At 46.5% G+C, this 72,089-nt stretch overlaps 1 long non-coding RNA gene across 2 annotated transcripts; it reads right to left on the reverse strand.

Moving 5' to 3' along the window:
- Window positions 1–33,580: 33,580 nt before the first annotated feature.
- LOC141103853 (uncharacterized) lies at window positions 33,581–44,648 on the reverse strand. Of its 2 annotated transcripts, XR_012235384.1 has the most exons (4): window positions 44,492–44,648; window positions 39,678–39,772; window positions 35,578–35,689; window positions 33,581–33,976 (listed from the first exon to the last, which is right to left on the reverse strand). It is a non-coding gene; the product is annotated as an uncharacterized lncRNA (long non-coding RNA). The 2 variants fall into 2 exon arrangements; XR_012235383.1 differs by lacking the exon at window positions 35,578–35,689 and having other exon boundaries at window positions 33,585–33,976; window positions 44,492–44,638.
- Window positions 44,649–72,089: the final 27,441 nt, after the last annotated feature.

A 72,089-nucleotide genomic window follows, 5' to 3' on the forward strand; every position in this document is an offset into this window, starting at 1 on the left:
CATCTCCTGTATTATGTCTGCAGTCTCTGACCATCTCCTGTACTATGTCTGCAGCCTCTAACCGTCTCCTGTATTATGTCTGCAGACTCTGATCATCTCTTGTATCATGTCTGCAGTCTCGGACCATCTCCTGTACTATGTCTGCAGTCTCGGACATTCTTCTTTACTATGTCTGCAGTCTCAGACCATCTCCTGTCTCATGTCTGCCGTCTCTGACCATCTCCTGTACTATGTGTGCAGTCTCTGACCATCTCCTGTACTATGTCTGCAGTCTCTAACCGTCTCCTGTATCATGTCTGCAGTCTCTGACCATCTCCTGTACTATGTCTGCAGTCTCTGACCATCTCCTGTACTATGTCTGCAGTCTCTAACCGTCTCCTGTATCATGTCTGCAGTCTCTGACCATCTCCTGTACTATGTCTGCAGTCTCTGACCATCTCCTGTACTATGTCTGCAGTCTCTGACCATCTCTTGTATCATGTCTGCAGTCTTGGACCATCTCCTGTACTATGTCTGTGGTCTCAGACCATCTTCTGTACTATGTCTGCGGTCTCTGACCATCTCCTGTACTATGTCTGCAGTCTCTGACCATCTCCTGTACTATGTCTGCAGTCTCAGGCCATCTTCTGTACTATGTCTGCAGTCTCGGACCATCTCTTGTATTATGTCTGCAGTCTCTGACCATCTCCTGTACTATGTCTGCAGTCTCTAACTGTCTCCTATATCATGTCTGCAGTCTCTGACCATCTCCTGTACTATGTCTGCAGCCTATAACCATCTCCTGTATTATGTCTGCAGTCTCTGATCATCTCTTGTATCATGTCTGCAGTCTCGGATCATCTCCTGTACTATGTCTGCAGTCTCGGACCATCTTCTGTACTATGTCTGCAGTCTCGGACCATCTCCTGTATCATGTCTGCAGTCTCTGACCATCTTCTGTACTATGTCTGCAGTCTCGGACCATCTCCTGTATCATGTCTGCAGTCTCTGACCATCTCCTGTACTATGTCTGCAGTCTCTGACAATCTCCTGTACTATGTCCGCAGTCTCTGACCATCTCCTGTACAATGTCTGCAGTCTCTGACCATCTTTTGTATCATGTCTGCAGTCTCGGACCATCTCCTGTACTATGTCTGTGGTCTCGGACCATCTTCTGTACTATGTCTGCAGTCTCGGACCATCTCCTGTATCATGTCTGCAGTCTCTGACCATCTCCTGTACTATGTCTGCAGTCTCTGACAATCTCCTGTACTATGTCTGCAGTCTCTGACCATCTCCTGTACTATGTCTGCAGTCTCTAACCGTCTCCTGTATCATGTCTGCAGTCTCTGACCATCTCCTGTACTATGTCTGTAATCTCTGACCAGCTCCTGTATTATATCTGCAGTCTCTGACCATCTCCTGTTCAATGTCTGCAGCCTCTAACCGTCTCCTGTATTATGTCTGCAGACTCGGACCATCTTCTGTACTATGTCTGCAGTCTCGGACCATCTCCTGTATCATGTCTGCAGTCTCTGACCTTCTTCTGTACTATATCTGCAGTCTCGAACCATCTCCTGTATCATGTCTGCAGTCTCTGACCATCTCCTGTACTATGTCTGCAGTCTCTGACAATCTCCTGTACTATGTCTGCAGTCTCTGACCATCTCCTGTACTATGTCTGCAGTCTCTAACCGTCTCCTGTATCATGTCTGCAGTCTCTGACCATCTCCTGTACTATGTCCGCAGTCTCTGACCATCTCCCGTACAATGTCTGCAGTCTCTGACCATCTCTTGTATCATGTCTGCAGTCTCGGACCATCTCCTGTACTATGTCTGTGGTCTCGGACCATCTTCTGTACTATGTCTGCAGTCTCGGACCATCTCCTGTATCATGTCTGCAGTCTCTGACCATCTCCTGTACTATGTCTGCAGTCTCTGACAATCTCCTGTACTATGTCTGCAGTCTCTGACCATCTCCTGTACAATGTCTGCAGTCTCTAACCGTCTCCTGTATCATGTCTGCAGTCTCTGACCATCTCCTGTACTATGTCTGTAATCTCTGACCAGCTCCTGTATTATGTCTGCAGTCTCTGACCATCTCCTGTTCAATGTCTGCAGCCTCTAACCGTCTTCTGTATTATGTCTGCAGACTCTGATCATCTCTTGTATCATGTCTGCAGTCTCGGACCATCTCCTGTACTATGTCTGCAGTCTCTGACCATCTTCTGTACTATGTCTGTAGTCTCTGACCATCTCCTGTACTATGTCTGTAGTCTTTGACCATCTCCTGTACTATGTCTGCAGTCTCTGACCATCTCTTGTATCATGTCTGCAGTCTCGGACCATCTCCTATACTATGTCTGCAGTCTCTGACCATCTCCTGTACTAAGTCTTCAGTCTCTAACCGTCTCCTATATCATGTCTGCAGTCTCTGACCATCTCCTGTACTATGTCTGTAGTCTCTGACCAGCTCCTGTATTATGTCTCCAGTCTCTGACCATCTCCTGTTCAATGTCTGCAGCCTCTAACCGTCTCCCGTATTATGTCTGCAGACTCTGATCATCTCTTGTATCATGTCTGCAGTCTCGGACCTTCTCCTGTACTATGTCTGCAGTCTCGGACCATCTTCTTTACTATGTCTGCAGTCTCAGACCATCTCCTGTATTATGTCTGCAGTCTCTGACCATCTCCTGTACTATGTCTGCAGCCTCTAACCGTCTCCTGTATTATGTCTGCAGACTCTGATCATCTCTTGTATCATGTCTGCAGTCTCGGACCATCTCCTGTACTATGTCTGCAGTCTCGGACCATCTTCTTTACTATGTCTGCAGTCTCAGACCATCTCCTGTATCATGTCTGCCGTCTCTGACCATCTCCTGTACTATGTGTGCAGTCTCTTACCATCTCTTGTATTATGTCTGCAGTCTCTGACCATCTCCTGTACTATGTCTGCAGTCTCTAACCGTCTCCTATATCATGTCTGCAGTCACTGACCAACTCCTGTACTATGTTTGCAGTCTCTGACCATCTCTTGTATTATGTCTGCAGTCTCTGACCATCTCCTGTACCATGTCTGCAGTCTCTAACCGTCTCCTTTATCATGTCTGCAGTCTCTGACCATCTCCTGTACTATGTCTGCAGCCTCTAACCGTCTCCTGTATTATATCTGCAGTCTCTGATCATCTCTTGTATCGTGTCTGCAGTCTCGGACCATCTTCTGTACTAACTCTGCAGTCTCGGACCATCTCCTGTATCATGTCTGCAGTCTCTGACCATCTTCTGTACTATGTCTGCAGTCTCGGACCATCTCCTGTATGATGTCTGCAGTCTCTGACCATCTCCTGTACTATGTCTGCAGTCCCTGACCATCTCCTGTACTATGTCTGCAGTCTCTGATCATCTCCTGTACTGTGTCTGCAGTCTCGGATCATCTCCTGTACTATGTCTGCAGTCTAGGACCATCTTCTGTACTATGTCTGCAGTCTCGGACCATCTCCTGTATCATGTCTGCAGTCTCTGACCATCTTTTGTACTATGTCTGCAGTCTCGAACCATCTTCTTTACTATGTCTGCAGTCTCAGACCATCTCCTGTATTATGTCTGCAGTCTCAGACCATCTCCTGTATTATGTCTGCAGTCTCTGACCATCTCCTGTACTATGTCTGCAGCCTCTAACCGTCTCCTGTATTATGTCTGCAGACTCTGATCATCTCTTGTATCATGTCTGCAGTCTCGGACCATCTCCTGTACTATGTCTGCAGTCTCGGACCATCTTCTTTACTATGTCTGCAGTCTCAGACCATCTCCTGTCTCATGTCTGCCGTCTCTGACCATCTCCTGTACTATGTGTGCAGTCTCTTACCATCTCTTGTATTATGTCTGCAGTCTCTGACCATCTCCTGTACTATGTCTGCAGTCTCTAACCGTCTCCTGTATCATGTCTGCAGTCTCTGACCATCTCCTGTACTATGTCTGCAGTCTCTGACCATCTCCTGTACTATGTCTGCAGTCTCTGACCATCTCTTGTATCATGTCTGCAGTCTTGGACCATCTCCTGTACTATGTCTGTGGTCTCAGACCATCTTCTGTACTATGTCTGCAGTCTCGGACCATCTCCTGCATCATGTCTGCAGTCTCTGACCATCTTCTGTACTATGTCTGCGGTCTCTGACCATCTCCTGTACTATGTCTGCAGTCTCTGACCATCTCCTGTACTATGTCTGCAGTCTCAGGCCATCTTCTGTACTATGTCTGCAGTCTCGGACCATCTCTTGTATTATGTCTGCAGTCTCTGACCATCTCCTGTACTATGTCTGCAGTCTCTAACTGTCTCCTATATCATGTCTGCAGTCTCTGACCATCTCCTGTACTATGTCTGCAGCCTATAACCATCTCCTGTATTATGTCTGCAGTCTCTGATCATCTCTTGTATCATGTCTGCAGTCTCGGACCTTCTCCTGTACTATGTCTGCAGTCTCGGACCATCTTCTGTACTATGTCTGCAGTCTCGGACCATCTCCTGTATCATGTCTGCAGTCTCTGACCATCTTCTGTACTATGTCTGCAGTCTCGGACCATCTCCTGTATCATGTCTGCAGTCTCTGACCATCTCCTGTACTATGTCTGCAGTCCCTGACCATCTCCTGTACTATGTCTGCAGTCTCTGACCATCTCCTGTACTATGTCTGCAGTCTCTGGCCATCTCTTGTATCATGTCTGCAGTCTCTGACCATCTTCTGTACTATGTCTGCAGTCTCGAACCATCTTCTTTACTATGTCTGCAGTCTCAGACCATCTCCTGTATTATGTCTGCAGTCTCAGACCATCTCCTGTATTATGTCTGCAGTCTCTGACCATCTCCTGTACTATGTCTGCAGCCTCTAACCGTCTCCTGTATTATGTCTGCAGACTCTGATCATCTCTTGTATCATGTCTGCAGTCTCGGACCATCTCCTGTACTATGTCTGCAGTCTCGGACCATCTTCTTTACTATGTCTGCAGTCTCAGACCATCTCCTGTCTCATGTCTGCCGTCTCTGACCATCTCCTGTACTATGTGTGCAGTCTCTGACCATCTCCTGTACTATGTCTGCAGTCTCTAACCGTCTACTGTATCATGTCTGCAGTCTCTGACCATCTCCTGTACTATGTCTGCAGTTTCTGACCATCTCCTGTACTATGTCTGCAGTCTCTAACCGTCTCCTGTATCATGTCTGCAGTCTCTGACCATCTCCTGTACTATGTCTGCAGTCTCTGACCATCTCCTGTACTATGTCTGCAGTCTCTGACCATCTCTTGTATCATGTCTGCAGTCTTGGACCATCTCCTGTACTATGTCTGTGGTCTCAGACCATCTTCTGTACTATGTCTGCAGTCTCGGACCATCTCCTGTATCATGTCTGCAGTCTCTGACCATCTTCTGTACTATGTCTGCGGTCTCTGACCATCTCCTGTACTATGTCTGCAGTCTCTGACCATCTCCTGTACTATGTCTGCAGTCTCAGGCCATCTTCTGTACTATGTCTGCAGTCTCGGACCATCTCTTGTATTATGTCTGCAGTCTCTGACCATCTCCTGTACTATGTCTGCAGTCTCTAACTGTCTCCTATATCATGTCTGCAGTCTCTGACCATCTCCTGTACTATGTCTGCAGCCTATAACCATCTCCTGTATTATGTCTGCAGTCTCTGATCATCTCTTGTATCATGTCTGCAGTCTCGGACCATCTCCTGTACTATGTCTGCAGTCTCGGACCATCTTCTGTACTATGTCTGCAGTCTCGGACCATCTCCTGTATCATGTCTGCAGTCTCTGACCATCTTCTGTACTATGTCTGCAGTCTCGGACCATCTCCTGTATCATGTCTGCAGTCTCTGACCATCTCCTGTACTATGTCTGCAGTCCCTGACCATCTCCTGTACTATGTCTGCAGTCTCTGACCATCTCCTGTACTATGTCTGCAGTCTCTGGCCATCTCTTGTATCATGTCTGCAGTCTCGGACCATCTCCTGTACTATGTCTGCAGTCTCGGACCATCTCCTGTACTATGTCTGCAGTCTCGGACCATCTTCTGTACTTTGTCTGCAGTCTCGAACCATCTCCTGTATCATGTCTGCAGTCGCTGACCATCTCCTGTACTATGTCTGCAGTCTCTGACAATCTCCTGTACTATGTCTGCAGTCTCTGACCATCTCCTGTACTGTTGTCTGCAGTCTCTAACCGTCTCCTGTATCATGTCTGCAGTCTCTGACCATCTCCTGTACTATGTCTGCAGTCTCTGACCATCTCTTGTACTATGTCTGCAGTCTCGGACCATCTCCTGTATCATGTCTGCAGTCTCTGACGATCTTCTGTACTATGTCTGCAGTCTCTGACCATCTCCTGTAGTATGTCTGTGGTCTCGGACCATCTTTTGTATCATGTCTGCAGTCTCGGACCATCTCCTGTACTATGTCTGTGGTCCTTGACCATCTTCTGTACTATGTCTGCGGTCTCGGACCATCTCCTGTATCATGTCTGCAGTCTCTGACCATCTTCTGTGCTATGTCTGCGGTCTCGGACTATCTCCTGTGTTATGTCTGCAGTCTCGGACTATCTTCTGTACTATGGCTGCAGTCTCGGACTATCTTCTGTACTATGGCTGCAGTCTCGGACCATCTTCTTTACTATGTCTGCAGTCTCAGACCATCTCCTGTATCATGTCTGCCGTCTCTGACCAACTCCTGTACTATGTTTGCAGTCTCTGACCATCTCTTGTATTATGTCTGCAGTCTCTGACCATCTCCTGTACCATGTCTGCAGTCTCTAACCGTCTCCTTTATCATGTCTGCAGTCTCTGACCATCTCCTGTACTATGTCTGCAGCCTCTAACCGTCTCCTGTATTATGTCTGCAGTCTCTGATCATCTCTTGTATCATGTCTGCAGTCTCGGACCATCTTCTGTACTAACTCTGCAGTCTCGGACCATCTCCTGTATCATGTCTGCAGTCTCTGACCATCTTCTGTACTATGTCTGCAGTCTCGGACCATCTCCTGTATGATGTCTGCAGTCTCTGACCATCTCCTGTACTATGTCTGCAGTCCCTGACCATCTCCTGTACTATGTCTGCAGTCTCTGATCATCTCCTGTACTGTGTCTGCAGTCTTGGATCATCTCCTGTACTATGTCTGCAGTCTAGGACCATCTTCTGTACTATGTCTGCAGTCTCGGACCATCTCCTGTATCATGTCTGCAGTCTCGGACCATCTTCTGTACTATGTCTGCAGTCTCGAACCATCTTCTTTACTATGTCTGCAGTCTCAGACCATCTCCTGTATTATGTCTGCAGTCTCTGACCATCTCCTGTACTATGTCTGCAGCCTCTAACCGTCTCCTGTATTATGTCTGCAGACTCTGATCATCTCTTGTATCATGTCTGCAGTCAATGACCATCTCCTGTACTATGTCTGCAGTCTCGGACCATCTTCTTTACTATGTCTGCAGTCTCAGACCATCTCCTGTATCATGTCTGCCGTCTCTGACCATCTCCTGTACTATGTGTGCAGTCTCTTACCATCTCTTGTATTATGTCTGCAGTCTCTGACCATCTCCTGTACTATGTCTGCAGTCTCTAACCGTCTCCTGTATCATGTCTGCAGTCTCTGACCATCTCCTGTACTATCTCTGCAGTCTCTGACCATCTCCTGTACTATGTCTGCAGTCTCTGACCATCTCTTGTATCATGTCTGCAGTCTTGGACCATCTCCTGTACTATGTCTGCAATCTCGGACCATCTCCTGTATCATGTCTGCAGTCTCTGACCATCTTCTGTACTATGTCTGCGGTCTCTGACCATCTCCTGTACTATGTCTGCAGTCTCTGACCATCTCCTGTACTATGTCTGCAGTCTCAGGCCATCTTCTGTACTATGTCTGCAGTCTCTGACCATCTCCTGTACTATGTCTGCAGTCTCTAACTGTCTCCTATATCATGTCTGCAGTCTCTGACCATCTCCTGTACTATGTCTGCAGCCTATAACCATCTCCTGTATTATGTCTGCAGTCTCTGATCATCTCTTGTATCATGTCTGCAGTCTCGGACCATCTCCTGTACTATGTCTGCAGTCTCGGACCATCTTCTGTACTATGTCTGCAGTCTCTGACCATCGCCTGTATCATGTCTGCAGTCTCTGACCATCTTCTGTACTATGTCTGCAGTCTCGGACCATCTCCTGTATCATGTCTGCAGTCTCTAAACATCTCCTGTACTATGTCTGCAGTCCCTGACCATCTCCTGTACTATGTCTGCAGTCTCTGACCATCTCCTGTACTATGTCTGCAGTCTCTGACCATCTCCTGTACTATGTCTGCAGTCTCTGGCCATCTCTTGTATCATGTCTGCAGTCTCGGACCATCTCCTGTACTATGTCTGCAGTCTCGGACCATCTTCTGTACTTTGTCTGCAGTCTCGGACCATCTCCTGTATCATGTCTGCAGTCTCTGACCATCTTCTGTATTATGTCTGCAGTCTCGAACCATCTCCTGTATCATGTCTGCAGTCTCTGACCATCTCCTGTACTATGTCTGCAGTCTCTGACAATCTCCTGTACTATGTCTGCAGTCTCTGACCATCTCCTGTACTGTTGTCTGCAGTCTCTAACCGTCTCCTGTATCATGTCTGCAGTCTCTGACCATCTCCTGTACTATATCTGCAGTCTCTGACCATCTCCTGTACTATGTCTGCAGTCTCGGACCATCTCCTGTATCATGTCTGCAGTCTCTGACCATCTTCTGTACTATGTCTGCAGTCTCTGACCATCTCCTGTACTATGTCTGTGGTCTCGGACCATCTCATGTATCATGTCTGCAGTCTCGGACCATCTCCTGTACTATGTCTGTGGTCCTTGACCATCTTCTGTACTATGTCTGCGGTCTCGGACCATCTCCTGTATCATGTCTGCAGTCTCTGACCATCTTCTGTGCTATGTCTGCGGTCTCGGACTATCTCCTGTGTTATGTCTGCAGTCTCGGACTATCTTCTGTACTATGGCTGCAGTCTCGGACTATCTTCTGTACTATGGCTGCAGTCTCGGACCATCTGCTGTATCATGTCTGCAGTCTCTGACCATCTTCTGTACTATGTCTGCGGTCTCTGACCATCTCCTGTACTATGTCTGCAGTCTCTGACCATCTCCTGTACTATGTCTGCAGTCTCGGACCATCTCCTGTATTATGTCTGCAGTCTCTGACCATCTTCTGTACTATGTCTGCGGTCTCTGACCATCTCCTGTACTATGTCTGCAGTCTCTGACCATCTCCTGTACCATGTCTGCAGTCTCTGACCATCTCCTCTACCATGTCTGCAGTCTGTAACCGTCTCCTATATCATGTGTGCAGTCTCTGACCATCTCCTGTACTATGTCTGCGGTCTCTGACCATCTCCTGTATTATGACTGCAATCTCTGACCATCTCCTGTACTATGTCTGCAGTCTCTGACCATCTCCTGTACTATGTCTGCAGTCTCGGACCATCTCCTGTACTATGTCTGCAGTCTCTGACCATCTCCTGTACTATGTCTGCAGTCTCTGACCAACTCCTGTACCATGTCTGCAGTCTCTGACCATCTCTTGTATTATGTCTGCAGTCTCTGACCATCTCCTGTACTATGTCTGCAGTCTCTAACCGTCTCCTATATCATGTCTGCAGTCCCTGACCATCTCTTGTATCATTTCTGCAGTCTCTGACCATCTCCTGTACTATGTCTGCAGTCCCTGACCATCACTTGTAACATGTCTGCAGTCTCGCACCATCTCCTGTACTATGTCTGCAGTCTCGGACTATCTTCTGTACTATGTCTGCAGTCTCGGACCATTTCCTGTATCATGTCTGCAGTCTCTGACTATCTTCTGTACTATGTCTGCAGTCTCGAACCATCTCCTGTATCATGTCTGCATTCTCTGACCATCTCCTGTATCATGTCTGCATTCTCTGACCATCTCCTGTACTATGTCTGCAGTCTCTGACCATCTCCTGTACTATGTCTGCAGTCTCTGACCATCTCCTGTACCATGTCTGCAGTCTCTATCCGTCTCCAATATCATGTCTGCAGTCTCTAACCATCTCCAATATCATGTCTGCAGTCTCTGACCATCTCCTGTACTATGTCTGCAGTCCCTGACCATCTCTTGTATTATGTCTGCAGTCTCTGACCATCTCCTGTACTATGTCCGCAGTCTCGGACCATCTTCTGTACTATGTCTGCAGTCTCTAACCGTCTCCTATATCATGTCTGCAGTCTCTGACCATCTCCTGTACTATGTCTGCAGTCTCTGACCATCTGCTGTACTATGTCTTCAGTCTCTGACCATCTCCTGTACTGTGTCTGCAGTCCCTGACCATCTCCTGTACTATGTCTGCAGTCTCTGACCATCTCCTCTATTATGTCTGCAGTCTCTGACCATCTCCTGTACTATGTCTGCAGTCTCTGACCATCTCCTGAACTATGTCTGCAGTCTCTGACAATCTCCTGTACTATGTCTGCAGTCTCTGACCATCTCCTGTACTATGTCTGCAGTCTCTGACAATCTCCTGTAACATGTCTGCAGTCTCTGACCATCTCCTGTACTATGTCTGCCGTCTCTGATCATCACCTGTACTATGTCTGTAATCTCTGACCCTCTCCTGTATTATGTCTGCAGCCTCTGACCATCTCCTATATCATGTTTGCAGTCTCTGACCATCTCATGTATCATGTCTGTAGTATTTCTGGGGGCTCTTTCTAACAGACTCTCTAACAGAAGCGCTCTCTGTCTCCATCAGAGAGGCTCCCCTCCAGGTCCCAATAAAGTACTCTAGCTTCTCTTCCTGTATTTTGTTTATTGTACCTGTAAGGATCTTAGGGTAATGAAGACTTCGTGGTGGAGCATCTCTGTGGTTGAGTCGTTGCCATAGAAATATTTGTAAAGGGGAGGAGTTACTAAAATGACCATGCCCATGTGGGGGTGCCAGAAATATTTCTGCACCCAGGCGCCTGTGACCCTAGGATTGGCCCTGATCCCTACTATAAAGCACGGAGGTGGAAGCATCATGCTTTGGGGATGTTTCTCTGCTAAAGGTACAGGCCGACTCTGCCGCATGGAGATGGTTCTTGGATGGGTCTTTCAGCATGACAATGACCCAAAACATACTTCCAAAGCAACACAGGAGTGGCTCAAGAAGAAGCACAGTAAGGTAAGGTCATAAAGTGGCCTAGCCAGTCTCCAGACCTTAATCCTATAGAAAATTTATGGAGGAAGCTGAAACCTTTATTTCTAGCGCTATTACTAGCGCTAAAATGCCTGAAAACTGTCTCAGTGTGAAAGGGGTCTTAGTCTTCCCACCTTTCACCATTGCTGTACGGGAGTTGGTACCTTAGGGATTCCATTCGGTGCCTCAAGTAGGAAGATTGTCTGATTGGACGCAGATCTCTCAGGAGACTTTTTGGTTGAGGGAACCTTTTATCTCTCAAGGTTTATTTATCCGTTTGTGAGGGACAGCATTTAACCATGAATCCCTCTTCATTCAATCGGAATTGCCTGGAGTCCTGTTTGCTATGTAAATTGTGGACCAGCTATAACAGATGCTAAGTGGCTTTTATGTATCCCTATTGCATAGAGACTAGTGCATTTGTTAAGAAAGAATAGGTAGTGTGTGTATGTATTTATGCATCTTTGTAGAACTCTCTGGGGTTGATTTAATAAAACTGGATAGTGCAAAATCTGGGGCAGCTCTGCATAGAAACCAGTCAGCTTCTATATTTTTTTTTAATATTAAAGCTTAATTGAACAAGCTGAAGTTAGAAGCTGATTTGATACTATGCACAGCTGCACCAGATTTTGCACTCTTCAGTTTTGGAAAATCAACAACTGTATGTCCTGTATTGTGTTCCTGTAAATGTAAATCGTTTGCATATGCAGCACATTGGTACACTGCTGTTTTTTTTCCTTGGCTTTACTACAAGAGTTGGAGAAAGGGCAAAAATTTGCAAAATGATTGGGGACCTCATCTGAGATTTGCACCAAAACAATTGGACTCTTGTCAGGGATTTGCTCCAAATCAGCCACAGAGGTGAATGCATAGTAAAGGTCGCTGGCAAGCCATTCCCTGATATGAAATGCTGTTCTAACTAAATTGCTGAGTGACTGAGGTACAAGAATGCTGAAACAATTCAGCTTTCTATAGAAAATAACTATGATTTCCTTTTCAAGAAAAAAAAAAAACACAGAGGCTCACTGCAAATAACCTGCCCATCTAACATGGCCCTAAGACTAGGAAAATATTAGTTGTTAGAGTGATGTCTATTTGACTGCATATCTATCTATCTATCTATCTATCTATCTATCTATCTATCTATCTATCTATCTATCTATCTATCTATCTATCTATCTATCTATCTATCTATCTATCCTTCTCTTTCTTTCTGTCTCTAATCTTACCTAAGCTGAAAACTAGACATAAAAAAAACAAAAAAAACGCAAATGAATGCAACCCTGTAATTATTAATGTAGCACCCTCCTAGGTAGATGCTAGAATTTGTTAGATTTAGTGCTGGCTCACTGTGTTCAGTGGTGCTGTATGCGTTTTGGTTAGGTAAATTTAGCTTGCCTCACTGTATCCAGTGTGGCTGCAATTGATTAGTTAGGTCTGTTTAGTGTTCTCAGTTGCTGCTATTCTGTTTACTCCCTCTGCTGACCAGAAAAGCTGTGAGGAATTTCTAGATCAAGTGGAGGTGGACTCATGCAGATGGCAGCATGAATATTTATACAGCCCTGGTCAATCCCAGAAAGAAGGGTCCTGAAGGCTGCTGGGAGACTGTATATATTCTCTGAACGTACTGAGTTTGGGGTCTTTTCCAGGAGAGGATAAGTCCAGCCTGGAGGGCTTGTTGCCCTCCAGAGCAACGCTGCCATGTCCTTGCCGTTCATGAGGCCTTAGGTGGTTGGCCTGAGGACCTGGATGCTGAAGCTGCTGAGAGCTGACTGAGGGGTTGACTCTTGAAGATATGGTCCAGTATCATTGGGTACAGATTGCTGTGAGAGATCTTAGAGACTTTCGGGCTGCTGCCACCGTTCTTGTGCTAGAAGGTCAGCTGTGTGTTTGCTAAAGGGGACATCAGCTGGAGTCCTGAAGAGCTTAGTTTTTTTAATTTCTTCTGAAGGGACTCTGCTCTTATTGCTCTACAGTAAGAAGCTTGTGTGCTCTTCTTGTTTCTATTACAATAGTCCACAGTTTGCTATATGCAAGGACTTCTGCTTCCGCTACAGAAAGGAGTTCACTGTCCTCAATCTGTACCTAGTTTCTGTTCTGTTTTTTGGAGTATCCCACTCAATTCCCTCAACCCTATCCAAGTTCTCCAAAAATAAAAACAAAAAAAAATCAACCCTAGACTGGTTTTTGAGGAAAAGTGTGGCTGAGATTGTGTGCCTGGCTATGGGGCGATCCACTGGGGAAGAACCTGGGTACATTTCCAACTGCTCTTACAGTAGTAAAATGCTACATTAATACATCATTAATTGTATCATTTAAATGCGAGCTGTGTAAGTACCTGAATTTGACCTGGTATCAGCTTTTTCAGCAAAGAAGAGGGAGAAGCAGCACACAAAACCAATCAGTTCGGGTGCTGACCAACCAACTAGAAAAACCTTGACCTGGATAAATGAGAGCCTTCACAGACAAAATGGCAAACATTTCGGGATATACATTTCGAAAAATGGTGCAGAAATGTTGCTAACACTCACTGGAATTGAAGTGGCTTGGAAAAGCTGTGAAACTTCTTCAACGTTACAGAACAAATCCAGTTGAATGTGACCAGCTACTACTAGATATACCATGGCCTGGATAAATGAGAGCTTTCACAAACATAATGGCAACCATTTTAGGGTATATAACATGAAACTGGTGCAAGAATGTTCTTGACTCACATTGGAACTGAAGTGGCTTGAAGATGCTTGGAGGAACACCTTAACATTACAACAATTTCACGTGACCCACTACAACGAGATATACCATGACTGTGGTAAATGAGAACCTTCACAGACAGATTGACAACCATTTTGGGGTGTATACTATGAAACTGGTATGGGAATTTTCCTGACATTCATTAGAACCTAAGAAGTAAAGCTGTGAAACTTCTTCAAGAACACCGAACACAGCTATTCTATGACCTGGATAAATGTGAACCTCCACAGACATACAGTATTGATAACCATTTTGGTGTATATACCTGGAAAATAGTGCAGTAATGTTCCTGACGGGATGAGCTTCGTGTTCGAATCAAATGCATGTCCCTCAAACTGTTTGACCACAGTGTTGGGTACATGCTCCAGGAGGATGCCCAGCGTTTTGAAGGCTCTGATGATGATACTGAGCTAGATGAAGGCAGTAACGTGAGCACGGACAGAGGGGGTGCCCAAGAAGGACATCAATCTGGCAGTCATGTTCACCCTGCTGCAGCATACTGCCAGGTTTGCTCCAGTGATGAGGAGGGAGGGGATGATGAGGTCACTGACTCAACGTGGGTGCCTGATAGGAGGGAGGAGGAGGAGGAGGCACATCACCAAGGAGGCAGGATGCCCTCCAGGGGCCAGCCTACTGACTGCATCACACCCCAAAGTTCCGCATTTGCAGGGCGCTGCTGTCTCTGCACATTATTCCAAAAGTTCTTTGGTGTGGGCTTTTTTGAGACGAGTGCATCAGATCGCACTGCTGCCATTTGCAACATATGTCTCAAGCGTATCTCGCATGGCCAAAACATCTCCCGCTTGGGCACCACATGCTTGACCAGACATATGTTGACCTGCCATGCAGTTCGTTGGCAAGTGTACCTAAAAGACCCACACCAAAGAACAAAGAGGACCTCGCCTTATTCCTTATGAGCTGGGATCTCCAACCCCACTATACCTTCAGTCCTCTCTGAGACCTGCACTGAGAGGAATGAAGGTGTAGAATTAGGTGGGTCACAGCCAAGTACTTGCGGGCAATCTGCTATCGGTACACCGACGTCAGATTGTACCAGGCAAATTTCCCTGCCCCAGCTGCTGCACCACAGAAAGAAGTTCGCTCCCAGCCATCCACATGCCCAGCGGTTGAATGCTAGCTTGGCAAAATTGCTAGCACTTCAACTGCTACCTTTTCAGTTGGTAGACTCTGCCCCCTTCTGTGAGTTTGTGGAATGTGCGGTTCCTCAGTGGCAGGTTCCCAAACGCCACTTTTTCTCACGGAAGACGATTCCGGATCTCTACCGGCATGTGGAAGGCAATGTCTTAGCCTCGCTGGACAGGGCGGTCAGTGGTAAGGTGCATATTACCGCTGACTCATGGTCCAGCAGGCATGGACAGGGACGTTACCTAAGTTTCATGGCGCATTGGGTGACTCTGCTGGCAGCTGGGAAGGATGCAGGACAAAGTGCAGTAGTGTTGGAGGTTGCTCCGCCACCACGCCTCCAAAATGCCACTACTAGTGATTCTGACACAGCTCTCTCCTCCACCCCCTCCTCTTCTTCTTCCTCCATGGCCTCTTCCTGTGCTTTGTTCTCGGAACCAGCGGTGCTCCATAGGCGTTCAAGGGGCTACGCAAGTACGCAGGCCAAAAGATGCCATGCGGTGCTTGAGCTGGTGTGCTTGGAGGACAGGAGCCACACTGGGGCAGAGATTCTATCAGCTCTGCAGGGGCAGGTTCAGAGGTGGTTGACGCCACACCAACTTAAGGCAGGAACTGTGGTTTGCGACAATGGCACCAACCTCCTCTCCGCCCTCCAACAGAGACAAATGACCCATGTGCCCTGTTTGGCTCACGTCCTTAACTTGGTGGTGCAGCGGTCCTTGGGCAGGTACCCGGGCTTACAGGATGTCCTGAGGCAGGCCAGGAAAGTCTGTGTGCATTTCTGCAGGTCATATAATGCCAGTGCTCGGCTGGCAGACCTCCAAAAGGAATTTAACCTGCCCAAGAACCGCCTAAACTGTGACATGCCCACCAGGTGGAACTCAACGTTGGCCATGCTGCAGCGGCTGCACATGCAGCAGAGGGCCACCAATGAGTACCTGTGCGACTATGGCACCAGGACAGGGTCAGGGGAGCTTGTTTTTTTTTCCCCACGCCAGTGGGCCATGATCAGGGATGCATGCACTGTCCTGTCACCATTTGAGGAGGCCACGAGGATGGTGAGCAGTGACAGTGCATGCATCAGTGACACTGTCCCCCTTGTCCACCTGTTGGAGCACACGCTGCATGGAATAATGGACAGGGCACTTGAGGCAGAACAGAGACAGGAAGAGGAGGACTTCCTTAGCTCTCAAGGCCCCCTTTATCCAGACAGTGTTCCTGTGTGTCCGCCGATCACACAGGAAGAGGAGGAGGAGGCGGATTGTGTCAGTATGGAGGTGGAGCCTGGCACTCAGCATCAGCAGCAGTCTTTAAGGGATTATTTACAGTCCCAAGAAACACATGGACTTGTACGTGGCTGGGAGGAGGTGGCTGCAGATCATGTCTTCCTTAGTGACCCAGAGGACTCCAGACCGAATGCCTCAGCAAACCTACGCTGCATGGCCTCCCTGATCCTGCAAAGCCTGCGGAAGGATCCTCGTATTCGTGGTATCAAGGAGAGGGATCAATACTGGCTGGCAACCCTCCTTGATCCACGTTACAAGGGTAAGGTTGCGGACCTTATCTTGCCATCGCAGAGGGAGCAGAGGATGAAACATCTTCGGGAGGCCTTGCAGAAAGGTCTGTGCAACGCGTTCCCAGAGACTGGGAGGTTACAAACTCCTGTTCCTGGACAACGTGTTGCTGAGGCTTCGGTCAGTCAAAGAAGGAGCGGTGGAGAAGGTGGCCGTCTGACCAATGCGTTCAGACAATTTTTTAGTCCGCAGCCCCAAGGTATGATCGGTTCCAGCAACCATCGCCAGCGTCTGTTTTACATGGTGCAGGAATACCTAGGGGCAAGATCTGACTTGGACACCTTTCCCACCGAAAATCCTCTGGGTTACTGGGTCTTGAGGATGGATCACTGGCCAGAGCTTGCACAGTATGCAATTGAGCTACTAGCCTGTCCTGCATCCAGTGTTCTTTCGGAACGCACATTCAGTGCTGCTGGAGGCTTTGCAACCGATCACAGGGTGCGTCTGTCCACCGTCTCGGTCAATCGACTGACCTTCATAAAAATGAATCAGTCTTGGATCACCACCAGCTACCAAGCACCTGATGCTGATGTAACCGAATTTTTTTTTTTTGAAATGTCAGATCCCTTCAAAGACTGCCTATGCTGATGCTGAGTGACTATCCTATTATGCTGAGTAATTATCCTCTTCCTCCTCAATGATCATGCTGAGAGCTTGTAAGAACATTTTTGGTTCTGGGCGCCGCCACCAGTGCCTAAGACCCAATTTTTCAGCCCCTGTTTAACAGGGGCGTGTAATTACAATTTTTGATGCAATTCTTTGCAGCAGGGCTAGTTTCTGCGCTCCAACTAGAGTATCTGTGAGGGGTTGCAGTGTTGTGGTACCAGCACCAGTGCCTAAGGCCCAATTTTTCTGGCCCTGTTCAACAGGGGCATGTAATTACAATTCTTGATATAATATTTCACAGCAGGGCCCTGTGAGGGCTTACAGTGTTGCGGCAACACCAACACCTAAGGCCCAGATTTCTGCTGAGTATATAGGGCAGGCCCCTACTTTCAAACATCCAATTTACAAACTACACCTACTTGCAAACGGAAGGAGACAACAGGAAGTGAGATGAAATCTACCCCTAGGAAGGGAAATTCTCTCCTGTAAGAGTTAATATGGGAAAATTTAAAAAAAACATTTGTCATTGGGACAGAAAGTGAGGTGAAATCTTCTGAAGAGGAGCACAGACAGCAAAACAAATGTCGCAGGGGTGATAACCCTTCCCTATGTTTTCCAAAAAGCTTAAAATAGATTTTTTGGCTGGAGCTAAACATGTTAAAAATGTACCAGTTCAAAATTACAAACAGATTCTATTTAACAACAAACCTACAGTCCCTGTCTTGTTTGCACCGCCTGTATACTGCTGTTCAGAGTATATAAGGCCTGGTGGCCCCACACCTTTCCTATTTTTAATTTGGGTGTGGGGTTCCCCTTAATATCCATACAAAACCCAAAGGGCCTGGTAATGGACTGGGGGGCACCCATGCCGTTTGTCTCACTGATTTTCATCCATATTGCCAGGACCCGACATTACATTAAACCCGCAAGCAGTTTTAAATTACTTTTATTCCTTTAAAAATGACATTTTGTGAAGGACTGTTCTAAGCACGGGAAACACGCGCCACTTTACAGGCATACTATAGACACCCCCCAGGTACGATATTTAAAGGAATATTTCACTTTTTTTTATACTTTAAGCATCATTAAAGTCACTGCTCCCGACAAAACGGCCGTTTTTAAAACTTTATTTTGCATTGATACATGTCCCCTGGGGCAGGACCCGGGTCCCCAAACCCTTTTTAGGACAATACCATGCAAATTAGCCTTTAAAATGAGCACTTTTGATTTCGAACGTTTGAGTCCCATATAACGTTCATGCAAATTTTCGATCCGTTCGCAGGTTCTGATGCGAACCGAACCGGGGGGGGTGTTCAGCTCATCCTGACTCCCCACACCCAGAAACAACCTCTAAAGCCTTCCTATTGGTCTTCAGTAAGAATCTGGGACCCCTTCCTCTTTTTGACTCAATTAGGTCGTCACCAATTCACCCTGCAGAAGGGGGGACCATAAGTAGCAAAAACAAAAAGAACACCGCTCTGATCAGTGAAGCCCACTATGAAACAAAACAGCACACCCAAATCCAGGTGCTCCAAGGCTCAGGATGTCCTTCCTACATCAAAAAACTGTATCCTGAATAATGAAAGGAAAGATCCGGCACTACTGGAAGTTCCATCTGCGATCTTTATTTAATCATAACCAAGTTAAAAATTCCACTAACGCATTTCGGCACAAGCCTTGTTCATAGCATCATATTGTGAACAAGAGGCTTGTGCCAAAATGCGTTAGCTGTAATTTTTAACTTGGTTATGATTAAATAAATATCGCAGATGGAACTTCCAGTAGTGCCGGCTCTTTCGTTTCATCAGAAGGGGGACCCTGCAAGGCCCCGAAACACTTCACGATAAACCGTAAAAACACAGATTTTGATTTTTGAGTGGCTCTTAGTTTTTGCTCTCTTGCTGCCCATGAAACACTTATGAGCCCATGGACATCCAAGGCTTCTGTGCGCTACCAGCACCATGACCGAGCGGTCATAGAAAGCTCTCGGTCTATAGTCGTGATCCGGACAGGCTTCCGATCATGTGACCACTGTGGTAGCCAACCAAGGTGGTCACGTGATCGGGAAGTCTATCCCGCCCCCTAGGTGTAAAGGCGCACTTAACGGGATGCTAGGGCTGGACAGGAAGGGGTTAACTTTGGTTATTCCCGGGGCACCATCCATTGCGGTCATTACACCAAAGGTGTATCTGGCCTAAGCACTGTCAGGAGACTGCAGCTCTATATAAGACTCTTTTCCTATTGGTCATTTTTTTTGCAATGGGTGGTGTCTTTTATCTGGACTCTACTGTACAAGAAAATGCAGACTTTTCTTTTTTTTTTTTTACTGAAGAGCACACGGCGCTTGTTTACGCTCCTGTGTGCACAGGCACATTACAATGAATGGTCTGTATTTTAGCTCAGTAAAAAAAAATAAGCTGCACTGAGCTTTTTCAAGCTGCGGTGCGCAAGAGGCCTTACAATGAATGGCAGCGCACCACAAGGCTCAGTATATGCGTTGTGGTGCAATATGGTACATCGGGCTCTACTGTTCCATTTACACAATGAATGGCAGTGCACACACAACGCATGGTGTTTGCATTGTAGTGCACTGCGGTACGTTTGGCTCTACTGTACAATGGGGGGTTCCATTTACAATGTGCAGCACTGTGGGGCACTATGGTGTGCTGAACTCTACTGTACAATAGCTTTTCATTTACAATGAATGGCAGCGCACCACAGTGCATGGTATATGTGTTTTGGTGAACTACAATACTTTAGGCCAGGGATGGCGAACCTTGGCACCCCAGATGTTTTGGAACTACATTTCCCATGATGCTCCCCTACACTGCAGAGTGAATGAGCATCATGGGAAATGTAGTTCCAAAACATCTGGAGTGCCAAGGTTCGCCATCACTACATTAGGGTCTACTGTACAATGGGGGGTTCCATTTACAATGAATGGCAATGCACAAGTGTGAATGGGCCCCAAAGGGCCACTCCACCCATATTGTATTTCACTTGTGATGGATATTATTGGCTGAACTGCTCACCAATGGCCTTCTGTATTTGCTGGCACACAGGCATGTACTGGCCATTGGGACTACAGGGAGTTTCCCGGTGGGCCGATGGCTCAGTGGGCCGGTTTGGGGCTATAGCTCCGAATCTGGGGCCCATAGCCCAGAGTCCCCAAACACAGGTAGTGTGTCGCGGCCTCTCTGCAGCCGTGAGGCGGGCAGCATGGGAGAGCCGGAGAGCAGGCGGGCAGCATGGGAAAGCCGGAGAGTGGACAGGCAGAGGCGGGCGGGCGAGAGAGCAAAGAGATGACATCATCTTTCACCGCCCGCCCTGCATCACTGCTGTTCCGCCCTCACTGTGCAACCACGGGCAGCAGAGAGATTACATCATCTCTCACTGTCCGCCCTCTCTTTGGTGACCCGGATGTAAGTGGGGGGCTCTCTGGGGACTCTGATGCAAGGCTGAGGCTCCTTGGGGACCCTGATGTAAGGGGGAGGCTCCCTGGGGACCCTGATGTAAGGGGGAGGCTCTCTGGGGACCCTGATGTAAGGGGGAGGCTCTCTGGGGACCCTGAGGTAAGGGGGAGACTCTCTGGGGACCCTGATGTAAAGGGGAGGCTCTCTGGGGACCCTAATGTAAGGGGGAGGCTCTCTGGGGACCCTGATGTAAGGGGGAGGCTCTCTGGGGACCCTGATGTAAGGGGGAGGCTCTCTGGGGACCCTGATGTAAGGAGGAGGCTCTCTGGGGATCCTGATGTTAGGGGGGCTCTCTGGGGACCCTGATGTAAGAGGGGGCTCTCTGGGGACCCTGATATAAGGGGGAGGCTCTCTGGGGACCCTGATGTAAGGGGGAGGCTCTCTGGGGACTCTGACGTAAGGGGGGGCTCTCCGGGGACTGTGATGTAAGGAGGAGGCTCTCTGGGTACCCTGATGCAAGACTGAGGCTCTCTGGGGATCCTGATGCAAGACTGAGGCTCTCTGGGGATCCTGATGCAAGACTGAGGCTCTCTGGGTACTATGATGTAAGGGGGCTCTCTGGGTTTTTTTGCACAATTGTGTATAGTTTATATACTGTTTTTGTGCATGTTTGCAAAATTAAAGTGGGCCGGTCTGGATGAAGTCCAGGGCCAAATTTTTGTCCCAGTCCAGCCCTGCTGGCACATCAGCAGAACGATGTCTACGCCCCCCTGTCTCTGGCTCCGCCCACCTATAGAGCCCATTTATAAGGCAGGCTCACACTCTCTGATGGGCCGGAGTGAGAACAAGGGGGAGGAAATTCTTGCCATTGGGGGGTCACCAAGAATGATCAGAATTTGGTGAATTATTCAGCTCGTCGGCATCTATCCAAAAAAAAATGAGATAGACTTTCCGGCTGGACTGGCCCTTTAATAAATCAGTCTGAGGGACGCAGGTCACATGATCACAGTCACTGTATAGCAGGGGTAGGGAACCTGGGGCTCTCCAGCTGCTGCAGAACTCATGCCTCTGGGAGTAATTGTAACTGCCAACCTTGCAATGCCTCATGGGAAATGTAGTTCCACAACATCTGGAGGTCCCCCAGGTCGCCTCCCCCCTGCTGTATAGAGTGTCGCCGCTTCCGTTAAATGTAAATTGTAACAAATCTGTGTCACGTCAAAAGTTTTATGTACAAATAAACCGCGTGGGATCAGCCTACCACTGAGATTCTACATCCTACAGCACCCCAACCGCCTACAGGTTCCAGCATGCTGTGGGGTACCTGGGAATGCTGGGACTTGTAGTCCCCCCCTATGTGGGTGGAGGACTGCGGCTGATCCTGATGTCGTCATAAAAAAAAAAAAAAGCAAAAAAAACAAATAAAAAATAGTTTTGTAGGTCAAGTCTGTAAAGTATGATGTGCAATATGGCTTAGACTGATAGATTACTGATCTGTAGATTTTGTACACATTGTAGAATATGAAATGATATAGAAAAGATTTTACCAAAAAGTATCTAAATTGTGGATCTAAATGACCCGATTAAACTTTACAAGTGTGAAGAGATCCTGTCTGCCCCGTGTCTCTTTGTTCTAAAATACAGAAGTGATCAGGAACTGATTTATAAAAAAAATTAAAACAAAACGAACCCCCCGCTCTTTTGACTGCAACAACTTTTTAACGACTTGACCTGCGGAAGGTTTTACCCCCCCCACCCCTTCATGACCAGGCCATTTTTTGCTATTCAGCACTGCACTACTTTAACTGGTAATTATGCGGTCATGCATCACCGTACCCAAATGGAATTTGTATCATTTATTTTTCCCACACAAATAGAGCTTTCTTTTGGTGGTATTTATTCACCACTGGGTTTATATTTTTTTGCTATGTAAATGAAAAAATATCCAAAATTAAAAAAAAAATGTTTCTTTGTTTCTGTCATAACATTTAGCAAATAAATAATCTTTTTTCATAAATTCAGGTCAAAATGTAATCTGCTACATTCCTTCGGTGAGAATTACCCAAATCAGTGTATTCTATTTAGTCTGTAGAAAAGTTATAGAGTCCACAAACTATGATATATATCTGAATATCGATTGATATCTTGAATATTTGTGATTGATCAATCTTGATGAACTGATGGATCTAATTTCTCAACACCCCGAAAATGCCGAGGACTGTAAAAATATCCCCCAAATTCCCCCTTTTCGGAAAGCAGACAGATATTTAGACAGTCCGAGGTATTTAGTAAGAGGCATGGCGAGTTTTTTTTAAATTGTAATTTTTTTGTCTCAATTTTTTGAAAAATAAAGAAATTAAATAAAATCTGTTTTTTTTTTTTCCCAATTTTTAAGTGTTCCTGTATAGCAAGACCACTTACTGTTATCTCACATATATATTATTATTATTATTATAGCCAAATTTACCACCCTAACTCCTCCCACAGTTTTTACACTACATAGACAAGTAATATACCGAAACATGCGGATTGTTCCCGATTGGTGTGCTATTACTTTGTGGAACGTTTCGCTGAATGATTCACGAAATATCGTTGTTTTTGCGGCAAAATTAGTCCCATAGGAATGAATGGCGGAAATGTTCAATGTCATTTAATTGGTGTGCTATTACCTTGTGGAACTTTGTGAAAAGCTGAAAAATACCAGTGTGAATCCGGAATCAATGTCATTTAATTGTTGTGATATTACTTTGTGGAACGTTTCACCAAATGGTTCACCAAATATCGTCGTTTTTGCGGTGAAATTGGTCCCATAGGAATGAATGGCGAAATGTTCAAAACTAGAGTGGGAGGTGACAAAAGCTGACAACCCCATGATCAGCCAAAACATTATGACCACCCCATGATCAGCCAAAACATTATGACCACCCCATGATCAGCCAAAACATTATGACCACCCCATGATCAGCCAAAACATTATGACCACCCCATGATCTGCCAAAACATTATGACCGCCCCATGAAAAAAAAAAAAAATTTTGAAAAAAAAAAAATCAATTTTTGAAAAAAAAAAAAAATTTATTTTCGAAAAAAAAAAAACATTTTTGAAAAAAAAAAAATCATTTTTGAAAAAAAAAAATCATTTTTGAAAAAAAAAAAATAATAATTTTTGAAAAAAAAAAAAATCATTTTTGAAAAAAAAAAAGAAAAATCATTTTTGAAAAAAAAAAAAAATCTTTTGAAAAAATGTTCAGCTCTTTCAAGCTAATGATGGGACTTCAACTGTTTTACTACTATTTATACTTTTTAAAATATTAAGCTTTTTAACACTTTTCACAGTTACTCCTCCCACTCCACCCAGTTACTCCGCCCACTCCAGTTGTAGAGACAAGAACACTTTTCACAATTTCCCCAGAAATTGTAGCTTTTCTAGTTTATTTTATTTTTTTTACATACTGTCACCAGTGCAGTACAATGTCATCATATGACTTGTGTGTTAGTGATAATAAATATGGACTGGTGACAGTATGTCACTATTTTACATCCTGTCATCAGAGTAGTTGTGTCACCTTAGTGACACCGTTTTACGCTGGGGGGGGAGGGGTGAACAGGTATTTTTTTTAAACCGTTATTGCTTATAATAGTGATGATGACTGTTATAAGTAATAGTTAACTGTCATGACTGGCTTTCCATTCACTACAGCTTGCTTACTGTTATGATCGGCAACATCTAAATCACATGTTACAGGGCGCTGTGATTGGCCCAGGTACCCACAGCAGACCAATCACAGCATCACAACAGTGACCAAGCGGTTCATGAATAAAAGCCATTCATAAAAGTTTACGTTAAAGCGGAACCTTCAGTCATTTTTTCATCTTTCCATCTATTAAATCTTCAGCCCTTGTTGTTGTTTTACCTTTTGGATTGTAAAACATTTTTTTTTCTGCCAGTAAATCCCTTATACAGCCCACTTCCTGTTTCTTGTCTGGTCATTGGCCTAGGCTTATGACATCATGTGCAGCTCTCTCTCTCTCTCTCTCTCTCTCTCGAGAGAGAGAGTTTACCAGGAAGGGAGAGGGGGTGAGTCATAAGAGGGCCAATGAGCGCTGCAGAGCCGGAGGTGTGCCTTTGTGTAAATCCAGGAAGTGAGCAGACAGCAGCTTGAGCTGCCCACAGTTAAAATGGACGCAGCCAGACTCAGTGAAGGGAGATTTCTGCAGCATATTTGGCAAGTACAGAATCACAGTATATATAAAATAATATGCAAAATGGTTGGAGGGAAGCTTCAGAATGGCAAAGATGTTTTCATTACAAATTATGTGAGCAGACGGCAGTTCCTCTTTAACGACTTGACCTCCGGAAAGTTGACCTCAACCCGATAGAACACCTTTGGGAGGAATTAGAGCGGAGAATGCGAGCCAGGCCTTCTCGTCCAACATCAGTGCCTGACCTCACAAATGCGCTTCTGGAAGAATGGTCAAACATTCCCATAGACACACTCCTAAACCTTGTGGACGGACTTCCCAGAAGAGTTGAAGCTGTTATAGCTGCAAAGGGCGGAGCCAACTCAATATTGAACTCTACGGACGAAGACTGGGATGCCATTAAAGTTCATTTGTGTGTAAAGGCAGGCGTCCCAATACTTTTGGTAATAAAATGTATATACAGTGCCTTGAAAAAGTATTCATACCCCTTGAAATTTTCCACATTTTGTCATGTTACAACCAAAAACGTAAATGTATTTTATTGGGATTTTATGTGATAGACCAACACAAAGTGGCACATACCGTATTTATTGGCGTATAACACGCACTTTTTTCCCGTTATAATCAGGGGAAAATCGCGGGTGCGTGTTATACGCCGATACCCCGCTGACTGTGAGCGGAGGAATGATCGCCGCCGACATTCATACATAGCTGAGTGTACTCGGCTAGGTTCAGCTAGCTCCGCTCCGCTCACAGTCCCGCCCTATGATGGATATAACACAGGGACTGGGCGTGATTGTGAGCGGAGTGGAGCTAGCTGAACCTAGCCGAGTACACTCAGCTATGTATGAATTCGGCGGCTCTCGGCTCCGCCCACAGGGCTACGAGAGAAGCCGAAAATCACCCGAGAGCCGCCGAGAGACACGGGACCGGCTCTGTGTCTCTCGGTGGCGCCATATTTAAAAATGGCAGTGACACAACAAGGATGCAGATGGACACTGATAAGGCTGCATTGATGGGCGTTTAAATGTAAGTTTTTTTTCCCTTAAAAAGTTTTTTTCCTACAAATTCCCTCCTAAACTTGGGGTGAGTGTTATACTCCGATAAATACAGTAATGGGAAGTGGAAGGAAAATGATAAATGGTTTTAATTTTTTTTTTACAAATAAATATGTGAAAAGTGTGGGGTACATTTGTATTCAGCCCCCTTTAATCTGATCAGTGGTGGCTGGTGAAGTTTTAGGATGGGGGGGCGCCAGACCCCGCCCTTCTTTTTTGACCCCTCCCACTTGGTGAAAATGGGCGTGGTTTCAGCAAAATAGTGGGCGTGGCTCTAAGGTGGTGTGGTTAGCGTCTGAGATGAACAAGGGATGGAGGGAGAGAGGGACAGCAGGCCCAGATCCTACACAACAATAGAAATGTGTATTCTAGACAGTTTAACAATCAGCAGATAAAGATACTCCAAACACCTGGTGTTAGCGCTTCAATCATCCCGGCACCATGGTTGTTATGGTGTCAGGATGATTGAAGCGCATTATTACTATTATTACATTGTAATATAAAATGAAATCATTCAACTCACCATAATGCAGAATCAGTGGGAGCCCCGAGTGTGTCACTAGCCACGTCGCCTACAACCAGATGCCATCAGGTGTCCCCAGCAGTCCGTCCTTACATGCAGCCTGCGTCACATCAAATGCAGCCTCTGTCACATAAAATGCAGCCTCTGCCCCCCCAAATGCAGCCTCTGTCCCCCCCAAATGCAGCCTCTGCCCCCCCCCAAATGCAGCATGCCTGTGTCCCTTTAAATGCAGCCTCTGTTCCCCCAAATGCAGCCTCTGTCCCCCCAAATTCAGCCTCTGTCCCCCCCCAAATGCAGCCTCTGTCCCCCCCAAATGCAGCCTCTGTCCCCCCCAAATGCAGCATGCCTGTGTCCCATTAAATGCAGCCTCTGTCCCCCCAAATGCAGCCTCTGCCCCCCAAAATGCAGCCTCTGTCCCCCCCAAAATGCAGCCTCTGTCCCCCCCCAAATGCAGCCTCTGCCCCCCCCCAAATACAGCCTCTGTCCCCCCCCAAAAAAATTCAGCCTCTGTCCCCTCCCAAAATGCAGCCTCTGCCCCCCCCAAATGCAGCCTCTGTCCCCCCCAAATGCAGCATGCCTGTGTCCCATGAAATGCAGTCTCTGTCCCCCAAAATGCAGCCTCTGTCCCCCCCAAAATGCAGCCTCTGTCCCCCCCCCAATGCAGCCTCTGCTCCCCCCAAATACAGCCTCTGTCCCCCCCCCCCAAAATTCAGCCTCTGTCCCCCCCCAAAATGCAGCCTCTGTCCCCCCCAAAATGCAGCCTCTGCCCCCCCAAATACAGCCTCTGCCCCCCCCCCCCAATACAGCCTCTGTCCCCTTACATCCGAGTTGCCATCAGTGTCCCCCCACAGCATGTGTCCCCATCAGAGCCCCCCACAGCAGGTGTCCCCCACAGCAGGTGTCCCCCATCAGAGCCCCCAACAGCAGGTGCCCCCTTTAGAGCCCCCCACAGCAGGGTGTCTCCATCAGAGTCCCCCCACAGCAGGTGTCCCCATCAAAGTCCCCCCACAGCAGGTGTCCCCATCAGAGCCCCCCACAGCAGGTGTCCCCAATCAGAGTCCCCCACAGCAGGTGTCCCCCATCAGAGCCCCCCCACAGCAGGTGTCCCCCATCAGAGCCCCCCCACAGCAGGTGTCCCCCACAGCAGGTGTCTCAATCAGAGTCCCCCCACAGCAGGTGTCCCCATCAGAGTCCCCCCAAAACAGGAGTCGCCCATCAGAGCCCCCCACAGCAGGTTTCCCCCATCAGAGCCCCCCAACAGCAGGTGTCCCCCATCAGAGTCCCCCCACAGCATGTGTCCCCCATCAGAGCCCCCCACAGCAGGTGTCCCCCACAGCAGGTGTCCCCATCAGAGCCCCCCAACAGCAGGTGTCCCCCATCAGAGTCCCCCCACAGCATGTGTCCCCCATCAGAGCCCCCCAACAGCAGGTGTCCCCCATCAGAGTCCCCCCACAGCATGTGTCCCCCATCAGAGCCCCCCACAGCAGGTGTCCCCCACAGCAGGTGTCCCCATCAGAGCACCCCAACAGCAGGTGTCCCCCATCAGAGTCCCCCCACAGCAGGTTTCCCCCATCAGAGCCCCCCCACAGCAGGTGTCCCCATCAGAGCCCCCCCAACAGCAGGTGTCCCCCATCAGAGTCCCCCCACAGCAGGTGTCCCCATCAGAGTCCCCCCAAAACAGGAGTCACTCATCAGAGCCCCCCACAGCAGGTGTCCCCCATCAGAGCCCCCCCCACAGCAGGTGTCCCCATCAGAGCCCCCCAACAGCAGGTGTCCCCATCAGAGTCCCCTCACAGCAGGTGTCCCCCATCAGAGCCCCCCACAGCAGGTGTTCCCCATCAGAGCACCCCCACAGCAGGTGTCCCCCATCAGAGCCCCCCACAGCAGGTGTTCCCCATCAGAGCACCCCCACAGCAGGTGCCCCCCATCAGAGTCCCCCCACAGCAGGTGTCCCCCATCAGAGTCCCCCCACAGCAGGTGTCCCCATCAGAGTCCCCCCACAGCAGGTGTCCCCCATCAGAACCCCCCACAGCATGTGTCCCCCATCAGAGCCCCCCACAGCAGGTGTCCCCATCAGAGCTCCCCCACAGCAGGTGTCCCCATCAGAGCTCCCCCACAGCAGGTGTCCCCATCAGAGCCCCCTCACAGCAGGTGTCCCCATCAGAGTTCCCCCACAGCAGGTGTCCCCATCAGAGCTCCCCCACAGCAGGTGTCCCCCATCAGAGTCCCCCCACAGCAGGTGTCCCCCATCAGAGCCCCCCACAGCAGGTGTCCCCCATCAGAGTCCCCTATCAGAGCCCCCCACAGCAGGTGTCCCCATCAAAGTCCCCCCACAGCAGGTGTCCCCCATCAGAGTCCCCCACCAGAGCCCCCCACAGCAGGTGTCCCCTATCAAAGCCCCCCACAGCAGGTGTCCCCCATCAGAGCCCCCCACAGCAGGTGTCCCCCATCAGAGCCCCCCACAGCAGGTGTCCCCCATCAGAGTCCCCCCACAGCAGGTGTCCCCCATCAGAGTCCCCCCACAGCAGGTGTCCCCCATCAGAGTCCCCCCACAGCAGGTGTTCCCCATCAGAGCCCCCCACAGCAGGTGTCCCCCATCAGAGCCCCCCACAGCAGGTGTTCCCCATCAGAGCCCCCCACAGCAGGTGTCCCCCATCAGAGTCCCCCCACAGCAGGTGTCCCCCATCAGAGCCCCCCACAGCAGGTGTTCCCCATCAGAGCCCCCCACAGCAGGTGTCCCCCAAAGCAGGTGTCTCAGAGTCCCCCCACAGCAGGTGTCCACACAGCGCCAGCGGTACTTACCTTGGGTCTCCTGCGGTGTCCTCCTCCTCACACTGGCACCAGCATTCTTCCTGTTTCCTCTCTCGGGCGCAATGAGAGAGAGAATCAGGAAGTGACATCTGACTCAGGGCAGATGTCAATCAAATCTGAAGTGCCGAGTAGCTTCCGCCCGGCGCCTGTAGTATGTATTACTATGGCCGGGCGGAAGCTACTCGGTGCTTCAGAAAACGCCACAAGGCGGGCTAAACGCCCGCAAATGCAGCGCCAGGTCTGCAATCTCGTGATTGCAGATGTGGCGCTTCCTATAAGTGCACTGTGTCTGGCGTCCGAACACAGTGCACTTAAGGACCTTTTTTTTTTTTTTTTTAAAGGGCCAGTAATAAAAAAAATTTTTTTTTTTGCTGCCTGGTTGGGGGGGGGGGGGGCGCCCAGGTGCCCCCTATGGACGGGCCGCCACTGAATCTGATACCCCCTAACTAACATCTAGTGGAACCAATTGCCTTCAGAAGTCACCTAATTAGTATATAGAGTCCACTTGTGTGTCATTTAATCTCAGTATAAATACAGCTGTTCTGTGAAGCCCTCAAAATTTTTGTTAGAGAACCTTAGTGCACAAACAGCATCATGAAGGCCAAGGAACACACCAGACAGGTCAGGGATAAAGTTGTGGAGAAGTTTAACCGCTTTTCGACCAGCCGCCGTCATTATACTGCAGCAGGTTGGCTCTCCTGCGCTAACCGCCGTAGGTGTATGTCAGTCTTTGCACAGGAGATAGTTGTTGCGCCCTGCGGGAGCATGCACGTGGGTCCGCAGGACTTAATGGTCGCCGGCGACCCGCAATCGTTATGCACAAGGCGATTCCCTGTTCTGCAAGATGACATGTCAGAGATCTTCTGTTCCCAGTGATCTCTGTCATGTCCCTGGCAGCCCATCCCCCCTACAGTTAGAACACACCCAGGGAACACACTTAACCCCTTGATTGCCCCCTAGTGTTAACCCCTTTCCTGCCAGTGCCATTTATACATTGATCGGTGCATTTTTATAGCACTGATCAATGTAATAATGTCACTGGTCCCCAAAAAGTGTAATTTGGGGTCAGATTTGTCCGCCGCAATGTCGCAGTCCTGCTAAAAATCGCAGATCGCCGCCATTACTAGTAAAAACAATAAATAAAAGTCCCTAAATCTACCCCATAGTTTGTAGATAACTTTTGCGCAAACCAATCAATTTACGCTTATTTCGATTTTTTTTTTTTTTACTAAAAATATGTAGAAGAATATATTTCGGCCTAAACTGACAAATAAATTTGTTTTTTTATATTTTTTTGGGGGGGGGGATATGTATTATAGCAGAAATTTAAAAAAAAATGTTTTTTCAAAACTGTCCGTCTTTTTTTTGTTTATAGTGCAAAAGAATAAAAACCGCAGAGGTGTTCAAATACCACCAAAAGAAATCTCTTTGTGTGGGAAAAAAAGGGCGTCAATTTTGTTTGGGTGAAACGTCGCACGACCGCACAATTGTCAGTCAAAGCGACACAGTGCCGGATCACAAAAAAATGGCCTGGTCATTAAAGGGGCAAATCCTTCCGGGGCTAAAGTGGTTAAAGCAGTGTTAGGTTATAAAAAAAATATCCCAAGCTTTCAGAAAATGGAAAGAGTATGGCACAACTACAAACCTACCAAGACATGGCTGTCCACCTAAACTGACCGGCCGGGCAAGGAGAACATTCATCAGAGAAGAGCCAAGAGGTCCATGGTAACTCTGGAGGAGCTGCAGAGATCCACAGCTCAGGTGGGAGAATCTGTCCACAGGACAACTATTAGTCGTGTTCTCCACAAATCTGACCTTTATGGAATTGGTGAAAGAAAGCCATAAGAAGTCCTGTTTGCAGTTTGTGAGAAGCCATGTGGAGGACACAGCAAACATGTGGAAGAAGATGCTCTGGTCAGATGAGACCAAAATTGAACTTTTTGGCCTAAAGCAAAACGCTATGTGTGGTGGAAAACTAACACTGCACATCACCCTGAACACACCATCCCCACCGTGAAACATGGTGGTGGCAGCATCATGTTGTGGGGATGCTTTTCTTCAGCAGGGACAGGGAAGCTGGTCAGAGTTGATGGGAAGATGGATGGAGACAAATACAGGACAATCTTAGAAGAAAACCTGTTATGGGGCGTACACACGGTCGGACTTTTCAGCTACAAAAGTCCGACAGCCTGTCCGACAGACTTTCGACGGACTTTCAACGGACTTGCGGCGGACTTTCTAACGAACAGACTTGCCTACATACGATCACACAAAAGTCCGTCGAATTCTTACGTGATGACGTACACCGGACTAAAATAAGGAAGTTGATAGCCAGTAGCCAATAGCTGCCCTAGCGTGGGTTTTTGTCCGTCAGACTAGCATACAGACGAGCGGATTTTTCGACCGGACTCGAGTCCGTCGGAAAGATTTGAAGCATGTTTCAAATCTAAAGTCCGTCGGATTTGAGGCTGAAAAAGTCCGTTGAAAGTCCGGAGAAGCCCACACACGATCGGATTACCAGCCAGCTTTAGTCCGTCAGCGTCCGTTGGACTTTTGTAGACGAAAAGTCCGACCGTGTGTACGCGGCATTAGAGTCTGCAAAAGACTTGAGACTGGGGCGGAGGTTCACCTTCCAGCAGGACAATGACCCCAAACATACAGCCAGAGCTACAATGGAATGGATTAGATCAAAGCATATTCATGTGTTAGAATGGCCAAGTCACAGTCGAGACCTAAATCACATTGAGAATCTGTGGAAAGACTCGAAAATTGCTGTTCACAGACACTCTCCATCCAATCTGACAGAGCTTGAGATATTTTTCAAAGAAGAATGGGGATAAAATGTTCCTCTCTAGATGTGCAAAGCTGGTAGAGACATCCCCAAAAAGACTTGCAGCTGTAATTGCAGTGAAAGGCGGTTCTACAAAGTATTGACTCCGGGGGGCGCCATACAAATGCCCCCCACACTTTCACATGTTTATTTGTGAAAAATGTTGAAAACCATTTATAATTTTCCTTCAACTTCACAATTATGTGCCACTTTGTGTTGGTCTATCACATAAAATCCCAATAAAATACATTTACGTTTCTGGTTGTAACATGACAAAAATGTGGAAAATGCCAAGGGGTATGAATACTTTTTCAAGGCACTATAATATTTGGGGGTTCTAAGTGAAAAAGTAAAAAAATTGCCCCAGCAGGCAGCAAGTGGTTAAAATGTGAAAAAACAGAATTGAATAAGGTCCCCTTTGCTGGCTAGAGATCTGTGGTAGATGCTCCACACCACAAGTGAACAGTTCAGATATTTATTTATTTATTTATTTCAGGTTCTTATATAGCGCCGTCAATTTACGCAGCGCTTTTACATATACATTGTACATTCACATCAGTCCCTACCCTCAAGGAGCTTACAATCTAAGGTCCCTAACTCACATTCATACATACTAGGGCCAATTTAGACAGGATCCAATTAACCTACCAGCATGTCTTTGGAGTATATTTTAATACCAAACACAAGCACCCCCTATCGGAGTGCAGTTCCTCTAACGGGACTTTTTTAGCGGGGTTACCTCTAATAGAGTAGAAAATTTAAGTTTTTGTATAAAAGTATTGTAGTTTATTAGTTTAACATTTAAAAATCATTACACATGACCTAACCGTATGTACAATAAAATGGATGCATGTAATGGGAAGAAACAAATTCTATGAAGAAATGACCAATTGCAATGATACAGGTAAATAAAGACCCAATGATCATAGAAACCCAACATTTCGAGGTATGCAAAAGAGTTGACCTCTACTTCAGGGGTAACGATAATTGGTCAGAGTGGGTGTTTCATCCCTTGAAAATCATGTAGACATTCCCAAGGACATTTCCAGCATCCAGTGCGAATCAAACAACTTGCCGTCCGCCACGGCCACACAGGAATCACAGAACCAAGGTTCAAGAGGATAGAGAGGGGACCAAGTAGACCACAGGAGTGAGAGCCAGGGTGGACTGAGGTTGCTTCACAAAGGATATCCCCCATAAAGAGGAACAGACACAGTCCTCCCCTTTTCCCCCTATGAGGGCTTATAGAACAGCCTGCTTGATGGAGTATGGAGGGTGGGGGGTACAATCCCGCTAAAAAATGAAGGTGAGTGGAATCAGGTCACAGATCCCAATATGGAGCCCCAAGGAGATATTTAAATAAACCTCGGATTAATGTGGGCCAAAGTCCAAGAGGGTATACAGGTTCCCTGGTTAAGTGTAAGCCCGCATCAGTCTGTCTTTACTTCCTCCCAGCACGTCTGTATGGTGTATGGTGTAAGAAACGGATATATTTTAATAGGTCGAAGGAGGATATCCAACATTTTTTTTAAGGCCCCAACATAGCCGGCTGCATCAGAGTTTCCAGACCGATGACACTGCCTATGGACAAAGTTGCACGATTGGTGGTAATTAGACCAGTACAGTCTCAGGCACAGGGGTCTTCTTTATTTCCTAGCAGTGACGCTGCGGTGATAAGGATTCTTTCCTTGGCCTCCCTCTTCTGCCATTGGCTGGATGTGTGCAGGCCGAGCCTCGTACTGAGGTTATAAGCGGAAAGAGGCTCCATGGAGATGGGCCAGGAGTTTGGAGGTCTTTGGAAAAGCCTGAAGGCTGCTGAAGAGAACAACCATCATCTGCATCCGGGGAAGTGTCCTTCAATAACTGGAAGAGAAACAAAAGATCAGGTATTCAGAAAGAGATTTCTGCCAATCAGAAAACTTAATTTCCTGTGCGGTCACTGGGACAGGAAGTCAGGGTGAATATTCCCAATGGGGACACAAACACCAATAGCAATTTTGACAGAGGTTCTAACCCCCTGGTGCCCAACTGGTGGCCCTTTGGCAGTTCAATGTGCAGCCCCTGGGCCCCTGCCAACTGTGTTTGTATGTTCTTGCCTAGACTGACTTCCAGCAGTTAAAGGCCAATTGAACTTTTAGTTTACATCTGGTAAATACAACAGGTTCATAGAAGCAAAAGGTGTGCACAGCCTGAGTAAAAAAGCCAGTCCCCTGCCTGCAGAGTAGCACCCATGCTCTCTGTATGTGGAAGCAGCAGCCTCTCTGCACATGCCCCCCCACCCCGGTGAGTCAGAACAGGAGCTCTCCAATCAGCAGGGAGCAGGAGCTTTTCAATTGAGAGGCTTATAGGGGTTGTGTTGAGCCTTTGAAGACCACTGCAAGGGTGCCACTCTGCAGCATGCTGGCAGAGGACAGGATTTTCTACTCAGGCTGTGTTTGCTTTATAAAAAAAAAAAAAACACAACTGTAAAACTTTGCGCATCTTTTGGGAAGTAGTAATGTGGGTAGGTGACAATGACAAGGAAATGGCACCAACATCCCTGTAGATAAGTGTAGACAAGGGAAATTTTTGAGGGTGCCGGCAAAACAAGAAGAACTCATTTCAAAACTCCGCAATATGTATAAAAAAAATGACAAGATTTTTATTGCTACATACAAGACTAAGTTAAAAGGTTTTTTTGGTACAGTGGAACCTCGGATTGCGAGTAACGCGGTTAAGGAGCGTTTCGCAATACAAGCACTGTATTTTTAAAAATCGTAACTCGGTTTATGAGTGTTGTCTCGCAAAACGAGCACGATTCAGGCCAAAGCGGTGGGTAGTACCGCTTTTGGCCTGAGGTGGGGGGGGGCGGAGCCGAGCAGAGCTGAACGTCCTGTTCGGAAATGCACGGTAAGGCCCCGAGTACAGCACGGCTGACCTCGGCAAATCTCGGGTAGGAAGTCTTTCCGAGGTCAGCCGAACTGTTCTCGGGCCTTTTCGGGCGTTTCCGAGGCTCTTCAGCGCCCCCCCCCCCCCCCCCCCCCCCGCCCGCATGTGGTATTGCATCCCATTGAAATCAATGCGGAATGAATTATTTTCGTTTCCATTGACTTCAATGGGAAAACTCGCTTTGATATGCGAGTACTTTGGATTACGAGCATTCTCCTGGAACGGATTATGCTCCTAATCCGAGGTTCCACTGTATAAGTTATGTGCACATGTACAAGGAAACATCTAGAATTCAAAGCAGATGACAACATTGAATCACTCGGCAATAGCATTGGAGTGATTGTCCCAACATGTTTCGCCACTCTGGGCTCATCAAGGGATGTTTTAAAGACAATTAGATGTAACACTGCATAGAACGAAACAAAATTAAAAACATTACATTGACTTAGAATACAATAAAAAAAAATAGGAAATAAAAATAATAATGGCACGGTAGAGTAAGCTGTCGACTACAATGCCCATCACCAATCGCTCACCCATATGAGGATCTTTTGCCGGCGACTCAATGTCAAGTCAAGAAAAACCGTCACTGGGTAGTGCACATAGGGAGACACCAAATAGGGCCCGAAAAAATTGTTCGGCTGGAATCTAACCAAAGGAGTAGTGCAAAAATTAATAAATGAAAATATCCTAAGTGAAATATAAATCTACTATAAAAAAATAGTTTAAGTGAAAGGGAGTGAGGGGAGGGGGCGGAGAAAGGACTAGGAAAAGGAAAATAAGGGAGGGAAGATGACAAGTAGGGAGGGAAGGGAAGAAGGGGGGAGGAGAGGGGGAAAGAAAGGATGGAGGGGGGGGGGATCTTTTATTTTGATGCACCTGAAATGCATTTAGCTGATATTAACTGAAAGCTCAATTGGACATTAAATGCCCAAATTCTCTGACCGTCTCCTGTAATATGTCTGCAGTCTCTGACCGTCTCCTGTAATATGTCTGCAGTCTCTGACCATCTCCTGTATCATGTCTGCAGTTTCTGACCATCTCCTATAGTATATCGGCAGTCTCTGACCATCTCCTGTATAATGTCTGCAGTCTCTGACCGTCTCCTGTACTATGTCTGCAGTCTCTGATCATCTCCTGTAGTATGTAAAAGAAAAAAACGGCGCTGTTTCCAAACCTACAACTACAGCTGCAGCTCAAAGTGAAATGTACACAAGCATAAATAGATAAACGTAAGGAGCTGCGCTTCTCAAAAAACATAATTACATAGTAGGTGAGGTAAAAAAAGACACAAGTCCATCAAGGCCAACCTATGTGTGTGATTATATGTCAGTATTACATTGTATATCCCTGTATGTTGCGGTCGTTCAGGTGCTTATCTAATAGTTTTTTTGAAATTATTGATGCTCCCCGCTGAGACCACCGCCTGTGGAAGAGGATTCCACATCCTTGCCGCTCTTACAGTAAAGAACCCTCTACGCAGTAAAACTGCTTTTCTTCTAATTTTAATGAGTGGCCACGAGTCTTGTTAAATTCCCTTATGTGAAGTAAAAGGCTGACAGGGAACATCAGAAGGAGAGCGTAGCTGCACTGGACACAGCGAGTGAATAATAGAGCATTGAACCCTCACTGTGTCCTATTATAGAACTCCCAGCACAGCAGGGTATCAATATTATAATAAATCACACAGGCAGCACAGTAAGTGCTCCTTTCATTCGTTTTTTTTTTTGTTTATCAGATGATTTCATTTAGATGCGGCATTCCTTATTTCAGATAAATTCGTTACGTTCAGTTTGCCAAATTAAACGGAAATTCCAATACCTATAATTTAATAATTTATAACTATTATTATAGTTATTATTATTTATTATTAAAATAATAATAATAAAAACTATAATAATGGTTAATAATTTAATTATGTTAGAAAATACGAAAAACAAAATGATCCAAATGTTTTTCATTCTTTTGAATTTCGTTTTAGAAAATTTTAGTCTTTCGTTCAATCAAAAGCAGAGCCATGATAGAGACATTATAGGGATATGATAGAGCCATGATAGGGATATGATAGAGCCATGATAGGGATATGATAGAGCCATGATAGGGATATGATAGAGCCATGATAGGGCCATGGTAGAGGCATGATAGAGGCATGATAGGGATATGATAGGGCCATGGTAGAGGCATGATAGAGGCATGATAGGGATATAATAGGGCCATGGTAGAACCATGGTAAAGCCATGGTAGGGATATGATAAGGCCATAATAGGGCCATGATAGGGATATGTTAGATCCATGATAGGGCCATAATAGGGCCATGATAGGACCATGATAGGGATATGATAGAGCCACGATAGAGGCATAATAGAGCCATAATAGGGCCATGATAGAGCACCTGCTTACTGTGCTGTCTGTGTGATTATTGTAATGCTGATGATCATAAGACGGTGAGATGCTGCTACTTTACACTTCATTTGGGGGGAGCAGTAAAGATGTGCAGCAGAGCTGCATTTTTACTGCCCCCCAAACAAATCCACTTTAACCTCTTCCCATCCAGCGATGTACCAGTACGTCTCTGGATTAGAAGGGTGATATCTCGGTCATCACTGCAGCAATGATATCATTTTTTAGCCCCAGCAATTCTGCACAAACTAAAAGTAATCCTAGCGGCTAAGAAGCCGCTGGATTATTTTTCCAGGCAGTGGAAGGGGGTCCCCCAACCACCACCTTTAAGATGGGACCAGTAGCATCCAGTTCCTGAGACACAGTGAGAGGGGTGGATGTCGTTCCTCCCACTGCGTGACGTCACAAACCAGGAGTGGCGAGAATTGTATCACTTCCGGTTTTGTTATCATGTAAACAATCCATTACCGGCCTGAACAAGCATCTGACCAGACTGATCTTGGTTTGATCAGGTGCTTTGGAGGCCAGAGGACAGATAAGGGGGTCTAAAAGACCCCAGATCTCTCCATAAAGAGGACCTGTCATGGCCTATACTATCACAAGGGATGTTGAACATCCCTTGTGAAAGGAAAAAAACAAAGAAAAAAAATTTAAAAGATACAGTGTAAGATTTTTTTATTAAAAAAAATAAAATACAATTTAAACTGCCCCCACTCCTTTGTGCAATTGCAAACACACACATATATGTAAATGGCAACAAACCTGCATTTTGTTTTGAGCCGGGGTCAGGGGTGGGGTCAGGGGTGTGGTTGAAAGAGGCCCCATCAGGTAGGCTGTGCGGAGGCCCCATGATTTCTAACAGCCGCCCTGGTGACTCGGCTCGGGTGCCCCCATAGCAAGCTGCTTGCTGTGGGGGCACTCAACAGGAGGGAGGGGCCAGGAGCACCAATGAGGGACCCGAGAAGAGGAGGATCCGGGCTGCTCTGTGCAAAACCAACTGCATAGAGGAGGTAAGTATGCATGTCCTCCGGCCAATGCATGTCCCCCGACACCTGCTGATAAGCGAGGAGAGACACAGAACAGAGCTCTGCCTATGTAAACAAGGCAGAGCTCCATCCTGTCAGTGGGGGATGTGCTGCAAAGGGACCGATTGTATGAATGAGTGCTAAGGCTGCTTTCACACTGATGCGCTACAGTTTACCTACACCGTGGGTTCAGTGCAGTGCTCCTGTGGCTTTCCTGTGGGTTAGCTGCAATTTGCCATATAATTCTATTATATCCTGCAGGTGTGATGCACTTTCTGAAAGCACACCAAACCCGCAGGTAATAACAGAAGTCTATGGGTCAGTACAGGTAATAACAGAAGTCTATGGCTCAGTACAGGTAATAATAGAAGTCTATGGGTCAGTGCAGGTAATAATAGAAGTCTATGGGTCAGTAGAAGTAATAATAGAAGTCTATGGGTCAGTACAGGTAATAATAGAAGTCTATGGGTCAGTACAGGTAATAATAGAAGTCTATGGGTCAGTACAGGTAATAATAGAAGTCTATGGCTCAGTACAGGTAATAACAGAAGTCTATGGATCAGTACAGGTAATAACAGAAGTCTATGGCTCAGTACAGGTAATAACAGAAGTCTATGGGTCAGTAGAAGTAATAATAGAAGTCTATGGGTCAGTACAGGTAATAATAGAAGTCTATGGCTCAGTACAGGTAATAATAGAAGTCTATGGGTCAGTACAGGTAATAATAGAAGTCTATGGGTCAGTACAGGTAATAATAGAAGTCTATGGGTCAGTACAGGTAATAATAGAAGTCTATGGGTCAGTACAGGTAATAATAGAAGTCTATGGCTCAGTACAGGTAATAATAGAAGTCTATGGATCAGTACAGGTAATAATAGAAGTCTATGGGTCACTACAGGTAATAATAGAAGTCTATGGGTCAGTACAGGTAATAACAGAAGTCTATGGGTCAGTACAGGTAATAATAGAAGTCTATGGCTCAGTACAGGTAATAATAGAAGTCTATGGATCAGTACAGGTAATAATAGAAGTCTATGGGTCACTACAGGTAATAATAGAAGTCTATGGGTCAGTACAGGTAATAATAGAAGTCTATGGGTCAGTACAGGTACATTGCACCGCACCTGCAGATCAGTGTGAAAGCAGCCCAGTGTAGCGAGTACAGAGTGCAGATATCCCCATTGCTGTTTGATTTTTTATTAAAAACTGACCTCAATCTTCACTTCTTCCTCAGGATGTCTGTAGGTATCGTTGGCGGTCGCTGTCCCCAGGCGGGTATGGCTGGCAGCTGCTGCTGGCTGTCCCCCTGGATGAATATAGATGGTCGGTTTTGCTGGTACTTCTGGCGAGTGGGTACTGTTGGCGGGTGCTGGTGGGTTTTGCTGGTACTACTGGTGGGTACTGTTGGCGGGTGCTGGTGGGTTTTGCTGGTACTTCTGGTGGGTACTGTTAGCAGTTATTGCTAGTGGGTATTACTGCTGGGTACTCCTGGTGGGTATCGCTGGCGGCTGGTGTCTCAGGCAAAGTACATTTGGTATCACTCCGCCTGTGACAGGAGCCGGCACTATACAGGACTCATCGGCTCTGCTCTCTACTGCAGCCGCATGCTTGCTCTAGCGACGGCTCCATTCACACCGATTCTCGGGGATGGCGGGTCGGAGAACCCGTGATCTGGGCTTGCTGACCGGCCACCCCAGAGCAGGAGGTGGCGGGTCACGTCAGAGGGCGCTGTGGGCCAGCGGTTGGGCACCCCTGGTATATAGTATTAGCAGTGATCACTGTATTGGTGTCACTAGTTCCCACAATGTGTCAGTCAGTGTCAGATTGTCCACCGCAATATTACAGTACCGCTAGAAGTCGCTGATCGCCGCCATTACTAGTATGAATAAAGAAATATAAATTCCAGTATATATCGCATAGTTTGTAGATGTGATAACGTTTCTTGAAACCAATCAATTTACACTTAGGCCCCTTTCACACTGGGGCGGTTTGCAGGCGCTATTGCGCTAAAAATAGCGCCTGCAAACCGACCCAAAACAGCCGCTGCTGTCTCTCCAGTGTGAAAGCCCCGAGGGAGCGGTGCGCTAGCAGGACGGGAAAAAAAGCCTGCTAGCAGCATCTTCGGAGTGGTGGAGGAGCGGTTTATACAGCGCTCCTTCACCACTCCTGCCCATTGAAATCAAATGGGACAGCGCGGCTATTCTGCAGAGGCGCTTTGCGGTGGTTTTTAACACTTCTCGGTCGCTAGCAGGGGGGTAAAATCGCCCCCGCTAGCGGCTGAATACCGAAGGTAAAGCGCCGCTATCATTAGTGCCACTTTACCGCCGACGCCGCCCCAGTGTGAAAGGGGCCTTATTGGGTTATTTTTACCAAAAACATTTCGCTTAAATTGATGAAGAAATTCGATTTAAAAAAAAACAAAAAAAAACAATTATTGGAAATGTTTTATAGCGGGAAGTAAAAAGATATAATTTTTTTTTCAAAACTGTAGTTTTTTTCCTGTTTATAGCGCAAAAAATTTAAAAAAGCGGTGAGGTGATGAAATCCCAGCAATAAAAAGCGCTATTTGTGGGATAAAACGATAGAAATTAGATTTGTGTACGGCGTCACATGACACGCCATTGTCAGGGAAAGTCACATGTGCGCTTCAGGAGGCGATTCTGCCGCCACTCATTATGACACCAAAGGGGGAACTTTGTCCCCGGAGGAGCCCAGAGCGCCCCCTGATGGGGGATCTATCAGACATTTTAGGGGGGTTTAGCTGGGGCCCCCCTGATTCCATTCTGTATGATCAGAGGAGAGCAATACCCCCCCAGGGGAAACCCTTGGGACAGTCAGAGATTACATACATGACACAAGAGAGAGTCAGAGATTACATACATGACACACGGGACGGTCATAGATTATATACATGACACACGGGACGGTCATAGATTATATACATGACACACGGGACGGTCATAGATTATATATATGACACACGGGACAGTCATAGATTATATATATGACACACGGGACAGTCATAGATTACATACATGACACACGGGACAGTCACAGATTACATACATGACACAAGGGACAGTCACAGATTACATACATGACACATGGGACAGTCACAGGTTACATACATGACACACGGGACAGTCACAGATTACATACATGACACACGGGACAGTAACAGATTACATACATGACACACGGGACAGTCATTGATTACATACATGACACACAGGACAGTCATAGATTACATACATGACACACAGGACAGTCATAGATTACATACATGACACACAGGATGGTCAGAGATTGCATACATGACACAAGGGACAGTCACAAATTACATACATGACACACGGGACAGTCATAGATTACATACATGACACACGGGACAGTCATAGATTACATACATGACACACGGGACGGTCACAGATTACATACATGACACACGGGACGGTCACAGATTACATACATGACACACGGGACAGTCATAGATTACATACAAGACACAAGGGACAGTCATAGATTACATACATGACACACGGGACAGTCATAGATTACATACATGACACACGGGACAGTCATAGATTACATACATGACACATGGGATGGTCAGAGATTGCATACATGACACAAGGGACTGTCACAGATTACATAGATGACACACAGGACAGTCACAAATTACATACATGATCACGAGATGGTCACAGATTACATACATGACACACGGGGTACATGAGAAGGAGATGGCACCCCATTGGTCACGCAGGGCCGCTGTTAGAATTCATGGGGCCGCCTACAACCTACCTGACAGCCCCCCTGGAAATGAAAAGAAAACTAGCCGTGTATAGGAGACATTGGGCCACATTGACATTTGAGGTCACCTGAATGTGTGACAAAGTGCGCAGGTAACGGGCAATCTGCAGCGCATTCCGGAAATGTACTTCACATGTGCAAAGAACTTGTGGTGCCCAATAATTGTTAATGGCGCCCCAAATGCGATGTGTTTGTCACATATATGGCGGCCCATTGAAGTGAACGGGTTCCCCTATGTGCGAAATACAAGGAGATGTGATGAGGAATGTTTGTTATGTGAAGTATACAGGGATCTTAGGGATGGTATATAGAAATGTGATGAGGAATGTTATGTGAAGTATACAGGGATCTTAGGGATGGGATATAGAAATGTGATGAGGAATGTTATGTGAAGTATACAGGGATCTTAGGGATGGTATATAGAAATGTGATGAGGAATGTTTGTTATGTGAAGTATACAGGGATCTCAGGGATGGGATATAGAAATGTGATGAGGAATGTTATGTGAAGTATACAGGGATCTCAGGGATGGATATAGAAATGTGATGAGGAATGTTATGTGAAGTATACAGGGATCTCAGGGATGGATATAGAAATGTGATGAGGAATGTTATGTGAAGTATACAGGGATCTTAGGGATGGGATATAGAAATGTGATGAGGAATGTTATGTGAAGTATACAGGGATCTTAGGGATGGTATATAGAAATGTGATGAGGAATGTTATGTGAAGTATACAGGGATCTTAGGGATGGTATATAGAAATGTGATGAGGAATGTTATGTGAAGTATACAGGGATCTCAGGGATGGGATATAGAAATGTGATGAGGAATGTTATGTGAAGTATACAGGGATCTTAGGGATGGTATATAGAAATGTGATGAGGAATGTTATGTGAAGTATACAGGGATCTTAGGGATGGTATATAGAAATGTGATGAGGAATGTTATGTGAAGTATACAGGGATCTTAGGGATGGGATATAGAAATGTGATGAGGAATGTTATGTGAAGTATACAGGGATCTTAGGGATGGGATATAGAAATGTGATGAGGAATGTTATGTGAAGTATACAGGGATCTTAGGGATGGTATATAGAAATGTGATGAGGAATGTTATGTGAAGTATACAGGGATCTTAGGGATGGATATAGAAATGTGATGAGGAATGTTATGTGAAGTATACAGGGATCTTAGGGATGGTATATAGAAATGTGATGAGGAATGTTATGTGAAGTATACAGGGATCTTAGGGATGGATATAGAAATGTGATGAGGAATGTTATGTGAAGTATACAGGGATCTCAGGGATGGATATAGAAATGTGATGAGGAATGTTATGTGAAGTATACAGGGATCTTAGGGATGGTATATAGAAATGTGATGAGGAATGTTATGTGAAGTATACAGGGATCTCAGGGATGGTATATAGAAATGTGATGAGGAATGTTATGTGAAGTATACAGGGATCTCAGGGATGGTATATAGAAATGTGATGAGGAATGTTATGTGAAGTATACAGGGATCTTAGGGAGGGTATATAGAAATGTGATGAGGAATGTTATGTGAAGTATACAGGGATCTTAGGGATGGTATATAGAAATGTGATGAGGAATGTTATGTGAAGTATACAGGGATCTTAGGGATGGTATATAGAAATGTGATGAGGAATGTTATGTGAAGTATACAGGGATCTCAGGGATGGTATATAGAAATGTGATGAGGAATGTTATGTGAAGTATACAGGGATCTTAGGGAGGGTATATAGAAATGTGATGAGGAATGTTATGTGAAGTATACAGGGATCTTAGGGATGGTATATAGAAATGTGATGAGGAATGTTATGTGAAGTATACAGGGATCTCAGGGATGGTATATAGAAATGTGATGAGGAATGTTATGTGAAGTATACAGGGATCTTAGGGATGGTATATAGAAATGTGATGAGGAATGTTATGTGAAGTATACAGGGATCTCAGGGATGGGATATAGAAATGTGATGAGGAATGTTATGTGAAGTATACAGGGATCTTAGGGATGGGATATAGAAATGGCTGGACAGAGATTCCTGGCACATGGAGAGACATAGAGATGTCTTCACTGTCTTCTTGCTCAGCTCTGCAGTGACAACTCTCTGCACTTCTAGGCTGGCTTCATATTCACTTCTCTCCAAAATCCTAAAGTTTTGTGACTTTGTTCCCCTCCCCCACTCACCCCCTCCAGCAGAAGTACTACTCCATCCAAAGCCTGGAGTTCAGTGATCACAGAGCAGTGACAGTATGATCTGGAGGGAGGGGGGTCAGAGGTCAGGACTCAGGGAGGAGGAGCTGAAGAAAACTTCCTACTCACCCTGACCAATCACAACACTGACGAGGGGGAGTTTCAGGCCTGGAAAGTAATGCACTTCCAGGAACTCCTCCCTCTTCCAGGCCACACCCCCCCCCATCCTGCCCACTCAAGCAGCAGCCTGCAGGAGATAGGCTGGGAACCTGCAGGGGGCGGAGACTCCAGTGTCTGGCATTTATGGGGCTAATGGTTTCCATGGAAATCATCACCTCGGCTTGTTTACCTTCTGCCGTCTGAGCCGCACATGCGCAGTAGCTGCAGGGAGGATTTCATGCTTCTCCTGTGAAGTCACGTGGCCTCGTTCTGACCGTTACGTGCAACACGTGACTGCAGCAGAGAGCGACCTAACGGCTCACGTGGGAGTGGGCGTGACCAGAGGATGAATAGCCAATCAGGAGCTAGAGGCTGGAGCCGTTACACCTGTGACGTCATGACTTGATCAGATAAAAAGCTGAGCGGGGAAGGGAGCGCGTCAGTGTGAGGACAGCGGTGAGGAGGAAACATCTCCACTACAGAGCTCCGGAGGGAGGAGCCATTGTCCGGACTACATCCGGGTCACAGCGTGTCTGTGTGTCCGGGGAACCTGCCTCCTCTGCTCAACCTCTGAAGAACTACAACTCCCAGCAATCTCTGTCCACATGAGGAACTACAACTCCCAGCATGTACTGTGTAAGTGATGGGGGTTCAGCTCCCAGCCTGGAATAGGATGTTACAGGACTACATATCCCAGCATGATTTCTTCTATAGATGTACTACAAGTCCCAGCAATCTCTACATACCCCAGCCTGCTTCCCTCCCCCTCCTCAGGGGTAATTGCACCCCACCATCCTCTCCCACCACAAGTGGTGGGTCCCCCTCCCCCCAGGATGGGGGAGGGCTGGTCAGGACTGGGGAGGTGCAATTCCCTCTGAGGAGGGGGAGGGGCCGGGGAGCAGACTGGGGTATGTAGAGATCACTGGACCTGTAATATCTCCATAGAGTAAATCATGCTGGGATATGTAGTCCCACAGCATCCTATTCCAGGCTGGGAGCGGAACCCCCATCACTTACACAGTGCATGCTGGGAGTTGTAGTTCCTCATGTGGACAGAGATTGCTGGGACTTGTAGTTCCTTTAGAGCCTGAGCAGAGGAGGCAGATCACACAGACACGCCGTGACCCGGCTGTAGTCCGGACAATGGCTCCTCCCTCCAGAGCTCTGTGTGGGGGATGGTCCCTCCTCCCCCGCTCTCCACACACTGACACCCACATCTCCACTCACCTACCACCGAGGGTGGGGCTCCAATTGCTCGCCCTCCCCCACACACGGGGCCGATCCAGGAAACATCTCCACCACAGAGCTCCGGAGGGTGGAGCCATTGTCTGGACTACAGCCGGGTCACAGCGTGTCTGTGTGTCCGGGGAACCTGCCTCCTCTGCTCAGCCTCTGAAGAACTACAACTCCCAGCAATCTCTGTCCACATGAGGAACTACAACTCCCAGCATGTACTAAGTAATGGGGGTTGAGCTCCCAGCCTGGAATAGGATGTTACAGGACTACATATCCCAGCATGATTTCTCCTATAGATGTACTACAAGTCCCAGCAATCTCTACATACCCCAGCCTGCTTCCCTCCCCCTCCTCAGGGGTAATTGCACCCCACCATCCTCTCCCTCCACAGGTGGTGGGTCCCCTCTCCCCAGGATGGGGGAGGGCTGGTCGGGACTGGGGAGGTGCAATTCCCTCTGAGGAGGGGGAGGGGCCGGGGAGCAGACTGGGGTATGTAGAGATCACTGGACCTGTAATATCTCCATAGAGAAAATCATGCTGGGATATGTAGTCCCACAGCATCTTATTCCAGGCTGGGAGCGGAACCCCCATCACTTACACAGTGCATGCTGGGAGTTGTAGTTCCTCATGTGGACAGAGATTGCTGGGACTTGTAGTTCCTTTAGAGCCTGAGCAGAGGAGGCAGATCGCACAGACACGCCGTTACCCGGCTGTAGTCTGGACAATGGCTCCTCCCTCCAGAGCTCTGTGTGGGGGATGGTCCCTCCTCCCCCGCTCTCCACACACTGACACCCACATCTCCACTCACCTACCACCGAGGGTGGGGCTCCAATTGCCTGCCCTCCCCCACACACAGGGCCGATCCAGGAAATATTCGATTGCCTCTCGGGGGATCAGGAAGGAATTTTTTCCCCAGCTGGAGCACATTGGATCATGCTTTGCTGGAGTTTTTCGCCTTCCTCTGGATCAACTGCCTCACAACCCAATACACCCACTCTTCTACCACCAAGGGGGGATGCTACCACCCCGGGCATGGGGTGAGTGTGGCCAGTGGAACTTCCCCCCAAGTTTCATCTGCCCTCACTCCACCATACCCAGCATACTGGTAGTACCCCCTGCCCCCACCTACACCCACTCATCTACCACCAAGAGGGGACGCTACCACCCTGGGTAGGGGGTGAGTGTGGCCAGTGGAACTTCCCCCCAAGTTTCATCTGCCCTCACTCCCCCACACCCAGCATACTGGTAATACCCCCTGCACCCACCTATATGCAATCATCTACCACAAAGAGGGGACGCTACCACCCTGGGTAGGGGGTGAGTGTGGCCAGTGGAACTTCCCCCCAAGTTTCATCTGCCCTCACTCCCCCACACCCAGCATACTGGTAATACCCCCTGCACCCACCTATATGCAATCATCTACCACAAAGAGGGGACGCTACCACCCTGGGTATGGGGTGAGTGTGGCCAGTGGAACTTCCCCCCAAGTTTCATCTGCCCTCACTCCACCATACCCAGCATACTGGTAATACCCCCTGCCCCCACCTATATGCAATCATCTACCACCAAGGGTGACAATGCCTCAGGCTCTGCTACACCCACTCATCTACCACCAAGAAGGAACGCTACCACCCTGGGTAGGGGGGTGAGTGTGGCCAGTGGAACTTCCCCCCCAAGTTTCATCTGCCCTCACTCCCCCATGCCCAGCATACTGGTAATGCCCCCACCTATATGCAATCATCTACCACCAAGGGTGACAATGCCTCAGGCTCTGCTACACCCACTCATCTACCACCAAGAAGGGACGCTACAACCCTGGGTAGGGGGTGAGTGTGGCCAGTGGAACTTCCCTCCAAGTTTCTGCCCTCACTCCCCCATGCCCAGCGTACCCCCTGCTCCCACCTACATACACTCATCTACCACCAATGGTGGCAATGCCTCTTAGGTTCCACAGAAAAATGGGGTGCCTTGCCGTGGCTCTGTGGCTTACGCATGCATTTGTAAATGTGTGCAACTAAACCCCTGTCTTTGACACATACTGCTTGACAGGACCGTTTGGTTGGTCACAGGCTGGTCGGTAAGTTGAGTGTGGAAATGTCTTATTTTTATGTGTTGCCTTTGCAATGCTCCTTGCTGCAGTGACCAGTTACAGGTGGGGCGGATAGTAACCACCTTTTTGTATCAGCAAGGGTGGCAATGCCTCTTGGGCTCAGCTACACCCACTAATCTACTACCAAGGATGGCAATGCCTTTTACTGTAAAGTGTTTTCTACATTTGCAATATAGCCCAATCTATGGGATTTTTTTATTGGATATTGTAATAAAATTTGACTACTTTTACTTAACAATACTGGTGTGGTACTGTTACATTTCTATATAACTGTGTTCTTTAGGGTGTTTGTTTTATGTAAACGGATGGGGATTCCATTTGGTTTTTCCGATCCGCCCACTGCCTGATTGAAAAAAAATTAAAAATACACTTCTATGGCCAACCTTAAGGACTTTAGCAGCCCATAGATTATGCACCTTTTTTTCCATCCACAATGGGTGAATGGAAAGAAAATTGCTTGATTTCCCCCATCAACACAGATGGGGGAATCCCTCTCATAACGCTATTGTGTTTTGCCAGCGGGGTGCTTTCCCTGCTGGCAGAACAGAATGATCATTGCCGGCTGTGATTGCCTGAATAAAAATCCCACAGACTGGTTGTACTGAAGTCAATCGATTTCAGTACAACCAGCCTGCCCATGGATAGATTGAATCTCAGGCCTGTCCCTGCTGAACCAGCCGAGATTCAATCCTTCTGTGGCCGGCTATAGATTGTAAGATCCGAGAGGGCTGATATGAATGTGCAATATAAATGTGTAAATTGTTGGCATTATAGAAATACTTGTGATAAATAAAGTACATTTATGTTTCAATAAAATCCCGTAAATTGAAAAGTTGTAGCTGGTGACTGGGTCTCTTTATAGGATATTTAGTGAAAGCAATAAAGAGTAACAATCCTATGTAGGGACAAACCTGCAACTAAACATATATATAGAGTTAGGGCCGCACTTTACAGAGGAGCCTTGGCGGGGAGCTGCGGCTTCCACATAGATTTGCAAATGAGTGCAACAAAAGCCTCTGTTTTTACCCTGAATTGTTAGAAACGACAATTTGTTTCTTTTGCTGGCTGGCTGGTAAGTCTGCTGGGAATTTTTTTTTTTGCCTGTATTGTGCAATCTCCTTCCATGTGCAACCATAAAAAGACAGAGAGGGTGCCCAGACCTAGTGCTTTATCCTAAAACCATCCCTTTATTAATATAAAAAGTGGTAAGTATTATACTCACAAAATGACAAATGTATCAAGCACATCACATAGTACACCGTCATCCAATCCACATTGCATCATGTGGTAGGAGAAGGTGAAGATCCAATACGCTAATGCATTTCGAGGACTAGCTTCTTCAGGGCTCTGAGGAAGTGGCTAGTTCTTGAAACATGTTAGCCTATTGGATCTTCACCTTCTCCTACCACATGATCTGATGTAATGTGGATTAGATGACGGTGTACTATGTGATGTGCTCGATACATTTGTCATCTTGTGAGTATAATACTTACCACTTTTTATATTAATAAACTGATGGTTTAAGGATAAGGTTACTTTCACATTGGGGCTGCGTTATCGCTAAAGCGCCGCTTGTTTTAGCAGTGTTTTAGCGCTGTTTACTCAGTGTTTTTGGGCCGCTAGTGGGGTGCTTTTAACCCCAATAGCGGCCGAAGATGGGGTTAAAAGCACCCGTGTTTGCGGCGCGTCCAAATGGCTTTTCAGGCGCTTCGGAATCACTGCCCATTCATTCCAATGGGCAGTGGCAGTTTGGGAGCTTTGTATACAATGCTCTAAAACCTCCCCAAAGATGCTGCTTGCAGGACTTTTTGTAACGTCCCACAAGCCCCAGTGTGTAAACACTCAGGCTTTCACATTCGGGCGCATCGGAGGCAGTTTACAGGCGCTATTTCTAGCGCTAAAACGACTGAAAACTGCCTCCTGTGTGAAAGGGGTCTACAGCACTAAGTCTGGGCGCCCTCTCTGTCTTTTTATAGTCTCAGTTGTTCCAGACTCCCCCAGTCCTAAGAGGCAGCAAGACGAAGTGCATCTATACAAGCCAGGACGGATATATAGCCAACTTACATTGTGTGGGTTCACTCCCTAGCGCAGGAGGTTTTTGTGTGGATTTGTTTTCTGCTCCTTCCATGTGCACCTTACTGCGAAGGCAAGTTATACCCTGTCAGCAATGGTGTTACGTTCGCACTTATATTTTCTACTGTTTGGTCTAACCCCTCCTGGACCAAGTTTGGTTTTATTGGTGTTACGGCTCCCCACTTCCGCCTGGTTTGCTTTAGTTCCCTTTTTCACCATTATTTCCTCGAATGGAGATCACTGCAAGCAGTAATCCCTACTCTGGGTAATTTTGTAGTGTCAGATAAGCACAACCTTCACAGCCTTCAGTCCCCGAGTGGATACGCAGACACAGTAATAAATACTACTAGATATGTAGATTGAAAGACCAATCTCTGCCGCTTCGGTTTTCACAAGCTGCTAGACATAGAAAAAAGGAGTTGTTGCTGTGTAATAAGTTACAGGTATACAACTTTTATTTTTTGTTTAATTAGTTTTTATTGAAGAATAGTATGTATAATGCACAATGTACAATACAGAGAAGATTTAAACAAGTTGACGAGTGAACCTCGTATTAACAGAACAGTCAGTAAACCGTATATGCAGGAATAAACATCTATATACATATTCAAATACCATCTATGACATATATCGAGGCTCAATGCGCTCAGTTCTTACCAGATTGTCAAAATCGGCAACATATTCACAAAACACAGGGCATAGGCTCCAGTATCTTCCCTGTAAAAGCCCTTTACTTAGGCATAAAACCTTGAGAAGACAGAATGTAAGTAAAAGAGAAGAGTGAAAGTAGAGAACAAGAGACAAGGTGGGGAGGGAGGGGGAGTGTGTCCGCCTCGGTCCAATCACTCTTATGCAATATAATTAGCCAACATCACATTACCTAGGTTGAGACATAATTTCCACGTAAGCAGATGTGTATTTGAAGGCAAACCAGCAGGACCATATTTTCTTTGCTAGGTAAGATTTATTTCTAAGGGAGAGAGTCAAGTCTTCCATATAGTATATATGGTCTACTTTCACTAGCCATTGGCGTAGCGTAGGTATGGTCCAATATTAGGGGATAAGTGCCTTTGCAGCGTTACGGAGGTGTGGCGTTATAGATTTCTTATATGTTCCCACTGGTTTGCCTGTACAATGTAGTAATACAATCCACGGATCATTGGGAATCTCATAACCTTGGATCTCCTTGGCCCAGTGTAGAATAGCTAGCCAATATGGGCGTATAAGTGGGCAAAACCACCAGATGTGAGCATGTGTTGCTCGTTCACCGCATCCCCTCCAGCACAGAGGTGATGCTTGTGGAAAGGTATTGTGCAGCACCACAAGGGTGTAGTGCTATCTCGTCAACAATTTATAGTTCACCTCCGCGGTTTTGGAAGCCCCAGAGGAGGTATGAGCCATTATGAGGATGGTGGATCTTTGGGCTGCTGACAACTCTTTGCGGAGGTCTTGTTCCCAATTGCGTAAGAAAGTAGGGTCTCTTGTGGAGGTTAGCGTTGGCAATGCTTGGTAAAAGTGGGAGACAGGCTTCTCCACTGGTTGGTCCTCAGAAAAAGCGGCTTCTATAGGTGTCGGATCCGAGACGGACTGTAACGGTTTCGGGAGAGAATGCACAAAAGCGGCTAGTTGGCGGTATCTCCACTGGTCCATGAGTGTCACTGTGGAGCTATGTATTATTATAGACAAAGGCACGATACCCGATGGAGTAGTTACTTGATGTAGTTGGGCCGTAGCCCCAAAATTCCAAACGTGAATCCCGGGGTCAATGTTCACCGGGGGAAAGTAGTTATGACCGCTCAATGGCAAGAGAGGAGAGTTATATGTCCATTTATTCATCTTGCACAGTGAGTCCCACACCATGAGGGTGGAGCGTGTAAGCGGTAATGTGGTAGAGGACAAAGTTCTGTATTTCCTAGGGATCAAAATTTGTGTGAAAAGATCTGTGCCACTGAGCTCAGTTTCCAGGTGAACCTTAAGCTTAGTTAACCCTACAGATAGTTTTTTGTTTTTTTTTACTCACTCAATATTTCAGTCCTCGATATACCTCAGTGGCTCTTGCTGCTGCTCTGTTCTGCTTTTTTCAGATGCAGGGATTGATGGACCTCTCGGGCGCCTGCCGCTCCGATGTCTCGGCCTTCCCCGAGGTTCTCCCAGGGGACCCGACCTGGCAGCTGAGCATGTCGGGTGGATCAGGTGACCAGCAACTCCTGAGAGTTACCGAAGGCGCCCACGTGACCTCCGATGGCTTCCCGCACCCCGGGATATCACAGCTACTCAGCCGAACCAAGCCGAGCCCGGGACCGTTCACCACTTCTCGATCCCCTTCGCTCCTCCACACTCCTCTCAGGACCCGCAGCGTCGGCAAGACAGCCAGCTAGCCAGGAGGCAGCGACTGGGTCGGCGGTGAGAGTCCCTGTACCTTTAACACCTTCCCACCCCGCCGTAAAATGAGGGCTGGACGGGATTTTCGCTGTTCTCAGTGGACGTCATATGATGTCCTCCCCAGAATGCACCTCGCGTGCCTCACATACCGCGCTGCAGCCGGACACAATGGATGACAGATCAGTGTACTGGCGTGCTGCCGGTGCCATGTGATCGCTGTGACCAATCACCACAGACCAACATGACAATTGTACACAATGAATGGCTTCTATTCATGCCATTGATTGTGCACTATTGTGTTGCTCTCTGTGATTGGCCACAGTGATCACATGGCACAGACAGGTCCAATCACAGCCTATCTGTACCATGCGATTAGCAATAGTAAACATGGAATGAATAGATTTAATTCAGAAAAAATGGTTGCTTATACCAGTGAAATATAAGCAATCATAGTGTGTAAAAATAAAAATCACGATCACCTCCCCAGAGTAGTACAGTGTTACTATGTATGGGAAGACTGTATTGCTCTGGTCACAGAATGTAAAAAAAAAAATCATTAAAAAATGTAACAAAAAAGAAAAATGAATTTAGAAAATTGAAAATGGAAAAAATATATATACTGCCACACCAGTTATATGAGGACACTGTACTGCACTGGTGACAGTATGTAAAAAAATAAATAAAAAAAATGGGGAACTTTTTTGTTTCTTCATTTTCCAAAAAAATGCAACAAAGGATTACAACTTAAAAAAAAAAACTGCTGTGCCTCTTACTAAATACCTCTGACTGTCTATGTTCCAGAAAGGGGTCATTTTTGGGGCCTCCAAAAATGGGATTGACTGTCAGTACATCAGAATTGATCAATTTTCAGATAGATATCCCATAGCTTGTGGACTCTCTAACTTTCCTACAGACCAAATAATATACACTGATTTGGGTTATATTCACCAAAGAAATGTAGCAGAATACATTTTGGCCTAAATTTATGAAGAATTATTTATTTGTTCCATTTTATAACAGAAACATTTTTTTTCGGTCTTTTTTTGTTTATATAATAAAAATAAATTAAAAAAAAAAACAGTGGTGATTAAATGCCACCAAAAGCTCTAGTTGTGTGAAAAAAATAATAAAAATTTCATCTGCGTACAGTGTTGCATGATCGCGCAATTGTCATTCAAAGTGTGACAGTGCTGAAAGCTGAAAATTGGCCTGGGCAGGAGGGGGGTGAAAGTGTCCGGTACTGAAGTGGTTAATGAAAAGAAAAGCGGTAAAATGGATCCCCTGCAGCTGGCAACAATAGACTGACCCCCTCCCCCTGAAACAATAGACCCCCAGCAACAATAGCCCCTCCCCCCATGCATTTAAAGCTAATTAAGATATAAGATAAAAAATATATAATATATATAAATATATCTATCTATATATATATATATATATATATACATAGATATATGTATATATATATATATATACAGTATCTCACAAAGGTGAATACACCCCTCACATTTTTGTAAATATTTTATTCTATCTTTTCATGTGACAACACTGAAGAAATGACACTTTGCTACAATGTAAAGTAGTGAGTGTACAGCTTGTATAACAGTGTAAATTTGCTGTCCCCTCAAAATAACTCAACACACAGCCATTAATGTCTAAACCGCTGGCAACAAAAGTGAGTACACCCCTAAGTGAAAATGTCCAAATTGGGCCCAAAGTGTCAATATTTTGTGTGGCCACCATTATTTTCCAGCACTGCCTTAACCCTCTTGGGCATGGAGGTCACCAGAGCTTCACAGGTTGTCACTGGAGTCCTCTTCCACTTCTCCATGACGACATCATGGAGCTGGTGAATGTTAGAGACCTTGCGCTCCTCCACCTTCCATTTGAGGATGTCCCACAGATGCTCAATAGGCTTTAGGTCTGGAGACATGCTTGGCCAGTCCATCACCTTTACCCTCAGCTTATGTAGCAAGGCAGTGGTCATCTTGGAGGTGTGTTTGGGGTGGTTATCATGTTGGAATACTGCCCTGTGTCCCAGTCTCCGAAGGGAGGGGATCATGCTCTGCTTCAGTATGTCACAGTACATGTTGACATTCATGGTTCCCTCAATGAGTTGTAGCTCCCCAGTGCCGGCAGAACTCATGCAGCCCCAGACCATGACACTCCCACCACCATGCTTGACATCTGAACCAAATACGTTTATCTTGGTCTCATCAGACCACAGGACATGGTTCCAGTAATCCATGTCCTTAGTCTGCTTGTCTTCAGCAAACTGTTGGTGAGCTTTCTTGTGCATCATCTTTAGAAGAGGCTTTCTTCTGGGATGACAGCCATGCAGACCAATTTGATGCAGTGTGCAGCGTATGGTCTGAACACTGACAGGCTGACCCCCCCACCCCTTCAACCTCTGCAGCAATGCTGGCAGCACTCATATGTCTATTTCCCAAAGACAACCTCTAGATATAACGCTGAACATGTGCACTCAACTCCTTTGGTGGACCATGGTGAGGCCTGTACTGAGTGGAACCTGTCCTGTTATACCACTGTATGGTCTTGGTCACCATGCTGCAGCTGTTTCAGGGTCTTGGCAATCTTCTTATAGCCTAGGCCATCTTTATGTAGAGCAACAATTCTTTTTTTCAGATCCTTAGAGAGTTCTTTGCCATGAGATGCCATGTTGACACACCTGTTCCCTGTTCACACCTGAGACATTGTAACACTAATGAGTCACATGACACGGGGAGGGAAAATGGCTAATTGGGCCCAATTTGGACATTTTCACTTAGGGGTGTACTCACTCTTGTTGCCAGCGGTTTAGACATTAATGGCTGTGTGTTGAGTTATTTTGGGGGAACAGCGAATTTACACTGTTATACAAGCTGTACACTCACTACTTTACATTGTAGCAAAGTGTCATTTCTCCAGTGTTGTCACATGAAAGGATAGAAGAAAATATTTACAAAAATTGTGAGGGGTGTACTGCATTTTGGAGATATTGTGTATATATATATATATATATATATATATATATATATATATATATATAATCTTATATCTTAATTAGCTTTAAATGCTCTTTATTCTATTTTTCTATTCTATATAATAAGGTTGTTAAAAAAAAAATAGAATAAAGAGCATTTAAAGCTAATTGAGATATAATAGATATATATGTAGCACTAACTCTCGGTGGAGCTGCTGGTTTAAAGCGGGCTGTTACCTTCACTCTCGATACCTCTGTTTCACCGGCAACGGGTCTAGGGTTCCGTTGAGTTTACCTCTGGACGATATAAGCACCAAACACTTGAGTAGGTTTTCCAATGCTTTAATGAACAAATAAAGGAAGTAGCAGGAAAGAGGCAGAAGGAAAGCTGCAGGGAAGCTCAAATACCTTTCCTTAGTAACCTTTGGAACATTCTCTGGAATTTATCACTTGTAGTTGAATGTGCTCCCCTTGTGGGATTCAATCATTCGCCGCCTGGATAGGCCTCTCTCACTTGCCTAGCAGCCAGTACGCAGTACGAACAAAAGTCTCTGCCACAGACTTGTTTGGAATAAAACCCTTACGATCCTCTGCCACAGGATGTATTGGTTTGCGATGAATGTTAGACACAGTACTTGAATCTTTAAGCCAACCCGGCAGTACTATGCAGTAAGATTACTTCAGGATGCGTCCTCCAACCGAGTCACCAGGCCCCTCTCCAGACCAGCACTCTGCATGATCCTTCCATGACGGGTCCTCCCCTGGGATCTCCTTGGTTGTCCAGCTTCTTCACTCAGGATAGACAGCTCAGGACCATTCCTCTGCTGCTGTGGTAGGCCCCAGACAGGCTTCTGGGCCCACCCACACGCCGCATCGACGTGGGCCTCCGGACCGGAGGACCACGAGGTGGTACTCTTAACACATACCTGTCGGCCAGGAGGGCCAGCAGGTGGCTGAAAAACGAACCCCTAAACGTGGTGTCTGCCCCATAAATACCCTCTCCCAGAATGCAACTCGGAGGACCACCTCCACCGAGTTATCTCCGGGACAGAGGAGCACTCATACACCTCAACACGTTGCCTTTTCAACACCAGCCCATGGTGACAACGACACCCACCGGCACAGTGTGGAACTACACGCAACTCAGCCAAGCTGGAACAGAGGCAAATCTAACTTCCTCTAACAAGTAACCCACAAGATTTACCTATCACTGGTAGATTAAAAATCTACACACAAAATCTACACAATCTATATATACACACATATATATACATATATATACATACACATATATATACATATAAAATTGTATAATAAATATTATATAAATTAAAAAAGGTATACAATAGAGATAAAATTATTTCTGAAAAAAATAAAAAATGAATTTAGATAAATGTGCATTTGAAGAAAATAAATATATACATAAATATTACTATAATATTAATTAATAATAATAATTAATATATATAGAATGTAAAAAAAAATGAAATTAGAATAAAGAGCATTTGAAGAAATAAAGATATACAGCATTCTTTACATATATATATAAGATATTAAATACAAATATCATTCATTTTAGAGGAAATCATTATCGCCCCAAAGCAACCAATCAATTCCAAGCTACTCTACTGTCACTCTAGTAAATATCTGTACCCATTGGTATGTTATGTTGTAAATGATCTAATGCATTTGGAGGTTATATACCCATTAAGTTGTATGTTATATTATACAACATGAATAAAGTGTTTCCCAGTCACTTGACTTCCTTTTGTGCTGCTGTGTGCTTCATATAAAGTCCCACCATTCGCTCTCAATTTTAATCAATGATAGGGATGGAGGCAGTTACCCCTTTGGTTCCTGCCTCAGTTAAAGTCCCAAAATTATTTTTCTTTTCTCATTATAAACATGATACAAATGTTATAAATGGGGTTGCAGTTCAGTGAGTAAAATAAGTATTTGATCCCCTACCAACCAACAATAATTCTGCCCTCCACAGACTGACTACAGTAGGTGCTCATGTGGTACACAGATTAGTCCTGTCAATATAATAAGGTGCTCCTAACGACAACTCGTTATGTGTATAAATGACACCTGTCCAGAGAATCTCTTTCTTCCATGCAAACCTCGTCACCATCACGGCCAAGACCAAAGAGCTGTCAAAGGACGTCAGGAATAAGATTGTAGACCTGCTCAGGGCTGGAATGGGCTACAAGACCATCAGCAAGAAGCTTGGTGACAACTGTTGAAGCGATTATTCGCAAATGGAAGAAATACAAAATAACCATCAATTGCTCAGTCTGAAGCTCCATGCAAGGTTTTGCCTCATGGGGTGGGGATGATCATGAGAAAAGTGAGGGATTCGCCGAGAACTACACGGGAGAAGTTTGTGCATGATTTCAAGGCAGTTGGGACCACAGTCACCAAACAAACCATTGGTAACTCAATACGTAGCCGTGGATTGAAATCCTGCAGCACCTGCAAGGTCCCCCTCCTCAAGAAGGCACATGTACAGGCACGTCTGACGTTTGCCAATGAACATCTAAATGATTCAGAGGAGGATTGGGAGAAAGTGCTGTGGTCAGACAAGACCAAAATTGAGCCATTTGGTATTAACTTGACTCACCGTGTTTGGAGGAAGAAAAATGCTGATTATGACCCTAAGAACACCATCCCTATCAGCGCCGATCCTACCCGGGGTGCGCAGGGTGCTTTGCACCCGGGCGCCTGCAGAGGTGGGGGCGCCATAGTGCCAGAGTTCTCCCCTCCCTCCTTCTCTCCTTGTAAGTGTCCGTCCAGAACACTAGTGTGAGCGTAGGGCAGCCCGTCCAGCCTGGCAGTGCTCGGGGAGAGGGGCGCTCTTCTTCCTGACACGAGGGTTCTAGTCAGTGGCTGCTGAGTGCTGATGTGCGGGAATGAATTCCTCACACTGGGATCCCGCACTGTCTCCACCAACTCCAGTTGGAATGCCTCCCCCTCCCATCTCTATCTCGGGCTGCAAGGAGAGAGAACCGAGGTGAGTCACAGTGTTCAGTGTGCTGTGTGTAGGAATGGTATCCCCAGCACACCTTTACATGTGCTCTGGGCTGCCCCTGCTAGGAGATGTTTTATGGCATGATAGATTACATAGGATACACAGGCCCTGTCCCTTCTGCACCTCAGTAGTCCATCTACAGATGTGATGTATTATGATATGTACTGAGAGCCCTTTCACACTGACAGTGCGGGGGCGCTGGCGGTAATGCGCCGCTAATTTTAGTGGCGCTTTACCGTCGCTTTAGAGGTACATTTAACCCCCACCAAAGGGTTCAAAAGGCGCAACTGCGGAGGCGCTTTGCAGGCACTGCCCATTGATTTCAATGGCCAAGGGTGCTTTAGGAGCTTTGTATACACTGCTCCTAAAGCGCCTCAAAGAAACTACTTGCAGGAATTTTTTGGACGTCGTGCCAGTGCTCTGCTCCAGTGTGAAAGCATTCGGGCTCCCACACTGGGATTGTAGATAAGGCTTTTTCCAGGCGCTATTTTTAACACTAAAAAACATGAAAAACGCCTCCAGTGTGAAAGGGGTCTAATGGACCATCTCCTGTACTATGTCTGCAGTAAGGATGAGCTCCAGCGTGTTCGCAAGCTGCACGTGTAGAGCCCGCCAGGAAGTTGGCACTGCACAGCGCTAATCACAGGCAGTGAGACATTTCCCAATGTGCGGCTGCAGAGATTGGGAAATGTGTCACTGCCTGCGATTAGCGCTGTGCCGTGCCGACTTCCTGGTGGGCTCTGCACGTACAGCTTGCGAACACGCCTGAGCTCATCCTTAGTCTGCAGTCTCAGACAATCTCCTGTAGTATGTCTGCAGTCTCTGACCATTTTCTGTAGTATATCTGCAGTCTCTGATCGTCTCCTGTACTATGTCTGCAGTAAGGATGAGCTTCAGGATGTTCGCAAGCTGCACGTGCAGAGCCCGCCAGGAAGTCGGCACTGCACAGCGCTAATCACAGGCAGTGAGACATTTCCCAATGTGCGGCTGCAGAGATTGGGAAATGTGTCACTGCCTGCGATTAGCGATGTGCAATGTTGACTTCCTGGTGGGCTCTGTACGTACAGCTTGCGAACACGCCGGAGATCATCCTTAGTCTGCAGTCTCGGACCATCTCCTGTAGTATGTCTGCAGTCTCTGACCATCTCCTGAATCATGTCTGCGGTCTCTGACCATCTCCTGAATCATGACTGCAGTCTCGGACCATCTCCTGTACTATGTCTGCAGTCTCTGACCATCTCCTGCATCATGTCTGCAGTCTCTAACCATCTCCTGTACTATATCTGTAGACTCTGACCATCTCCTGTAGTATGACTGCAGTCTCAGACCATCTCCTGTATCATGTCTGCAGTCTCGGACCATCTCCTATACTATGTCTGCAGTCTCTGACTATCTCCAGTACTATGTCTGCAGTCTCTGACCATCTCTTGTATTATGTCTGCAGTCTCTGACCATCTCCTGTACCATGTCTGCAGTCTCTAACCGTCTCCTATATCATGTCTGTAGTCTCTGACCATCTCCTATACTATGCCTGCAGTCTCTAACCATCTCCTGTACTATTTCTGTAGTCTCTGACCAGTTCCTGTATTATGTCTGCAGTCTCTGACCATATCCTGTACTATGTCTGTAGTCTCTGACCATCTACTGTATTATGTCTGCAGTCTCTGATCATCTCCTGTATTATGTCTGCAGTCTCTGACCATCTCCTGTACTATGTCTGCAGTCTCTAACCATCTCCTGTACTATGTCTGCGGTCCACGATCATCTCCTGTACCATGTCTGCAGTCTCGGACCATCTCCTGTACTATGTCTGCGGTCCACGATCATCTCCTGTACTATGTCTTCAGTCTTGGACCATCTCCTGTATCATGTCTGCAGTCTCTGACGATCTCCTGTATCATGTCTGCAGTCTCTGACCATCTCCTGTACTATGTCTGCAGTCTCTAACTGTCTCCTATATCATGTCTGCAGTCTCTGACCATCTCCTGTACTATATCTGTAGACTCTGACCATCTCCTGTATTATGACTGCAGTCTCAGACCATCTCCTGTACCATATCGGCACTCTCTGATCATCACTTGTACTATGTCTGTAGTCTCTTACCATCTCTTGTATTATGTCTGCAGTCTCTGATCATCCTCTGTACTATGTCTGCAGTCTCTGACCATCTCCTGTACTATGTCTGCAGTCTCTGACTATCTCCAGTACTATGTCTGCAGTCTCTGACCATCTCTTGTATTATGTCTGCAGTCTCTGACCATCTCCTGTACTATGTCTGTAGTCTCTGACCATCTCCTGTACTATGTCTGTAGTCTCTGACCATCTACTGTATTATGTCTACAGTCTCTGATCATCTCCTGTATTATGACTGCAGTCTCTGATCATCTCCTGTATTATGTCTGCAGTCTCTGACCATCTCCTGTACTATGTCTGCAGTCTCTGACCATCTCCTGTACTATGTCTGCGGTCTCTGACCATCTCCTGTACTATGTCTGCGGTCTCTGACCATCTCCTGTACTATGTCTGCGGTCTCTGACCATCTCCTGTACTATGTCTGTAGTCTATGACCATCTCCTGTATTATGTCTGCAGTCTCTGATCATCTCCTGTATTATGACTGCAGTCTCTGACCATCTCCTGTACTATGTCTGCAGTCTCTAACCGTCTCATATATCATGTTTGCAGTCTCTGACCATCTCGTGTACTATGTCTGCAGTCACTGACCATCTCCTGTACTATGTCTGCAGTCTCTAACCATCTCCTGTACTATGTCTGTAGTCTCTAACCATCTCCTGTACCATGTCTGCAGTCTCTGACCATCTTCTGTACCATGTCTGCAGTCTCTGACCATCTACTGTATTATGTCTGCAGTCTCTGATCATCTCCTATATTATGACTGCAGTCTCTGATCATCTCCTGTATTATGTCTGCAGTCTCTGACCATCTCCTGTACTATGTCTGCAGTCTCTGATCATCTCCTGTATTATGTCTGCAGTCTCGGACAATCTCTTGTACTATGTCTGCAGTCTCGGACCATCTCCTATACTATGTCTGCAGTCTCTGACCATCTCCTGTACTATGTCTGCGGTCTCTGACCATCTCCTGTACTATGTCTGCGGTCTCTGACCACCTCCTAGACTATGTCTGCAGTCTCTGACCATCTCCTGTACTATGTCTGCAGTCTCTAACCGTCTCCTATATCATGTCTGCAGTCTCTGACCATCTCCTGTACTATGTCTGCAGTCTCTAACCGTCTCCTATATCATGGCTGCAGTCCCTGACCATCTCCTGTACTATGTCTGAAGTCTCTGATCATCTCCTGTACTACGTCTGTAGTCTCTGACCATCTCCTGTATTATGTCTGCAGTCTCTGACCATCTCCTGTACTATGTCTGCAGGCTCTAACCATCTCCTATATCATGTCTGCAGTCTCTGACCATCTCCTGTACTATGTCTGCAGTCTCTGACCATCTCCTGTACTATGTCTGCAGTCTCTGACCATTTCTTGTATTATGTCTGCAGTATCTGACCATCTCCTGTACTATGTCTGCAGTCTCTGACCATCTCCTGTACTAAGTCTGCAGTCTCTGACCATCTCTTGTATTATGTCTGCAGTCTCTAACTGTCTCCTATATCATGTCTGCAGTCTCTGACCAGCTCCTGTATTATGTCTGCAGTCTCTGTCCATCTCCTGTACTATGTCTGCAGTCTCTGACCATCTTCTGTACTATGTCTGCAGTCTCTGACCATCTCCTGTACTATGTCTGTAGTCTCTGACCATCTCCTATATTATGTCTGCAGTCTCTGATCATCTCCTGTATTATGTCTACAGTCTCTGATCATCTCCTGTACTATGTCTGCAGTCTCGGACCATCTCCTATACTATGTCTGCAGTCTCTGACCATCTCCTGTACAATGTCTGCGGTCTCTGACCATCTCCTGTACTATGTCTGCGGTCTCTGACCATCTCCTGTACTATGTCTGCAAGCTCTGACCATCTCCTGTACTAAGTCTGCAGTCTCTAACCATCTCCTATATAATGTCTGCAGTCTCTGACCATCTCCTGTACTATTTCTGCAGTCTCTGACCACCTGTACTATGTCTGCAGTCTCTGACCATCTCCTGTACTATGTCTGCAGTCTCAGACCATCTCCTGTATCATGTCTGCAGTCTCGGACCATCTCCTATACTATGTCTGCAGTCTCTGACTATCTCCAGTACTATGTCTGCAGTCTCTGACCATCTCTTGTATTATGTCTGCAGTCTCTGACCATCTCCTGTACCATGTCTGCAGTCTCTAACCGTCTCCTATATCATGTCTGTAGTCTCTGACCATCTCCTATACTATGCCTGCAGTCTCTAACCATCTCCTGTACTATTTCTGTAGTCTCTGACCAGCTCCTGTATTATGTCTGCAGTCTCTGACCATATCCTGTACTATGTCTGTAGTCTCTAACTGTCTCCTATATCATGTCTGCAGTCTCTGACCATCTCCTGTACTATGTCTGCAGTCTCTGACCACCTCCTAGACTATGTCTGCAGTCTCTGACCATCTCCTGTACTATGTCTGCAGTCTCTAACTGTCTCCTATATCATGTCTGCAGTCTCTGACCATCTCCTGTACCATGTCTGCAGTCTCTAACCGTCTCTTCCTATATCATGGCTGCAGTCTCTGACCATCTCCTGTACTACGTCTGTAGTCTCTGACCATCTCCTGTATTATGTCTGCAGTCTCTGACCATCTCTTTTATTTTGTCTGCAGTCTCTGACCATCTCATGTACTATGTCTGCAGGCTCTAACCATCTCCTATATCATGTCTGCAGTCTCTAACCATCTCCTATATCATGTCTGCAGTCTCTAACCGTCTCCTATATCATGTCTGCAGTCTCTGATCATCTCCTGTACCATGTCTGCAGTCTCTAACCGTCTCCTATATCATTTCTGCAGTCTCTAACCGTCTCCTATATCATGTCTGCAGTCTCTGACCATCTGCTGTACAATGTCTGCAGTCTCTGACCATCTCCATTACTATGTCTGCATTCCCATACCCATCTCTTGTATCATGTCTACAGTCTCTGACCATTTCCTGTACTATGTCTGCAGTCTCTGACCATCTTCTGTACTATGTCTGCAGTCTGGGACCATCTCCTGTATCATGTTTGCAGTCTCTGACCATCTCCTGTACCATGTCTGCAGTCTCTAACCGTCTCCTCCTATATCATGGCTGCAGTCTCTGACCATCTCCTGTACTACGTCTGTAGTCTCTGACCATCTCCTGTATTATGTCTGCAGTCTCTGACCATCTCTTTTATTTTGTCTGCAGTCTCTGACCATCTCATGTACTATGTCTGCAGGCTCTAACCATCTCCTATATCATGTCTGCAGTCTCTAACCATCTCCTATATCATGTCTGCAGTCTCTAACCGTCTCCTATATCATGTCTGCAGTCTCTGATCATCTCCTGTACCATGTCTGCAGTCTCTAACCGTCTCCTATATCATTTCTGCAGTCTCTAACCGTCTCCTATATCATGTCTGCAGTCTCTGACCATCTGCTGTACAATGTCTGCAGTCTCTGACCATCTCCTTTACTATGTCTGCATTCCCATACCCATCTCTTGTATCATGTCTGCAGTCTTGGACCATCTCCTGTACTATGTCTGCAGTCTCTGACCATCTTCTGTACTATGTCTGCAGTCTGGGACCATCTCCTGTATCATGTTTGCAGTCTCTGACCATCTCCTGTACTATGTCTGCAGTCTCCGACCATCTCTTGTATCATGTCTGCAGTTTCGGACCATCTCCTGTACTATGTCTGCAGTCTCGGACCATCTTCTCTACTATGTCTGCGGTCTCTGACCATCTCCTGTACTATGTCTGCAGTCTTTGACCATCTCCTGTACTATGTCTGCAGTCTTTGACCATCTCCTGTACTATGTCTGCAGTCTCTGACCATCTCCTTTACTATATCTGCGGTCTCTGACGATCTCCTGTATTATGACTGCAGTCTCTGACCATCTCCTGTACTATGTCTGCAGTCTCTGACCATCTCCTGTACTATGTCTGCTGTCTCTAACCATCTTCTATATCATGTCTGCAGTCTCTAACCGTCTCCTATATCATGTCTGCAGTCTCTGATCATCTCCTATACTATGTCTGTATTCTCTGACCATCTCCTGTATCATGTCTGCAGTCTCTGACCATCTCCTGTACTATGTCTGCAGTCTCTGACCATCTCCTGTACTAAGTCTGCAGTCTCTAACCGTCTCCTATATCATGTCTGCAGTCTCTGACCATCTCCTGTACTGTGTCTGCAGTCTCGGACCATCTTCTCTACTATGTCTACAGTCTCTGACCATCTCCTGTACTATGTCTGCTGTCTCTGACCATCTCCTGTACTTTGTCTGCAGTCTTTAAACGTTTCCTTTATCATGTCTGCAGTCTCTGTCCATCTCCTGTACTATGACTGCAGTCTCCTTACATCTCCTGTACTATGTCTGCAGTCTCTAACCATCTCCTATATCATGTCTGCAGTCTCTGACCATCTCCTGTACTATGTCTGCAGTCTCTGACCATCTCCTGTACTATGTCTGCAGTCTCTGACCATCTTCTCTACTATGTCTACAGTCTCTGACCATCTCCTGTACTATGTCTGCAGTCTCTGACCATCTCCTGTACTATGTCTGCAGTCTCTAACTGTCTCCTATATCATGTCTGCAGTCTCCGATCATCTCCTGTACTATGTCTGTAGTCTCTGACAATCTCCTGTATTATGTCTGGAGTCTCTGACCATCTCCTGTACTATGTCTGTAGTCTGACAATCTCCTGTACTATGTCTGCAGTCTCTTACCATCTCCTGTACTATGTCTGCAGTCTCTGACCATCTTCTGTACTATGTCTGCGGCCTCTGACCATCTCCTGTACTATTTCTGCAGTCTCTGACCATCTCCTGTACTAAGGCTGCAGTCTCTAACCGTCTCCTATATCATGTCTGCAGTCTCTGATCATCTCCTGTACCATGTCTGCAGTCTCTAACCGTCTCCTATATCATTTCTGCAGTCTCTAACCGTCTCCTATATCATGTCTGCAGTCTCTGACCATCTGCTGTACAATGTCTGCAGTCTCTGACCATCTCCTTTACTATATCTGTGGTCTTTGACCGTCTCCTGTACTATGTCTGCAGTCTCGGACCATCTCCTGTACTATGTCTGCAGTCTCTGACCATCTTCTGTACTATGTCTGCGGCCTCTGACCATCTCCTGTACTATGTCTGCGGTCTCTGACCATCTCCTGTACTATTTCTGCAGTCTCTGACCATCTCCTGTAATAAGGCTGCAGTCTCTAACCGTCTCCTATATCATGTTTGCAGTCTCTGACCATCTCCTGTACTATTTCCGCAGTCTCTGACCAGCTCCTGTACTATGTCTGCAGCCTCTGACCATCTCCTGTACTATGTCTGCAGTCCCTAACCATCTCCTATATCATGTCTGCAGTCTCTGACCATCTCCTGTACTATATCTGTGGTCTTTGACCGTCTCCTGTACTATGTCTGCAGTCTCGGACCATCTCCTGTACTATGTCTGTGGTCTCTGACCATCTCCTTTACAATGTCTGCGGTCTCTGACCATCTCCTATATCATGTCTGCAGTCTCAGACCATCTCCTGTACTATGTCTGCAGTCTCTGGCAATCTCCTGTACTATGTCTGCGGTCTCTGACCATCTCCTGTACTATGTCTGCAGTCTCTGACCATCTCCTGTACTAAGTCTTCAGTCTCTGACCGTCTCCTATATCATGTCTGCAGTCTCTGACCATCTCCTGTACTATGTCTGTAGTCTCTGACCAGCTCCTGTATTATGTCTGCAGTCTCTGACCATCACCTGTTCAATGTCTGCAGCCTCTAACCGTCTCCTGTATTATGTCTGCAGACTCTGATCATCTCTTGTATCTCTTGTATCATGTCTGCAGTCTCGGACCATCTCCTGTACTATGTCTGCAGTCTCTGACCATCTTCTGTACTATGTCTGTAGTCTCTGACCATCTCCTGAACTATGTCTGTAGTTTTTGACCATCTCCTGTACTATGTCTGCAGTCTCTGACCATCTCTTGTATCATGTCTGCAGTCTCGGACCATCTCCTATACTATGTCTGCAGTCTCTGACCATCTCCTGTACTAAGTCTTCAGTCTCTAACCGTCTCCTATATCATGTCTGCAGTCTCTGACTAGCTCCTGTACTGTGTCTGCAGTCTCGGACCATCTTCTCTACTATGTCTACAGTCTCTGACCATCTCCTGTACTATGTCTGCTGTCTCTGACCATCTCCTGTACTTTGTCTGCAGTCTTTAAACGTTTCCTTTATCATGTCTGCAGTCTCTGTCCATCTCCTGTACTATGTCTGCAGCCTCTAACCGTCTCCTGTATTATGTCTGCAGACTCTGATCATCTCTTGTATCATGTCTGCAGTCTCGGACCATCTCCTGTACTATGTCTGCAGTCTCAGACCATCTCCTGTATTATGTCTGCAGTCTCTGACCATCTCCTGTTCAATGTCTGCAGCCTCTAACCGTCTCCTGTATTATGTCTGCAGACTCTGATCATCTCTTGTATCATGTCTGCAGTCTCGGACTATCTCCTGTACTATGTCTGCAGTCTCCGACCATCTCCTGTATTATGTCTGCAGTCTCTGACCATCTCCTGTACTATGTCTGCAGTCTCGGACCATCTTCTTTACTATGTCTGCAGTCTCAGACCATCTCCTGTACTATGTCTGCCATCTCTGACCATCTCCTGTACTATGTGTGCAGTCTCTTACCATCTCTTGTATTATGTCTGCAGTCTCTGACCATCTCCTGTACTATGTCTGCAGTCTCTAACCGTCTCCTTCATCACGTCCGCAGTCACTGATGTTCTCCTGTACTATGTTTGCAGTCTCTGACCATCTCTTGTATTATGTCTGCAGTCTTTGACCATCTCCTGTACTATGTCTACAGTCTCTAACCATCTCCTTTATCATGTCTGCAGTCTCTGACCATCTCCTGTACTATGTCTGCAGCCTCTAACCGACTCCTGCATTATGTCTGCAGTCTCTGATCATCTCTTGTATCATGTCTGCAGTCTCGGACCATCTTCTGTACTAACTCTGCAGTTTCGGACCATCTCCTGTATCATGTCTGCAGTCTCTGACCATCTTCTGTACTATGTCTGCAGTCTCGGACCATCTCCTGTATGATGTCTGCAGTCTCTGACCATCTCCTGTACTATGTCTGCAGTCTCGGACCATCTCCTGTATGATGTCTGCAGTCTCTGACCATCTCCTGTACTATGTCTGCAGTCTCTGATCATCTCCTGTACTGTGTCTGCAGTCTCGGATCATCTCCTGTACTATGTCTGCAGTCTCGGACCATCTTCTGTACTATGTCTGCAGTCTTGGACCATCTCCTGTATCATGTCTGCAGTCTCTGACCATCTTCTGTACTATATCTGCAGTCTCGAACCATCACCTGTATCATGTCTGCAGTCTCTGACCATCTCCTGTACTATGTCTGCAGTCTCTGACAATCTCCTGTACTATGTCTGCAGTCTCTGACCATCTCCTGTACTATGTCTGCAGTCTCTAACCGTCTCCTGTATCATGTCTGCAGTCTCTGACCATCTCCTGTACTATGTCCGCAGTCTCTGACCATCTCCTGTACAATGTCTGCAGTCTCTGACCATCTCTTGTATCATGTCTGCAGTCTCGGACCATCTCCTGTACTATGTCTGTGGTCTCGGACCATCTTCTGTACTATGTCTGCAGTCTCGGACCATCTCCTGTATCATGTCTGCAGTCTCTGACCATCTCCTGTACTATGTCTGCAGTCTCTGACAATCTCCTGTACTATGTCTGCAGTCTCTGACCATCTCCTGTACTATGTCTGCAGTCTCTAACCGTCTCCTGTATCATGTCTGCAGTCTCTGACCATCTCCTGTACTATGTCCGCAGTCTCTGACCATCTCCTGTACTATGTCTGCAGTCTCTGACCATCTCTTGTATCATGTCTGCAGTCTCGGACCATCTCCTGTACTATGTCTGTGGTCTCGGACCATCTTCTGTACTATGTATGCAGTCTCGGACCATCTCCTGTATCATGTCTGCAGTCTCTGACCATCTTCTGTACTATGTCTGCGGTCTCTGACCATCTCCTGTACTATTTCCGCAGTCTCTGACCATCTCCTGTACTATGTCTGCAGCCTCTGACCATCTCCTGTACTATGTCTGCAGTCCCTAACCATCTCCTATATCATGTCTGCAGTCTCTGACCATCTCCTGTACTCTATCTGTGGTCTTTGACCGTCTCCTGTACTATGTCTGCAGTCTCGGACCATCTCCTGTACTATGTCTGTGTTATCTCTGACCATCTCCTTTACTATGTCTGCGGTCTCTGACCATCTCCTATATCATGTCTGCAGTCTCGGACCATCTCCTGTACTATGTCTGCAGTCTCTGGCCATCTCCTGTACTATGTCTGCGGTCTCTGACCATCTCCTGTACTATGTCTGCAGTCTCTGACCATCTCCTGTACTAAGTCTTCAGTCTCTAACCGTCTCCTATATCATGTCTGCAGTCTCTGACCATCTCCTGTACTATGTCTGTAATCTCTGACCAGCTCCTGTATTATGTCTGCAGTCTCTGACCATCTCCTGTTCAATGTCTGCAGCCTCTAACCGTCTCCTGTATTATGTCTGCAGACTCTGATCATCTCTTGTATCATGTCTGCAGTCTCGGACCTTCTCCTGTACTATGTCTGCAGTCTCGGACCATCTTCTTTACTATGTCTGCAGTCTCAGACCATCTCCTGTATTATGTCTGCAGTCTCTGACCATCTCCTGTACTATGTCTGCAGCCTCTAACCGTCTCCTGTATTATGTCTGCAGACTCTGATCATCTCTTGTATCATGTCTGCAGTCTCGGACCATCTCCTGTACTATGTCTGCAGTCTCGGACCATCTTCTTTACTATGTCTGCAGTCTCAGACCATCTCCTGTATCATGTCTGCCGTCTCTGACCATCTCCTGTACTATGTGTGCAGTCTCTTACCATCTCTTGTATTATGTCTGCAGTCTCTGACCATCTCCTGTACTATGTCTGCAGTCTCTAACCGTCTCCTATATCATGTCTGCAGTCACTGACCAACTCCTGTACTATGTTTGCAGTCTCTGACCATCTCTTGTATTATGTCTGCAGTCTCTGACCATCTCCTGTACCATGTCTGCAGTCTCTAACCGTCTCCTTTATCATGTCTGCAGTCTCTGACCATCTCCTGTACTATGTCTGCAGCCTCTAACCGTCTCCTGTATTATGTCTGCAGTCTCTGATCATCTCTTGTATCATGTCTGCAGTCTCGGACCATCTTCTGTACTAACTCTGCAGTCTCGGACCATCTCCTGTATCATGTCTGCAGTCTCTGACCATCTTCTGTACTATGTCTGCAGTCTCGGACCATCTCCTGTATGATGTCTGCAGTCTTTGACCATCTCCTGTACTATGTCTGCAGTCCCTGACCATCTCCTGTACTATGTCTGCAGTCTCTGATCATCTCCTGTACTGTGTCTGCAGTCTCGGATCATCTCCTGTACTATGTCTGCAGTCTAGGACCATCTTCTGTACTATGTCTGCAGTCTTGGACCATCTCCTGTATCATGTCTGCAGTCTCTGACCATCTTCTGTACTATGTCTGCAGTCTCGAACCATCTTCTTTACTATGTCTGCAGTCTCAGACCATCTCCTGTATTATGTCTGCAGTATCAGACCATCTCCTGTATTATGTCTGCAGTCTCTGACCATCTCCTGTACTATGTCTGTAGCCTCTAACCGTCTCCTGTATTATGTCTGCAGACTCTGATCATCTCTTGTATCATGTCTGCAGTCTCGGACCATCTCCTGTACTATGTCTGCAGTCTCGGACCATCTTCTTTACTATGTCTGCAGTCTCGGACCATCTTCTTTACTATGTCTGCAGTCTCAGACCATCTCCTGTCTCATGTCTGCCGTCTCTGACCATCTCCTGTACTATGTGTGCAGTCTCTTACCATCTCTTGTATTATGTCTGCAGTCTCTGACCATCTCCTGTACTATGTCTGCAGTCTCTAACCGTCTCCTGTATCATGTCTGCAGTCTCTGACCATCTCCTGTACTATGTCTGCAGTCTCTGACCATCTCCTGTACTATGTCTGCAGTCTCTGACCATCTCTTGTATCATGTCTGCAGTCTTGGACCATCTCCTGTACTATGTCTGTGGTCTCAGACCATCTTCTGTACTATGTCTGCAGTCTCGGACCATCTCCTGTATCATGTCTGCAGTCTCTGACCATCTTCTGTACTATGTCTGCGGTCTCTGACCATCTCCTGTACTATGTCTGCAGTCTCTGACCATCTCCTGTACTATGTCTGCAGTCTCAGGCCATCTTCTGTACTATGTCTGCAGTCTCGGACCATCTCTTGTATTATGTCTGCAGTCTCTGACCATCTCCTGTACTATGTCTGCAGTCTCTAACTGTCTCCTATATCATGTCTGCAGTCTCTGACCATCTCCTGTACTATGTCTGCAGCCTATAACCATCTCCTGTGTTATGTCTGCAGTCTCTGATCATCTCTTGTATCATGTCTGCAGTCTCGGATCATCTCCTGTACTATGTCTGCAGTCTCGGACCATCTTCTGTACTATGTCTGCAGTCTCGGACCATCTCCTGTATCATGTCTGCAGTCTCTGACCATCTTCTGTACTATGTCTGCAGTCTCGGACCATCTCCTGTATCATGTCTGCAGTCTCTGACCATCTCCTGTACTATGTCCGCAGTCTCTGACCATCTCCTGTACAATGTCTGCAGTCTCTGACCATCTTTTGTATCATGTCTGCAGTCTCGGTCCATCTCCTGTACTATGTCTGTGGTCTCGGACCATCTTCTGTACTATGTCTGCAGTCTCGGACCATCTCCTGTATCATGTCTGCAGTCTCTGACCATCTCCTGTACTATGTCTGCAGTCTCTGACAATCTCCTGTACTATGTCTGCAGTCTCTGACCATCTTCTTTACCATGTCTGCAGTCTCTGACCATCTCTTGTAACATTTCTGCAGTCTCTGACCATCTCCTGTACTATGTCTGCAGTCTCTGACCATCTTCTGTACTATGTCTGTAGTCTCTGACCATCTCCTGTATTATGTCTGCAGTCTTTGACCATCTCCTGTACTATGTCTGCAGTCTCTGACCATCTCCTTTACGATATCTGCGGTCTCTGACCATCTCCTGTATTATGACTGCAGTCTCTGACCATCTCCTTTACTGTGTCTGCAGTCTCGGACCATCTTCTCTACTATGTCTACAGTCTCTGACCATCTCCTGTACTATGTCTGCAGTCTTTAAACGTCTCCTTTATCATGTCTGCAGTCTCTGTCCATCTCCTGTACTATGACTGCAGTCTCTTACATCTCCTGTACCATGTCTGCAGTCTCTAACCGTCTCCTATATCATGTCTGCAGTCTCTGACCATCTCCTGTACTATGTCCGCAGTCTCTGACCATCTCCTGTACAATGTCTGCAGTCTCTGACCATCTTTTGTATCATGTCTGCAGTCTCGGTCCATC

Source organism: Aquarana catesbeiana, linkage group LG07 (assembly GCF_042186555.1).
Source record: "Aquarana catesbeiana isolate 2022-GZ linkage group LG07, ASM4218655v1, whole genome shotgun sequence".
Classification (NCBI taxonomy): Eukaryota; Metazoa; Chordata; class Amphibia; order Anura; family Ranidae; genus Aquarana; species Aquarana catesbeiana.